Source organism: Hypanus sabinus, chromosome 1, assembly GCF_030144855.1.
Source record: "Hypanus sabinus isolate sHypSab1 chromosome 1, sHypSab1.hap1, whole genome shotgun sequence".
Classification (NCBI taxonomy): Eukaryota; Metazoa; Chordata; class Chondrichthyes; order Myliobatiformes; family Dasyatidae; genus Hypanus; species Hypanus sabinus.
In genome coordinates this window covers 81567043-81639131 of record NC_082706.1, presented here as the reverse complement: position 1 = coordinate 81639131, position 72089 = coordinate 81567043, and the positions used below count along the sequence as shown (strand labels likewise).

Here is a 72089-nt window from a genome sequence, read left to right as displayed (position 1 = left end):
TAGCTTTTGAATTCCTTTCCATGGGGAAAAGGCTATGTGCATTCACCTTATTTTATGTCCCTCATTGTTATGTTATGTAACTTCAAAACATTAAACAATTTCAAATGAAGACACAGGAGCCCAAAATGTGAGCCAATGAGTGTACTTTAAGCAAAGCACGCACGTATCATGTGGTAGCATGATGACATATGCAATTCATGTATTTATACATTTTATATATATATATATATAATCTAGGCCTTTAATCTTTAATCACCTCCCTATAATCTAGGCCCTTGAAGACAGGTAACAATCTTCTTTGCAATCTTTCCAACTTAATGATCTCTTTCCTGTAACAGCAAGACAAAAGCTGTGCACAACACTCCAAAGGTGGCCTCACCAACATCTTGCTCACCAATGCCTTCTAAATGGGAATTAAAGATGAGTAATAAATACTACAAGCCGGCTGGTGGTGTAGTGGCATCAGTACTGGCCTTCAAGGCAGATGATCCTGAGTTCAAACCCAGCCGGACCCCAACCTGGGCAGCAGCAGCATCTGAGCGGAAGAAAGGCCTGATAATCTACTTCCACATCTTGCCATGAAAACCCAAAGGACCATGAGGTCTCTAAGTGTCGGATTCAACTAAATGACTGAACAACAACAAAATAAATACTACCTTTGAATGTTCAATGTCTCTCCCTCTTGCTGAATGCTGCTGGAGGAAGGTGTCTGCGTGTGACACCGGGCAAGGTTCAGTCGACGCAGTCTACGGACAGGACTCAGTAGTTCACCTTATGATGCATTTCTGGTTTCTGGTTGGTCCTTTCTTTGTTGCTATTTTGATCGGGGCAGCCGGCAGAAAACAAACAACACAACATTAGGTTGAATTGAACTGAGCCGTATTGAATACGGCTGGACTCTTTCAGGGTAGGTATTTTATATTCTGTGTTTCCTCACTTTTTTTTGCCATTTTCGTGATTTGTTTTGCACGTTGGGAGGTTGTTTTTCTTTGAACAAGCTCCATAGTTTTCTTTGTTCAATGGCTGTCCATGGGAGGACAAATCTCAGAGTTGTATACTACATGCATATTTTGATAATAACCATCCTTTGAATCTTAGCAATGGAACCAACATACTTTAAATCAATAAAACGATAGATGGTGTACTGGATCTATATTCTGTATGAACAACAGTACTTCAGTGTGCTTGTAGTTTTGTTTCTGTTTAATAGATTTAGTTGGCTCTGAATAAAACTTGGTGACTGGAACCTATAAAAGTGAATATCATTGGATTTGAACTAAACTGCTAAGTATTGAAATTCCATTCTACATTTGCAATACATGATGATTGTAAAAACTAGATTACATTGTCAAAGACAACTGTCAGATGATGGATTATGAACAAAAAGGTGGCTGGAGTCACCTAGCACTTTAGTGCAAATCTGTTCATTATGGGCGGCAAAAACACAAACTTACAAAAACAGTAAGAAGAAAACTGCCAACTCTTACAAAAAGAATCTACCAGAAAACACAATAGTTCCGTACTATTTTTCCCCAGTGTGAATGCCTAGCAGGAACGATGAACCCCGGATTTTTTAAAACCAGGACATACTGTCTTTAATTACATACAAAGTTAACTTAAGACTGCACATGAATCAAAATATGATGCTGATGCATCATCAATAACTCTCGGAGACTGGAAGTGAATGATAGGCTTTCATTAACAGCAAAAGGGAGCACGACCATGTCGAAGACTGAGGGAGGAGCAGTGCCCCAATCGCCTTTATACAGAGGTCAGTGGGAGGAGCCACAGGAGCAGTCAGCAGAGGAGCGTGTCCAGACAGGTATACCTAGTTTACCACATTCATCCCCCTTGGTTTTAAAAGAGAGTCCCCATGGGCGAAGTTTCTCACAAGTATATTTACAGGTCAAGTCTATCAGGCGGTCGAGTCTGTCGCTGCGATCTACGTAGCACCAGTGGTGATTGCACAGGTGACGGCGGTTGTGCTGGCTCCGGCCTGACTTGAGGTGCCAGCACGTTAGGCATCAGTAATCCCTCATGTATGTGCATGGCACCCGGTATTGGAGTGTCATGAGGAGTCTGTGTAGGGCTTGGAGTGCGCGGTGTCTCGTGGGTATATACGTCGGTGGGTATGGGGTTCATAGTTACCGTGGAGTGCTCGGGGTAGTGGTCTGCTGCTCCTGCGGGCACCAGGTCGCGGACAGAGACTGTGTCCTCCCGTCCATCAGATAAGACCACGTAGGCATACTGGGAGTTCACATGAAGTACGAAAACCCTCTCAACTAATGGGGAGTATTTATTGCTCCTCGCATGTTTCCGGAGCAGCACTGAACCTGGGGACATCAGCCAAGCCGGTAGGGTGGTCCCGGTGGCAAACTTTCTGGGAAAAGAAAAGAGTCGCTCGTGAGGGGTGGCATTGGTGGACGTACATAACAGGCAGCGGATGGAGTGGAGTGCCTCGGGGAGGACCTCCTGCCAGCGGGAGACAGGCAATCCCTTTGACCTAAGGGCTAATGGGCGTAATAGGAAAAGAAGCCCAGGTATATTTTGAGGGCTCTGAGGGTGGTGGGAAGAGGGAGTTCCAACAGGAGGCGCATACAGTCGGGGTCAGGGCCAATGACTCCGTTCTCCACAACATACCCAAAGATAACAAGACAGGTGGTTCCAAACACACATTTGTCCCTGGTATAGGTAAGGTTAAGAGCTTTGGCTGCTTGGAAAAATCATTGGAGGTTGGTGTTGTGATCCTGCCAGTTGTGACGGCAGATGGTGATGTTATCCAGATATGGGAACGTGGCTTTCAGTTGGCACTGGTCCACCATCCGGTCCATTTCCCTCTGGAAGACAGAGACGCCATTCGTGACACCGAAGGGGACGCGCAGGAAGTGATAGAGCCTGCCACCCGCCTCGAAGGCAGAGTAGGGGCGGTTCTTTGGGCGGATGGGAGCTGGTGGTAAGCGGATTTCAGGTCTATGGTTAAGTACGCCTTGTACTGAGCTATTTGGTTGACCATATCTGCGATGCGTCAAGCTGTGTGAACCTATTGATGGTCTGGCTGTAGTCCACGACCATCCTATTTTTCTGCCCAGTCCGAACAACAACCACCTGGGCCCTCCAAGGACTTGTGCTTGGCTCAAAGATCCCCCCCCCCCTGAGCAGCCGCTGCACCTCCAACTGAATGAAGGCCCTGTCCCCCGCGCTGTACCTCCTGCTTTTAGTTGCCACAGGTTTACAGTCGGGGGTCAGGTTGGCAAACAGCGGTGGGGGAGGGATCGAGGGTGGAGGGGCTGTAAGTGGTGTCTGTTGGCATGGTGTTGGGTGGGATGTGTGGCTCGGTGTGTGTGTGTGGTCAGTAGCGGCATATATGACGAAGTCCCACAGAACTGAGGATTCCTGACAGTGAGTGGTGGGAGGGGCCCATCATACGCCATTGTCACACTTTCAAGGTGGCTCTGGAAATCGAGCCCCAATAGCACAGGTGCGCACAGTTGAGGCATGACCAGTAGCGCAAAGTCCCGATATTCTGTGCCCTGCACCACCAATGTCGCTACACAACCCACCCGGATGTCTGTGGAATGCGATCCAGAAGCTATGGTGACCCTCTAGCTTACCGGCCATGTCACGAGTCTGCAGCATTGCACCATGTCCGGGTCAATAAAACTCTCAGTGCTGCCTGTGTCAAACAAGCAGCTGGTCCTGTGCCCCTCCACCAGGATGTCCATCACTGACCTTGCGAGCTGGTGTGGAGCGCTTTGGTCGAGGGTCACGGAGGCCAGAGTTAAATCACCATCATGGTGCCTGATAAGCACTGATGAGGTCAGAGGCAGGGCGAGGTGGCGCCGACAAAGATGGCGACCCCCATGCCTCGCACGCAACGCTGCTTGACCCCGCTCGTGGTTTGAAATTACAGGCCTTAGCGAAATGGCCCTTCTTTCCGCAGCTGGAGCAGGTAGCTTCTCGGGCTGGACAGTGTTCTTGGGGGTGCTTTTCAAGTCCGCAGAAGTAACACTGCGCGGTCTTGTGACTGGCAGCAGGTGTGGTCGACTCGCCGGCAGGTTGTGGGGTCTGCAGCATCCACGGGGCCGGTGGGAGATCACGTGCCTGGAGAGTGTCAGAGTTGTGCAGAGCGGCCTCCAGTATGTCAGCCAGCTCGATCACCGACTGTAAGGTAAGATCGGCGCATTCCAGCAGCCGCTGGCACATGTACACTGACCTGATCCCCGTACGAAGGCGTCTCTTACTAGCATTCTGTTCCACCGTCAGTCTCCTGCAGTCGCAGGCCTGCATGAGTGTCTGTAGGACCCGGACAAACTCAGCGCTCAACTCTCCGGCCCGCTGCCGCCGTGTTGCTAAGCGATGTCTTGCGTAGATGGTGTTCACCGGCCGCCGGTATTGTCTTTTGAGGGCGTCCATCGCACCCCAGTAGTCCGTTTGGTCTCTGATCATGGAGTAGACCCTCAGACCGATTCTGGAGAGGAGAACCCTGTGCATTGTGGCAGGATCGGTCACTTGAATCTCCTGCAGGTACGATTCAAAGCATGCTAGCCAGAGTTCGAAAGTGTCACCGGCTCCCTGGGATTGAGGGTTGAGATCCAAACTGTCTGATTGTAAAATGCTCTCCATGTTTTAAAATTGCTGCTAATAAAATCGATGCACCATCAATAAATCTTGGAGACTGGAAGCGAACGATAGGCTTTTATTAGCAGCAAAAAGGGAGCACGACATCTCAGAGACTGAGGGAGGAGCAGTGCCCCCATCGCCTTTATACAGGGGTCTGTGGGAGGAGCCAGAGGAGCAGTCGGCAGAGGGGTGTGTACAGACAGGTATACAGAGTTTACCACAGATGCACACCAAAAATACTTAGTTACAAACATATTACAAAATATAATTAAGTATCTACCTTAAATATACAAACAACATATACACATGTATACATCCCCTTCAGTAAAGAGATGGAATATTCTGCCATGTATGGTGGGAAAGGCACGATAGAGCCAACCCATTATAAAAATATACCTGGGAAGACATTGAAATGTGCACACTCAGCACAACAATAGCAGAATGACAAGGCTGTGTGTGTGTGTAAAGAACTGAATTGACTTTATTTCTTACATCCTTCACATGAGGAGTAAAAATCTTTACGTTACGTCTCCATCTAAATGTACAATATACAATTTATAGTAATTTGTAATTGTAGTATGTTCAACAGTACAGTCAATATAACGTAGAAACACAATTGTACCAGTGTGAATTAATCAGTCTGATGGCCTGGTGGAAGAAGCTGTCCCGGAGACTGGTGGTCCTGGCTTTTATGCTGTGGTACTGTTTCCCAGGTGGTAGCAGCTGGACCAGTTTGTGGTTGGGGTGACTCAGTTCCCCAATGGTTCCCTTTTTACACACCTGTCTCTGTTAATGTCATGAATAGTGGGAAGTTCACACCACTCTCTGCAGAGTCCTGCGATTGAGGGAATTACAGTGCTCGTACCAGGCAGTGATGCAGCCAGTCAGGATGCTTTCAATTGTAGAAAGTCATTAGGATTTGGGGACACATGCCAAACTTCTTCAACCATCTGAGGTGAAAGGGATGCTGTCGTGCTTTCTTCGCCACACAGCTGATGTGTACAGACCACGTGAGATCCTCGGTGATGTGAATGCTACAGAACTTAAAGCTGCTCACCCTCTCATCCCCAGATCCATCGATGTCTACAGGGGTTAGCCTGTCTCCATTCCTCCTGTAGTCCACAACCAGCTCCTCTGTTTTTACGACTGAGGGAGAGTTTGTTTTCTTGACACCACTATGTCAGGGTGATGACTTCTTCCCTGCAGGCTGCCTCATTATTATTTGAAATTAGGCCAAACAGTGTAGTATCATCACCAAATTTAATTAGCAGATCGGAGCTGTGGGTGGCGATAGAGTCATGGGTATACAGAGAGTAAAGGAGGGAGCTTAGGACACAGCCCCGAGGGGTTCCTGTGTTGAGGGTCAGAGGGGCAGAGGGGCAGAGGTGAGGGAACACACTCTTACCCCCTGCCAGTGATCTGACTGGAAGTCCAGGATTCAGCTACATAAGGCAGGGTGAAGGCCAAGGTCTCTGAGCTTTTTATCAAGCCTGAAGTGAATTATGGTATTGAATGCTGAACTGTGGTCCAAGAACAGCATTCTCACATAAGCATCCTTCTTCTCGATGTGTAAGGACAATGGTAGATCCGTAGTTATTGTGTCACCTGTCAATCGGTTGTGTCGGTAAGTAAATTGTAGGGGGTCCAGAGTGGGTAGTAGCAAGATGTAGATGTAGTGCTTAACCAGCACCTCAAAGCATTTGCTTATTATTGGGGTGAGTGTGACAGTCATTCAGACATATTACTTTGGTCCTTTCAGTTGCAGGAACAATGGTGGATATTTTGAAGGAGGAGGGCACTCTACACCAGGAGAGGGAGAGATTAAAAATGTCAGTAAACACACCTGCCAGTTGTGCCACGCACATCCAGAGTACTCGCCCTGGGATGCCGTCTGGTCCTGCAGCCTTACGACTTTCCACTCGTTGGAAACCTCTGCGTCCTTCAGCCTCAGAGATGGCCAAGGTGCAGGTCGCCTCGGGGGCTCAGTGTTGCGACATTGAACCAAGTGTAAAAAAAGATTTAGCTCGTCTGGGAGAGAGGCAGCGAAGTCAGCAGACCACTGCATTTAGCTTTGAAGTCTGCGTTGGTGTGCAGACCTTGCCATAAGCTGCATGTGTTGTTGGTGGAGAGTTGTTTCTGGATCTGGCCCCTGTATTGTTGTTTCGCTACCATGATGACCTTGCATTGATTGTAGCTGCATTTCTTGAGTTCCTGTTGGTTACCCGCAAAGTAAACTCTGTCTCATGTGGTAAGTAACACACACACGGAACTGTTGATCCAGGGTTTATAGTTCAGATAGAAACTGGCTGACGTTTAGGGGACAATACCCTCGATGCACTTCCAGATGAAGTTCGTGACCCTTTCCATGAACTCAGAGACATCCTCATCATGAAAGACATTCCAGTTAACACCACAGAGACCAATTGGTTGGACCAACGGTGGATTATTTTAACTATGACCGCCTCTTGTTTCTGCTTCTGCCTATATACTGGCAGAAGCAAAATGGAGGAGTGATCTGACTTCCCAAACGGTGGACGGAATACACTTTGTAATCATTGTGGAAGGGTGGTCGAGTATGCCATCTCCCCATTTGCTCACCTGGATGTGGTGACAAAATTTCCGAGGCTTTAGACAGCAATGCTCTATTAAAGGGTACCATGCAGTAAGGTTTCACTGCTGTGTAGCATGCTGTCAGGTTACACTGATAATGTAATGGTTTCTCTGTGGCAGTAATGTTTGGGTTATGACTAGAGATAACGGGGTTTGGAATGCTGTTGTTCTTTGTTGTGAGCTGGAAGAAAGATTTTCAGGTCTTTTGCCAGGGAGAGATGAGAAGAGAAAAACCGAATGGAGAGAGTTGGTAGACCGCCGGACGGAGTGGACTTACAGCGAGGGTCTGAAGAGCAGCGATGATCGGAGGAGGTTGATGGAGGCTTATAATGAGCTCCAACATTGCACAACAGACTGTTTAATAAAATTGGGCCCTTTTTTTTCTTTTTTTTGTTTCTTTACTAACTGTATAGTCAAAGTAAGAATTATAAAGCTTAATCATTTAGTCGCATTATTGTGTACTGTTTGTTATTTCGGGGTACTGATTTGTAACAGGAGACACATCGCGCAGCATCTACCCAAATGAGATTTCTTAAGTTTGGCCGGGCTGGGAGCTATCACCCCCTATATTAAGCCACTAGCTGAAGCGAGAGTTACAATTGTGGGGGTTCATCCAGGATTGATGCTGTGTGATTACCCTGAGCAATGAACCAGTGGGGCCGATATTTGTATTCTGGATGAATTGTTAATTCCACTGTTGAAGTTGCGACTGTGGGCAGAGGTTTGACAAAATGGTGAGCATAGCTCTCGTTTTAATGCGGACCAGCTGTAGCTGGGTTAGCGGTAGCTGGGGGAGGAGATTTCAAAGACAGGGTTCTCTCGTTTCTGAGAAGTGAGGGGAAGGAGTGGTCAGATTTGGAATGTCTATTTAGTCCACATCACCCGGTGAAGAGTGAGAATTCTGAGTTAGTATCCATCCTTACTTCTCTGGCGAATAAATGGAAAAGTCAGATTCAAAGTCCCTGCTATGGCAGGCTCCACATATTCTCTGGCATAACGCCCACCCCTAAAGGGGAGGAGGAGTATGAGGCTTGGGCGGAGCGGACCTCTCAGTTGTTAGATGAGTGGCAGTGATCTGATGATGATTGGTTAAGAGTTTGACTGGACGGGCTGCTGATATTGTGAGAGCTGTCAGGTCGGAATTTCCCGTAGCGACAGCTGTCAATTATCTGCAAGCACTGGACAATGCTTTTGGTCTGACTGGAAGCCCAATGGAGCTCATGATGGGGTTTCAGAACGTGCTTCAGGAGAAGGGAGAGAAGATTTCTGCTTTTATTTTTTGGCTACAGAGGCAGCTAAATTGTTAGCAGCGCAGAGGGGTCATTCAGGTGGCTGAGGTGGGTCAGTTAAGAATGGACCAGATAGCCAGGGGCACCCAGTCCCAGGACCTGATTGCTTGGGGTCTCCGACAGTCTCGTAAGACGCACCCCCTCCATCTTTTGTTGCTCTGATCAGAGAGGTACGGGAAGAGGAGAACGTGCTGGAGGCATGGGAGGACTCTGCCAGTCCTCGGAGGGTACAGTCCTCAGTAGTGGTCCCCTGTGGTGAAGTGACCACAGATAGCCTACCCCCGGGGGAGTGGTAGAGGAGATTGTAGCAGAGTTGAGAACGGAGATGTTTCTGCTGTTATCAGCAGTGTGACCGTCCCCATATGATGGAGCTGATTCCTCAGGGGGACGAACAATGCGGAGGGCTGCTGGCAGCAGGTGTCACACCAGAAGGAGAGTGAGCCCCCGGGTACCTCAGGGAGAGTTGTTGGGAAAACCTAGAGGAGACCCAGTGAGGGAACGGCCTGGTGAGTTTGGGGAACACGTTTCCAGCAATATACCAAGAAACCCCCAAAAGTGAAAAGCCCAATTCCTGAAGGGTCCATACTCCAGTGTGTTGCTACGGATAGAGGGTATTTATGCTAAAGCCTTACTCAACACTGGGTCGCAGGTCACGTTGTTGTACCCTTTATTTTACAACCGGTGTCTGAAGCATTTACCATCGACACCATTCAAGGTAATGGAGATCTGGGGGGTTAGTGCTAGTGATTACAATGAAGCGAAGCTGCTGAAGGTGCTCAGCTGCCTGAAAGCTGAAGGGTTAAAACTTTCCCTGGACAAGTGCCAGATTTGCCATACGTCTGTTAGCGATGTTGGGCACATAGTCTCACGGGATGGAGTAGCTCATGTCTGGCCAAGATTGAAGCAGTAACCACCTGGCCAAGACCCCAGACAGTGAGCGCTCTGCGCTTGGTCCTCGGGTTCTGTGGTTACTATCGGAGATTTGTCAAAGGCTACGCGAAAGGGAGTCAGCCTTTGAATCAGTGGTTACCCTCCCTTGGGGAAAAAAGGGAGGGAAAAATGGTAGGAGGGTGGAGAGTATTTTAGCCAATCAGAGCCCTTTGGACTGAGGTGGGATGTAAACTGTGAAGAGGCCTTTCAATCGCTGAAGGATCTGCTGACCTAGGCGCCAGGGCTGGCTATTGCGGACCCCCGATTACCATATGTACTGCACATAGATGCCAACCGAGAGGGTTTAGGGAGCATCCTGTATCAGGATCAGGATTCTGGGTTGAGACCCATTGCGTTTATCAGCCGGAGTCTGTATCCCTCTGAGAAAAACTATCCCACAAACGTTGGAATTTCTAGCACTGAAATGGGCAGTGGTGGATAAACTGAGTGACTACCTCTACAGGGCCAGGTTTGAGGTGTGGATGGACAACAGCCCCCTAACTTATATCCTGACCTCGGCAAAACTGGATGCTACAGGCCTTCGGTGGTTGGCGGTGTTGTCTGCCTATGATTTCAGCCTGAAGTACCGGCCGGGAAGCAGGAACATTGATGCTGATGCTCTGTCCCAATGGTGCATGAGGAGTGGGAGAGTGTTCCTGCCCCGGGGGTGAAGGCCATGTGTCAGTTTGCCATCACTGTGAAGGCAGAGGGAAAGCAGGGGCAGGATCGAGCAGTGAATCAACTGGGGCCTTCTGATGATGCCATTCCCCCAAGTTTACTGTAACCTGACTGCTCTGAAGACAAATCAGCTGCTGGAATTGTGCTCTGGGCAAGTGGCTGCTGCTCAACGAGATGATCCGGGCATCGATTCCATTTGGATGGTGGTTGAAAAGGGAGACATGGCTCAGGCAGAGAGAACGAAACACACGTCGGTGCCTCCATTACTACCAGAATGGCCTCGGTTGGAGTTGAAGAAATAGATTTTATACTGGGTCACGTCACCCCCGGACCGACCCCAGCATTCACAGCTGGTTCTGTCAGAGAAGTATCGGAGGGTTGCGTTGAACTCACTTCATGATGATTCTGGACATTTGGGGGTTGAAAATACCTATGGGTTGCTCAGAGACCGGTTCTACTGGCCCCGAATGAAGTCAGAGGTCGAGGAATACTGCAAGTCATGCATTCGCTGCATATGGCGGATGACACTGCCTACGCAGACAGGTCCCACTTGCAGAGTGTGGGGCCCCTGGAGCTGGTGTGTATGGATTTCCTGTCAATAGGACTCGATGCCAGCAAAATAGCGAATGTTTTAGTCATCTCGGACCACTACACCAGATATGCTCAGGCTTTTCCTACCAAGGACCAGAGGGCCTCTACAGTGGCAAATATGTTATAGGAGAAGTATTTCATTTATTATGGACTTCCCAGGCGGATACATAGCGACCAGGGACGGGATTTCGAGAGCAGACTCATCCATGAATTACTGGGCAAGCTTGGAGTCACGAGTTTGATGACCACACTCTAATACCCGCAGGGTGATCCACAGCCCAAGAGGTTTAATCAGACCTTGCTAGTCATGCTAGGGACCCTGGAGATCAGCAAGAAGAGCAGGCTGAGTCAACATATTGGGCATCTAGTTCACAGGAATGATAGTACACGAAATGAAGCCATATTATCTGATGTTTGGGCGTGAGGCAAGATTGCCCATTGACCCTTTGTTTTGGGACTGACGAGGGTGACTTACCACCAAATACTTATCTGAAGAATGTGTCTGATAGGAGAAGAGAGTTGAAAAGTGCTTATGAATTAGCTGGGGTCACAGCTGCCTAGCAGAATCAAGGGAATAAGAGGAGGTGAGGTTCTTCAACTCCTGCCAGGAGACAGAGTCCTCATAAGGAATTTGGGGCTACCTGGGAAACATAAGTTGGCTGACCACTGGGCGGCTACACCCTATGTGGTGGAGGGTCAGATGTCAAACCTACCAGTTTTCCAGATGAAACCAGAGGATGGGAAGGGGCCTGTCAAGATTCTCTATCAGAACCACCTGCTGCCCCTAGGACAAGAGGTGCAGGTAGTCCCAGAGCCCGGCTTGGAGCCTACACCTAGTAAGAGGACTCTGCGGAAACGCGGGGAGACTACCGGGCCCCCAACATGTGTGGTTAGGCCAGCCCCTACCCCTGAGAGGGATACTGATCAGAGGATGAGGACCTGGATACATGGTATATGGTGCCTTTGACAAACTCCCCAGTGACTGAGGAAGAGACTCCCGCCCCTTCTCCCACTGAGACAGGTGGTGGGAGTGGTATCTGTGGACAGCCTGGGTTGCAGCAAAAGAGGAAGCGAGGTTTGATCACGGAACAGAGGGCTCCGGGTTGCAGCTGGGCACAAGTGATAGATCAGGGGAGACCTCGCCAGAAGTATCTCCAGTGGTGTCTGAGCCTGAAGAGTTAGGTGAGGGGGTGCGGAGGTCTCAGACAATTAGGAGATCACTGGATAGGCTGGCCTACGTAGCACCACAGAAACAGAGTGTGAACCCTACTAAGTTGGGGAGCTATGTCACTGCTTTTTACACCTGGATTGGGCTTTGTGTTTTGCAGGAAGGATTTGCAAATTACCTCAACGTCATGAGGACATGACTAAGTTTGGTGGGCAGAGAGTGTGAGATGTTGTAGCGTTTCACTGATAACGTAATGGTTTCTCTGTAGCAGTAATGTTTGGGTTATGACTGGAGATAACGGGGTTTGGAATGCTGTTGTTCTTTCTTGTGAGCTGGAAGAGAGATTTTCGGGTCTTTTGCCGGGGAGAGATGAGGAGAAAAGGTGCGAATGAAGGGAGTTGGTAGACCACTGGACGGGGTGGACTTGGAGCGAGGGTGCGAAGGCAGCGATGATCGGAGGAGGTTGATGGTGGATGAACAGCTTATCAGTGAGCTCCAACATGGCGCAACAGACCGTCTAATAAGATTGGGCTCTTTTTATCATTTCTTTACTAACCATATAGTCAAAGTAAGAATTATAAAGCTTAAACATTTAATCACATATTGTATACCGTTCGTTATTTCAGGGTACTGTTTTGTAACAAGTGACACATCACGCAGCATCCACCCAAACGAGATTTCTTAAGTTTGGCCGGGCCAAGGGCTGTATTAAGCCACTAGCCAAAGCAATAGTCTCTGGCAACGATGAAAGCAGCCTCCAGGTGTACAGTCTCAGGGTGCTGATGGTCTCGTACAGTTCCTTGAGAGCCAGGCCAGTATCAGCCTCCAGTGGAATATGCACAGTTGTGATAATAACAGCTGTGAGTTCCCTAAGCAGCCAGAAAGGTCTTCACAGCAATACTCCAGATCCAGGGAACAAATGGGTTTGCGGGCATGCACATTCTGGGGACTGCACCAAGCATTATTGACCATGAAGCATACCCCATCTCCTTTACTCTTCCCAGAGAGGTATTAAGACCTGTCCACCCAGAACAGGGAGAACCCAGAGGGCTCAGTGGTGTGATCCGGTATCTCCTCTGTCACCCAGGTCTCCACAAAGCACAAAACATTACCTTCCTTTGTTTCTGGTAGGAGATTCTGGCTCTCAGTTCACTCAGCTTATTGGCCAGGGTGTGAAAGTTAGCCAGGAGTATGCCAGGGAGCAGTGGCCAATTACCCTCACCTCACCAGGATGCTGGTCTCTGGCGTCACTTCCAAGGTAGCTGTGGTGTAATAAATGAGCCTCCCATGGATCGTGTACGTAGGGGTTCACAGTCTAGAAAAGGCGGCACATTGTGTGTAACTGCCATCCTCCTGCGTTCGGAAGATTCTGGTGATCATATCTGATGTGACTATCAGCCACTTGAACAAGAAATGCAAAGGAAATTAAGAAATCAGCAGTACACTGTAAAGTTGGCACAGAGCTCGTATCATAGCTCCTGTACGCAGCGCCATCTTGGCCAGAGTGTGCCTTTACCAAGTGCGCTCCATCACCTTAACATGAGGCTATTTTTAGATCTAATATATCTTGTGTATATTTTATTCTTAACTGCCTGAGTATTTGGTGGAAAGCAAAAAATCACTACAGATGCTGGAAATCTGAAATAAAAGACAAAATGTTGGATAAAATCAGCTGGTTAGGCAGCATGAGGGGAGCCAGAAGGAAGTTTAATGTTTCAGGCTGATGACCTTGCATTAAGTACTGAATGGGGCTCTCAGTGTTGCCTGCTCTCTTCAAAGATTCCTGTACCTCCTGTTAGCTGCTCACATTAACATCAAAGGCCTTGGGAGTGCTTTATCTAGGGAGCTTTCTTCCAAAAAACAGTCTCAAAGTGACATAATTATTACAGTATTCCAAGAAAGAGCATTGTTCAATATTGTCACATCAAATGCAAATTGAAAAAATGCTTGCAGAGGCTCTTGGAAAGAAATAAGAGAATTATAAGGGTTAATGATTCTCAGCAATTTAGAAGAGTGAGGGAATCTCACTGAAATCTATCAACTATTGAAAGGCCTAGACCGGGGGTCGGCAACCCGCGGCTCCGGAGCCACTTGTGGCTCTTTCACCTCTGTGCTGCGGCTCCCTGTGGCTTTGGGAAATAATTGGCCAGTATTTAATTAAAATGTATTTTATGTTAGTTTGTTAGCTTTTGAAATGTAATTCTAAATTTGAAGATTATGGTGATCTTGTACAATCTAAATAAGACTTTGTGGCGACACATTTCCTGGCACATCCGAAACGGCTCGCAATTAGCCAGCGTTCAGGCTAAGGGAGATAGCCTACGGGGGTTTGTGAGTACGCGTCTTTTGCAGCATCCGCGCCCATGGGGGCTGGGTTGAAGGAGGCTTAAAAGCAAGGCTGTTTAGTTCGAATAAAGTTATTCGACTGCAGTTTACTGACTGCGTGAGCACACCGCTACAACGTGTTTTTATCGCTATTAATACACGTCACCACTGCCAATACCTGACACCCGTCAGTGCGCGATTTCTTTAATTTTTCGATCCAAGGTAAGCCAACTATGGAGAATTCTAAAAACAGAAAAGTGACTGAAGAAAACAGAACGTTTAATGATACGTGGACAGATTCATTTGCTTTCACTGTTGACGAGACTGGTTTACATATGAGATTGCTTAATATGCAATGAGAAACTAGCAAACAACAAAAAGTCAAATGTCGCAAGGCATTTCCAGAATAAACACGCAGCCTTTGCTCAAAAATATCCGGATGGAGATGAGAGAAAAAAAGCCGTTTCGGAACTGATACGGAAGGTTGATCTGAGCAAAAATCATTTCCAGAAATGGATGAAGTCTGGAAAATCAACGACATACGCTAGTTACATTGCTGCTCAGGAAATAGTCAGGCACGGGAAGCAGTTTACAGATGGTGAATATATAAAAGAATCTTTCATTAAGATTTCAGAACATCTATTCACGGACTTTAAAAACAAGAGTGAAATTGTGCAGAAAATCAGGGATATGCCCCTCTCTGCAAAGACTGTCAAAGACAGAACCATAAAAATGGCAGAAGACATCACAAGACAGCAAATTAAAGACATCAATTCAGCTGTGGCCTACTCGATTGCCTGTGACGAGTCTAAAGACAAAGGTGATATTGAACAAATAGCGCTGTTCTGCCAGTATGTAAACTGCCGGGCCACAGGAAGAAATGATTGAGTTGATACCTCTAAAAGGCCAAACACAGGGGGGGAGTACATCTGTGAGGCTGTCTTGAATTGTTTAAGAGCCAAAGGAATAAAGACCACCCATCTGGTGTCAGTAGCTACTGGTGTCAGGGCACCGAATATGACGGGAACGCACCAAGGGATTTGTGGCTTTACTGCAGAAGTCGCTGGACAGAAAGCTGCTGACTTTTCACTGCATCTTGCACCAAGAGGCACTGTGCGCTCAAACATTTCCTCCGGAATGCACAGAAGTAATGGATGTTGTCATTCAGATTGTCAATAAAATAATGGCAAAAAGTTTAAATCACCGTCAATTCCGTTTGTTGCTGGACGAGCTGGAAAGCGCATATTCTGATCTCCTGCTGCACAACAAAGTCCGGTGGCTGTCCAAAGGGGAGGTGCTGAAACGCTTTGTCGCGTGTCTGGAAGAAGTGAAAACTTTCCTGGGCAGCAAAGGGCTCACCTTTCCTGAGCTGTAACAGCCAGAGTGGCTGGAAAAGCTACACTTCATGGTAGACATGACAGCGCACCTGAACACGCTGAACACAGCTCTTCAGGGGAAAGGACGCACAGCCCTGCACATGATGGAGGATGTTTTGGCATTCGAGCGCAAGTTGACAGTGCTTTCCAGAGATTGACAGAAAGGCACTTTGTCTCACTTCCCCAATTTGAGAGAGTTCAAACAAGGTCACGACATGATAAATTCGGAGTATTTACATTCTGCAATTATCGCAATGCAAACATCGTTTGGGAAACGCTTCTGTGAGTTCAGAGAGGAAAAAAAAACACATTATCCTTCCCGGTCACTCCCCTAAGCATCGATTCATCCCTACTGAATACGACTGCATTGGCAGGTGTGAGTAAACCTGATCTTGAGATGGAACTGGCCGACATAGCCGACGAAGACATATGGGTGTCCAAGTTTAGACGCTTGACAGCAGACCTTGAAGATGTTGCCCGTCAGAAGGCCGTTCTTGCTCAGAATCACAAAAGGAGTGATATTGAAAACCTCCTCCAACTGGACAAACTTGTGTTCGAAACATAGAATGCTTTCCCCGACATTTATGTAAACATTAAAAAGTATGCGCTTGGAGTCCTGTCGATCTTTGGATCCACATATGTATGTGAGCAGGTGTTCTCCAACATGAACTTTATTAAAAACAAACATCGCGCACGCCTCACAGATGACAGCTTGCGATCCTGTGTAAAGATGAAGGTGACGTCATACAGCCCTGATGTGCAGACGCTGTGCGCTGAGGTCCAGGAGCAGAAATCCAATTAACCAAGTATGATAAATATTTTAATTGCCTATTGTTTTACGTATATTCATATTTTTTCGTTGTTCATTGAAATAGTCCTTTTATTTTTCAGGTTGACAGCTGGCTGACGTTATTTTTGGTTTGCTGCTGGCAGAAAATTTAAGTTCGGCGTTTTTCATAAATACAAGAAGGACTCAAATAGACATTGAGTATTTTACTTAAAAGTAACCTTCAACCCAACGTCTTTTTTTCGGAGTTCAAAATGTTTTTGTTGCATGCAGAAATGTAATTTCGTTTTCTCTGCAGGAGTTCATCAATTTCATAAATGCAACACATTATAGTTTGTTTATACATAGCATAAAGGCAAAAAAAACGTTGTATGCAGTGTTATTTCATTTTAAATGTCAAACGGGTTTTGCGGCTCCCAGTGTTTTCTTTTCTGTGGGAAACGGGTCCAAGTGGCTCTTTCAGTGGTAAAGGTTGCTGACCCCTGGCCTAGACAGAGTGGACATGGAGAAGTTGTTTCCTACTGTGGTGGGTCTAAGATCAGATGGCACAGCCTCAGAAGGCAAGGTTGTCACTTTAGAACAGAGAAGAGGAGCAATTTCTTTAGCTCAAGAGTGGTAAATCTGTGGAATTCATTGCCACACATGACTGTTGATACCAAGTCATTGTGTATATTTAAAGCAGATGTTGATGAGTTCTTGATTGGCAAGGGCATCAAAGATTACTGGGTGATGCACTATCAATAACTCCAAAAGACTGTAAGTAGAGTAAATACTGGAAGTCTTTTATTATCAGTAAATGGAGAAATGGAATATGTCCATGCTGGATGACTGTGGGAGGAGCAGTGACACAATCACCTTTATACAGGGGTCTGTGGGAGGAGCCACAGGAGCAGTCAGCAGAGGGGTGTGTCCAGGCAGGTATATGTAGTTTACTACACTGGGAAAAGGGTGAAAAATAGATTGAAAGGGATATTAAATCTGTGATGATGGAATGGCAGAGTAGCCTCAATAAGCCAAGTGTCCTAATTCTGCTCCTATGTCTTATGTTCTTCTGGTCGTAATACACAATAATAATAATAACAGCTTTATTTATATAGCTCCTTTCATACATTAGAACATGGAAAACTACAGCTGAGGAATTGGAGCAGGGGGCAGAGATTCAGGTTTCTGGATCATTGGGACCTCTTTTGGGGCGGGTGTGACCTGTACAAAAAGGATGGGTTGCACTTGAATCCCAGGGGGACCAATATCCTGGCGGGCAGGTTTGATAGAGCTGTTGGGGAAGGTTTAAACTAGTTTGGCAGGGGGGTGGGAATCAGAATGTGAGTGCAGGAATTAAGGTAGAAGGACAAGGGCATGATGCTAAGAGTTCTGAGTTGATGTGGAAGGACAGGCAGGGGACGAATCATAATTGTAGCCAGTTAAAGGGGTTGAAATGTGTCTATTTCAATGCTAGGAGTATTAGGAACAAGGCGGATGAACTTAGAGCATGGATTAGTACATGGAACTATGATGTTGTGGCCGTTACTGAAACTTGGTTGGAGGAAGGGCAGGATTGGATGATGCAGGTCCCATGGTTCAAGTGTTTTAAAAGGAATAGGGTGGGAGGTAGTAAAGGGGCGAGTAGCATTGCTGGTCAGGGATAGTATCATGGCTATAGAAAGGGAGGACGCTGAAGAGGGAGTGTCCACTGAGTCGGTCTGGGTGGAGTCAGAAATAGGAAGGGATCAATCACAATGCTGGGAGTAGTCTATAGGCCCCCAAATAGCCCTCAGGACACTGAGGAGCAGATAAGCAGGCAGATTTTAGAATAGTGCACAAAATACAGGGTAGTAGTTATGGGTGATTTCAACTTCCCTCGTATTGACTGGCACCTTCTGAGTGCAAGGGGGATAGATTCAAGAAGGATTCCTGACACCGTATGTGGACCAGCCGATGAGAGGAGAGGCCATACTGGATCTAGTTCTGGGTAATGAACCTGGTCAGGTGACAGATCTCTTGGTGGGGGAGCATTTTGGTGAGAGTGACCACAACACCCTTAGCTTCAGCATAGCTATGAAAAGGGATAAAATCAGACAAAATGGTAAAGTGCTTAACTGGGGAAGGGCTAACTTTGAAGGGATGAGGCAGGAACTAGCAAGAGTAAATTGGAAACAGGTGTTCAAAGGGGAAAGCACAGAAGTAATGTGGGAGAAGTTTAGGAACCACTTGAGCTGGATTCAGGGTAGGTTTGTCCCACTGAGGCAAGGAAGAAATGGTAAGAAAAGGGAACCATGGCTGATGAAACATGTGAGGCAACTCGTCAAGAGGAAAAAGGAAGCATATGTTAGATATAAGAAGCAGGAAGTAGGAGGGGCTCATGAGATATATAGGGTAGCCTGGAAGGAGCTAAAGAAAGGACTTAGGAGAGCTTGAAGGGGGCATGAGAAGGCCTTGGCATGTAGGATTAAGGAGAACCCCAAGGCATTCTATGCTTATGTGAAGAATAGGAGGATGACGAGAATGAAGGTGGGACCGCTAAAGGATGAAGAGGGCAATATGTGCCTGGAGGCGGAGGAGGATGGGGAGGTCCTAAATGAATACTTTGCTTCAGTATTCACAAGTGAAAAGGATTCTGATCAGGGTAAGGTCAAAATAGAGCAGGGCTGTGTGCTGGACAATGCGGAGATTACGGAAGAAGAAGTGCTGGATCTTCTTAAAAAGATCAAGATTGATAAATCTCCAGGGCCAGATATGATACACCCCAAGTGGTTGTGGGAATTGAGAGAAGAGATCGCTGGAGCATTAGCTGTGATCTTTGAGTCCTCTTTGACTGCAGGGGAAGTGCCGGAGAACTGAAGAACGGCAAATGTAGTTCCCTTGTTTAAAAAAGGTAATAGGGAGAAACCTGGGAACTATAGGCTGGTGAGTCTTACGTCGGTGGTCTGCAAACTACTGGAAAGGATTTTTAAGGATAGGATTTACCAGCATTTGGAGAAGTACAGTCTACTCATGGATAGTCAACATGGCTTTGTGAAGGGATGATCGTGCCTCACAGGCCTGATTGAGTTTTTTGAAGAGGTAACAAAAGAAATTGATGAGGGTAGGGCGGTGGATGTGGTCTACATAGACTTTACAAGGCATTTAACAAGGTCCCTCACGAGACTCATCCAGAAAGTCATGAGCCATGGGATAAGTGGAACCTTGGCTGTTTGGATAAAAAATTGGCTTAAAGGAAGAAAGCAGAGGGTAGTTGTGGAAGGAAAGCATTCTGCCTGGAGGTCGGTGACTAGTGGAGTGCCGCAGGGATCTGTCCTGGGAACCCTGCTATTTGTGATTTTTATAAATGACCTGGATGTAGAGGTGGAAGGATGGGTGAGTAAGTTTGCGGATGACATGAAGATTGGAGGAGTTGTGGATGGGGCTGCAGGTTGTCGAAGGTTACAAGAGGATATAGACAGGCTGCAGATTTGGGCAGAAAAATGGCAGATGGAGTTCAATCCGGGTAACTGTGAGATGATGCATTTTGGAAGGACAAACCAGAAGACTGAGTACAGGATTAATGGTCAGTTACTTAAGAGTGTGGATGAACAAAGGGACCTTGGGGTTCAAATCCATACATCCCTCAAGGTGGTTGTGTAGGTTGATAGGGTAGATAAGAAGGATGCTAGGCTTCAATAACAGGGAGATTGAGTTCAAGATTAGAGGTTATGTTGCAACTCTACAAATCTCGGGTGAGATCGCACTTAGATTATTGTGTTCAATTCTGGTCACCTCATTATAGGAAGGATGTGGAAGCTATGGAGAGGGTGCAGAGGAGATTTACCTGGATGTTACCTGGTTTGGAGAACAAGTCATATGAAGCAAGGTTAGCAGAGCTGGGACTTTTCTCTTTGGAGTGTAGAAGAATGAGAGGGGACTTGATAGAGGTCTACAAGATTATGAGAGGCATAGATAGGGTGGATAGTCAGTACCCGTTTCCCAGGGCACCAATAGCAAATATCAGAGGGCGTATGTACAAAATTAAGGGAGGGAAGTTTAGGGGAGACATTAGGGGTAAGTTTTTACACAGAGGGTTGTGAGTGCCTGGGATGACTTTCCAGGGATGGTGGAGGAGTCTAAAACATTAGGGGTATTTAAGAACCTCTTGGACAGGCACATGGTTGAAAGAAAACTAGAGGATTATGGAGTAGTGTGGGTTCAGTACTTTTTTTTAAGGAGTATATGAGTCGGCATAACATGGAGGGCTGATGGGCCTGTACAGTGCTGTAATGTTCTATGGTTCTACTACTGGCCTTTTGGCCCACAATGTTGTGCTGACCATGTGACCTACTCTAGAAACTACCTAGAATTTCCCTACCACATGCCCTCTATTTTTCTAAGCTCCATGGACCTGTCTTAAAGGACCCTATTGTATTCGTTTCCACCACTGCCAGCAGCACATACCACACACCCACCACTCTCTGTGAAAAACTTACCCCTGTCATCCCCTCAGTACTTATTTCCAAGCACCTTAAAACTATGCCCCCTCATGTTAGCCATTTCAACCCTGGGAAGAAGCCTCTGGCTATCCACATGATCAATACCCCTCATCATCTTATACACCTCTACAGGTCACCTCTCATCCTTAGTAGCTCCAAGGAGAACAGGTCAAATTCACTCATAAGGTACGCCCTCCAATCTAGGCAACATCTCCTCCGCACAATTAGGATGCAGGCTCAAAGTGCTTTACACAGATTGTAAAGGTAAGTCAATATGAGGCAATATGAGATAAAAATATGAGACAAAATTAAAAATCATAAGTAAAGATAAACATTACATAGAAAAAAATGTAATTGAATATACCGTATTCTATGAATGTAATCAAAATCAACAGGCATTAAGTAATCCTATGTAAGTATGCCAAATTTAAAAAGTATGTATTAAGAAGTGTTTTGAAACGTTGTGCAGTACTAGCCTGGTGTACATCAGTCAGTGGAGTACTCCAGGCACAAAGTGAGACCGAGAGAAAGTGAAAACAAGAGATATAAGATTTGTCTCTTACGTGTCCAGTGTCCCCGACAACTAACCTGCAAGAATTGCATCCAGGTGCACCTTCTAACAGACCATGTTGAGGAGTTGGAGCAGGAAATGGAGGAATTCCAGATCATTCAGGAGGGTGAGGGGTTGAAAGACAGAGTATACAGGGAGGTAGTTGCACCCAAGGTACAGGACACATGTAACTGAGTGACCATCAGGATGGGGGAAAGGGATAGGCAGCCTCTGCAGAGTACTCCCGTGGTCATTCGCTTCAACAAAAGGTAAAGCGTTTAAGATACTGTTGGTGGGGGAGGGGGAAAATGACCTAGCAGAGGAAAGCCACAGTGATCAGGTCTCTGGCACTGAGTCTAGCTCTGAGGCTCAGAAGAGAAGCAGGTGATGATGTGAGCTGTAGTGATAGGAGACTCATTGGTTAGGGGAATAGAAAGGAAGTTCTGTGGATGAGAACGAGATTCCCAGATGTTATTTTGCTTCCTAAGTGGGAATGGAGGGTGGGAGGGCGAGTAGCCTGAGGTTGTGGTCCACATTGGTACCAATGACATGTGTAGGAGGGCTGATGACATCCTGCAAAGTGAGTTTACGGAGTTAGAAGGACCAACTAAGCACTAAGTTAAAGGACAGGACCTATAGGGCTGTGGTCTCAGAATTGCTACCTGTACCAAGTGCTAGTGAAGCCAGAAATAGAAAGATCATGCAGTTGAGCACATGGCCAAGGAGATGGTACAGGTGGAGCGGCTTCAGATTCTTGGATCAATGACCTTCCAGGAAAAGTGGAACATGTACAGAAGGGACAGTTAGCACCTGAACTGAAGGGGGGACTAATGTCCTGGAAGGAAGGTTTGTTAGTGATACACAGGGGAATTGAAACTAGGATTGCAGGGTGTTAGGAACCAGAATGCCAGATAATGGAGTGGTTATGGAGAAGGATGTTGTTATGCCTATATAGAAAGTCAGGAATCAAAAAGTTGACTAATATGAGACTAATGTTCTGAGCTGCATATATTTCAATGCAATAAATATTATAGAAAAGGTGAATCAGTTTAGGGCATGAACCATCACATGGAATTGTAGCCATTAGTGAGACTTGGTTGCAGGAGGGACACGATTGGCAGTTCAAAGTTCTGGAGTTCAGTTGTTTTAGATGTGATAAATCAAAGAAGATTAAAGGGGGAGGAATGGTATTACCTGTCAGGGGAAACATCAGGGCCATGCTCAGTCTGGAGAACTCATCTACTGTGGCTTTATGAGTGGAAAGCTAAAAAGGTATGACCACATTAATAGGGCTATATTACAGACCACCCAACAGTCCATGAGATTTAGAGAATCAATTTCAGAGAGAGATCACAAAATGTTGCAAGAAACATAAGATTATGATAGTAGGTGATTTTAACTTTCCACATATTGATGGGACTCCCATACTGTAAAAAGGTGGATGGCAAAGAGTTTGTCAAATGTGCTGTTTCCATAATCCATAACATAGAAGACCCAACTAGAGAGTGTGATACAGAGATCTCCTATTAGGGAATGAGTCAGGGCAGGTGATGGAAGTTTGTATTGGGGAACACATTGTATCGTGTGATTATAGTGCCATTAGTTTCGAGGTAATTATGGAAAAGGATAGGTGGTCCTTTGCCCAAGGTTCTAAATAGGGGAATGGCAACTTTAGAAAGTATTGGAAAGGATCTGGCAGGTGTGGATTGGGACAGGTTCTGGCAAAGGTGTATTTGGTAAGTGGATGGCTTTCAAAAGTGAAATTTTGAGAGCATAGAGCTTGTATGTTCCTGTCAGAATAAAAGGCATGGATCACAAGTTTAGGAAACCTTGGTTTTTGAGAGATATTGAGGCCTGGTAAAGAAAAAAAAAGGTGCATAGCTATAAGCAGGTAGTAACAAATGAGATACTTGAGAAGCATAAGAAATGCAAGGAACACTTCCAAAAGAAGACATGAGTTTGCCCTAGCAGACAAGGTGAAGCAGATTCCTAGAGGCTTCTACAGGTACTGTATATTAAGAGCAAAAGGAAAGCAAGGGATAAAATTGGTCTTCTGAAAAATCAGAGCGGTAATCTACGTGTGGAGCTGGAAGAATTAGAGGAGAGCTTAAATCGATTCCTTGCATTTTAATGTTAAGTTGTTTAAGAAAGACTAAGAATAAGTCAGGAAAATATAGGCTAGTAAGCCTGACATCATGAGTAGGAAAGTTATTGAAAGGTATTCTAAGAGGCTGGATATATAAGCATTTGTATAGACAGGGACTGATTAGGCATGGCCAATATGACTTTGTGCACGATAGGTCATGTCTAACCAATCTTATGGAGCTTTTCAAGGAAGTTACCTGGAAAGTTCATGAAGACAAGGCAATGGATGTTGTCTACATAGACTTCAGCAAGGCCTTTGACAAGGTCCGGCATTGGAGGTTGGTCAAGAAAGTTCAGTCACTTGGCATTCAAGATGAGGTAGTAAATTGAGTTAGATATTGGCTTCATGGAAGAAGCCATAGAGTGGTTTAGATAGCTGATTCTCCGACTGAAGTCTTGTGACGAGTGGTATGCTGGGCCCATTGTTGTTTGTCATCTATGTCAACGATCTGGTTGATAATGTTGAAAACTGGATCAGCAAATTTGAGGATGACACCAAGATTGGGGGTGTAGTGAGGAAGACTATCAAAGCTTCAAGCACCATCTGAATCAACTGGAAAAATGGGCTGAAAAATGGCAGATGGAATTTAATGCCCACAAGTGTAAGATTTTGCACTTTGGTACACCAACCAGGGTAGGTTTTACGCTGAGAACGGTAGGGCACTGAGGATTGCTGTAGAACAAAGGGACTTGGCAATAAAGGTCCATAACTCATTGAAAGTGGTGGCACAGATAGATAGGGTTATAAAGATAGGTTTTGCATATCGGCCTTCATAAATCAATGTATTGAGTACAGGAGTTGGGATGTTACGTTGAAATTGTATAAAATGCTGGTGAGGCCTAATTTGGATAATTGTGTGAAATTTTTCTCACTTACCTACAGGAAAGAAGGTTGAAAGAATGCAGAGAACACTTACAAGGATATTGCTGATGATATGAGGATCTGAGTAAGAGGGAACAGTTGAATAGGTTAGAACTTTATTTGCTAAAACATGGAAAACTGAGGGAGGAGCAGGTTGTTTCCACTGAGGTTGGATGAGACTACAACTTGAGATCATGAGTTAAGGGTGAAATGATTAAGGGGAACAAGTAGGGAGTGGCTTCTTCATTCAGGGGGTGGTGAAAGTGTGGAGCGAGCTGCCAGCACAAGTGGTGGATGCAGGTGAAATCTCAACATTTAAGAGAAATTTGGCCAGTTACATAGATGGGAGGGGAGTACGGTACTGCTGCATGTTGATGGAGCTAGGCAGATTGATGGTTTTCCACATACTAGAAGAGCCAAAGGGTCTGTCTCTATGCTGTAGTACTTTGAGATTAATCCTAACTCCCAGCCCCACCATAGGTTTTGAAAATAGAAATATCAATGCATTTGTCATTTTCTTGCCGGTTTAGCTGTTTTTCAACTTCAAGCCAAGAACTTCTGATTTTGTTGAGGTTGTCTGGAAGACAATTGCAACCATGTTCACAACGCTAATTACTGCTTTGTTGCTGTTCCCAGCAGTCATGCAGAACTTGTCAATTTTATCACATTTGCCATCAACTTAGAAGTCCTCAAGTTCACCTGGGCTTCATCTGACACTACTCTTCCTTTTCCAGATCTTACCATCTCTATCTCAGAAGACAAATTTTTCACTGATATCTACGATAAAACTTGGGACTCTTACAGCTACCTTGACTGTGCCTCGGATAACAATGCTTCTGCAAGGATGCCACCCCTGTCTATCAGTTCTGCTGTCTCCACATTTGCTTCACCCAAGGACTTTTGAAATGTGACTTCCCCTCTTGCATAGATGAACCCTCACGTCTTTCTTGCATTTCCCACGTATCTACTCTCACCCATCCTCTCTCCAGATAATAGAGATAAACAAAAGCAAGCATCTGAAGCAGAGTGAAGCAGAATCTGTAGGAGGAAATGGGCATTCAACTCTTCAGGTAACAGTTCAGATGAAGGGTCTTGACCCAAAATGTTGACTGTCCATTTCATTGTATAGATGCTGCCTGGTCTTATGAATTCTTCCAGCTGCTAATTTTGTGATCCAGATTTCAGTATCTGCCATCTCTTGTGTCTCCTGAACAGAGATGCAGTCCCCCTCCCCAATCCTCTTTCACCAATCAGCTTCTCATCTAGTACACCATCCTTCACAAATCCCTTTGGCTTCTATTAACAGAACATAGCCTATGATATTCTGCTAACATTTCAAGATCAATCTAATCTTTCTCTCCTGTATAGCCCTCCATTTTTCTACCTTACATGTGCCTAAGAATTTCTTAAATTCCCCTAACGTATCAGCTTCGACCAGCAGCCTGGCAGGGCATTCCATGTACCTAGCACTCTCAGTGCAAACTTTTCTCTGATATCCACCCCACCCCTGCACACTTTTGCCAATCACCTTAAAATAATGTCCTCTCATATTAGTCATTTCCACCCAGGAGAAAGTTTCTGTCTGTCCACTCGATCTATGCCTCTCATCATCTTATACACCTCTAACAATTCAACTCTCATTCTTCACTCCAAAGAGAAAAGCTCCTAGCTCACTCAAACAACCTTCATATGGATTGCTCTCGAGACTAGGCAACATCCTGGTAAATCTCTTCTGCACTCTCTCTAAAGCTTCAACATCCTTCCTATAAAGTGGTGACCAGAGCTGTACACAATATTGCACGTGTGATCTAACCATGGTTTTACAGAGCTACAACATTACCTCACAGCTCTTGAACTCAATCTTTCAACTAATGAAGGCCAACACAGCATACACTTTAATAACCCTATCAACATGTGCAGCAACTTTGATCTAGTGCTGTCGACCCAAAGATCCCTCTGTCCCTCCACAATGCCAAGAATCCTGCTATTAACCCTACATTCTGCTAGTGTGAGATCCCACATTAGCCACCTTTCCTTGCTTCTCTGGGACCACTCTGTCTGTGACTCACTAGGCTGCTCAGCCCTTTCCACCTATGAAGGAAGGGCTGCTCAGCCCTTCCCTTCCCCATACCCCTTGCACTTTGCCCTGCAACCACAGGAGGGGCAACACTTGTCCTTACACCACCTCCCTCAGCACTATCCAAGAATCCAACAGTCCTTCCACATGAGGCAAAGGTTCATGTTTACCTCCTTTGATTGATTGCATTCAGTGCTCACAACGATGCCCCCTCTACGTCAGCATGCAGTAGGCACTTTGCAGAGCACCCAGTTCCGCCCCATATGGCCATCACGGGAATGTAATTTCAATTGCCCTTGTCCACTGCCAGGGAGAGGCCAAATGCAAACTAGAACAGTGCCTCCTGTTCTGCTTACCCCATAGTCAATCTGCAGCTTCAGGTAGCCCCACTGCCCCCATGGCCCTACCCTATTTCCACCAGTCTACCCAGTGTCACTCCCTCCTTGATCCTCTTGTTTGTTCTTTACCTCTCCCCAACTCATCACTCTTCTACACGGCTTTATTTTTTTTAATGTCCCCTACCATCAATGGGACATTCTCCCTTCATTCACCTTTCCTATCCACTCCCCCACCTGGTTCCATGTGCCCTTCATCCCTCTTTCATGATTCCCCCTACCACTTACCCTTCCCCCAACCAGCTCTCTCTGCCTATTTTCTTCTTGATATATCTAGTTCCACTTATCACTATCAGTCTCAACACTCTCCTCTCCCACTGGCTCCACTCCCATCCCCCGAAATCTGTTTCCACCTTTCACATACCAGCCTTCTTCTCACTCTTCCTTCATACATCTATACTGACCACCTTCCCTCTGCACTCTCCTTCCTGAACCACAGTGCCTGAAACTTTGACCATTCTTCTGGTTCCACAGGTGCTGCTTGACCTATTGAGCTCCTCCAGCCGTTAATTTTTTTTTAACTCTTGAAATCAGCATCTGCAGTGCCTTCTCTCTCTTAGGAGTATTTTGCCAATTTTTAATGGCAGAAGCAGAGAGGCTTGTGGAGGAAATTCCGTAGCTTTAGAACAAGCAACCAAAAAGTGTGCAGATATATGTCCAAAAGGAAAAAATTTCATCTCAAGAACTAGGTGTGGGGAGACAGGGGAAAGATAAAAGTAGATAGAAGAGTTTAGATCTATTTTATCTTACTGTATAAGACATCTTTATCTACAAGGAAACATTGCCTCTAGGGTTGGTTGGTTGGTTGCAGAAAGGAGGAAATTATCACTGGCTGAGTTTCCTGCTCAGTAGATCAATGACTTCATATGGTTGTAGCTGCACTATAATCTAATATATAATAAATGACAGGGGTATACATCTTGTAATTAAAATTCTTTGAAATGTGTTTTATTCAAAATTCTTTCTCACATATCTATGTAATTTATGGACTTTCCCTATCCTCACAATTTATTTTTGAGTTGTTTAATATAACCCCAGTTTCAAAGAAATTAGTTTGTGTGAGAAAATGATGAGGCCACAGAGTAATACTTCAACTGCTTTTCATGTTTAAATTGATCCTCTTCACTAGATGTATACAACAGCTCAAGAACTGAACGTGCAAATTACACCTTCATGCAGATTCTCAAACAACTTGTAAACCCTGAAATATGGCTCAGATAGCTTTATGGTAGCCTGAGGCACTAACACAAATTCTAGCCTTTAATTACTATGCCCTACAGTAACCAGAGACCTCCTATATCCTGGCTGATAAAAGATAAAAGCAAAGACCAGTGTAGTGCTCTCTGAAATTAGTGTAATTTCATATTTAAACTTTAGTGTCGACCCATACAGTTGCTTCAAAAATTTAGAACATAAGATCACCAGTCAAAATTTGGAAATTAGCCCATTTTAATTATTAATCATGCTTAAATCTTCTGTATTTAACAAAAGTGTCATTGTGAGAGAACATTTCTAACGTGGTACTGTGCACAGCAACAAGAGGCTACATTACCCTAACTAGATGAATTCTGTGCAAATAATGAATTGAAGCAAGATTACCAGCAAAAGCAACGTAAGCCATCCCTCTTTCCTGACACTGCCACAGATGCAAGGAAATGCAGCAGATCAACCTTGAAAGAGAACTGTGACCCTTCCAAATGGAGTCATAATTTTGTTAATGGAACAAAGTTTCAGCAGACAACCATACCCTGCAATTTGAGTGGTGAAAAAGTATTGCCAAGTGTAAGCAAGCAATCAATCTCAGTAAATGTCTTTAAAGGAAAGTAACCCTTTAGGAAGGAGGGTATAAGGCAAAAATCCAATTACTAGGGTCATAATCAAATCAAATAAGATTTTCCAAAATAACTTTTAACGCTGGAAGCCTCAATACAGCATTATGATTCACACATGTTGCCACATGCATGGAGCAATCATTTTCTTAAGGCTATCATTTAGATATTAATGCATTGAATTAATAACTTGTTGCAAACCAGGCATTGACTTTTTCAACAGTAAGGTAAAGAACAAGATTGACCACATAATATTGTTGTTCTTCTTCCAACCACATTAGTTCCATGTGAACTTTTCCTTCGTGATCCTTGTAGTCAATTGTCTGCCTCTTGCCCAGATATCTGTATCTTATGTCAGATGCAGGAACTGTCTGCAAAGCCACAGCTGAGCTAACACACCAGAATGGCTTTTCTGCTTCATCCAAAACAGTCACATCCATCAAGCAACAATGCTGAAAAACAACGCAGTAAGGAGATTCATCAGATTGTGGAAATCCAGAGCAACACATAGAAAATGCTGGAGGAACTCAGCAGGTCAGGCAGCGTCTATGGAAAGGAATAAGCAGTTGACGTTTGAGCTGAGACCCTTCATCAGGGTCTTTGCCTGAATTGTTGACTGCTGATTCCTCTCCATAGATGCTGCTTGACCTGCTGAGTTCCTCTAAAAGAATGCAGTATAATCTTTTGAAGTAGTGCTGAATAACACTGCAATAACATAAAATCTTGCCACAACAGACAACAATATAACGTTTTTGCAATAGTATAACAATCAGCTTGCATTTTGCCATACAATGGGAAACCTAGACCACTGCATTTTACATTGCAAAAGTTCTGAGAGCATTATTTTCCATGAAAGATCACAGCATGAACTGGAATATAGCTTCAGACCTTGGCAGCTATGCAAGTGACGTTGCTCAGCCTGAAAATCAAAGACAGTTAGACTATGGGCCATTTGGCCCATCGAGTCTGTTCCACCATTCCATCTTGGCTGATTCATTTCCCCTCTCAGCCTCATTCTCCTGTCTTCTTCCCTAAACTTTGATGACCTAAACTAACCAAGAACCCATGAACCACTGTTTTAAAAATACTAAATGACTTGGCCTCCACAGCCATCTCTGGAAATGAACTGCACAGATTCATCACCTTCTGGCTAAAGAAATTCCTTTTCATCCCTGTTCTAAATGGGCATCCCAGACTCACCCACTATAGGGAATATCTTCTGCACATCCACTCTACGTAGGCCTTTCAATATTAGATAGGTTTCAATAAGATCCACCCACATCCCACCCACGATTCTTCAAAAATCCATTGAGTACAGACTCATAGTCATCAAACGCTCCTCATGCATTAACCCTTTCATTCCCAGAATCATTCTCAGGAACCTCTCCAATGCCAGCACATCTTCTGTTAGATAAAGGATCAAAGGTGCTCACAATACTATAAAAATGTAGACTGACCAATGCTTTTATAAACCTCAGCAGTACAGCCTTGCTTGTATTTTATAGTACTCTCAAAATGAATGCTAACATTGCATTTGCCTTCCTCACCACCGACTCAACCTGCAAGTTTAGGGAATACTGCATGAGGTCTACAGTTTTATTCCTTTTACCAAAATGCATTGCCATACACTTCCCTATACTATATTCCACTTCTGCCACTTCTTTGTCCATTCTCCCAATCCAAGTCCTTCTGCAGCCTCCCTGTTTCATCAACACCATCTGCCCCATCTTCAAATCATCAGCAAACTTGGCCACAAAACCATCAATTCCTTCATCCAAATTGTTGACATATAGCGTAAAAAGAATCTGTCCAACATTAACCCTTGTGGAACACCACTAGTCGCTGACAGCTAACAAGAAGAGGGTCCTTTACTCCTGCTCTTTGCCTCCGGGCAGTCAGCCAATCTTCTATCCAGGTTAATGTCCTTCCTGTAATACCATGGTTTCTTACCTTGTTCACCAGCCTCATGTGCAATACCTCATAATTTTCTTCCGTCTGCCTCCCTCCTTTCCTAAAAAGTGGAGCTGGCTTTGCAGTTTTCCATTCCTCCAGAACCATTTCAAAATCTAGTGATTCTTGAAAGAACATTACTAATGCTTTCACAATCTTTCCAGTTACCTCTTTCAGAATCTGGGGTGTAGTCCATCTGGTCCAGGTGATTTACCTACCTGCAGATCTTTCAGCTTCCCAAGAACCTTCTCCTTAGTATAAGTTGAGAACCCCTCATCTGAAATGCCTGGGGCTAGAAGTGTTTCGTATTCTGGATTTTTTTTTTCAGATTTTGGGATGTATTCCAAGATAGCTTGGGATCACCATTATTGTTAACTCTGAATTTATGTGCAAATGGTGAGCAGTCTGTCTTACACTTGTTCATCACACATCTGTACTTGACAGTAAAAATTATTGTATACTATTAATATAATGAAAATGTCACGTATGCAGGGTAACAACAGCAACACAGGAACATCAGGAGAAAACCTGAATCAGCTGTTGAACGACAATAAACAACGGCAGGGTTTCACTCTCTATCTATAATGCCATGTTTTGATTAAAAAGATACAGTACACTGTTTGTATTTTTTTAGGGTTTATATAAGGTATAAAAACAATCAGCACTATAGATTTGTTCTGGCTTTCATATGTGTTGATCTTAGCAAACAGAATCTGTGCTGCCTCATAAATAAACAAATGCTTCAAAAATGTAATGCATTCCTTTTCTTAAATTTCTACCCACTTATCCAGCTTGTTAAATATTCACAATTAACTTTAATTTGTATGATAGATCTTTGCTTGTTTCATGCTCAGCATAAAGTTAAACTATACTTTCACTCGACACTGAAAAATCCACTCTTTCCTTACATTATCGCCACCTTCATTTTTCGCTTTATGCAGTGCTTTTCCATTTTTCATTAACTTATGTTCATTACACACAAGGTCACTTCTCAGAATGGTCTGTGGTACACAGAGACCTGTGCATCACCTGGGGACCTTCCAAGCACCTTGTAGAATTTTCCATTTGTAACATCATATCAGATTTTCCAATTTCAGAAGTTTACAGATTTTGGATTTTTGGATAAGGGGTACTTAACCTGTAATAGGAACTGCACACCTTCTCCCAAACACTCGAATTTCTGGCTTATTGCTAATGTAGTCAACAGTGAAAACTGATGCAAAGTACTTAAAAGTTGGTCCACCATTTCTTTGTAACTTATTACCACCTCTTGAGCATCATTTCTCCAGCGGTCCATTATCTACTCTCTCCCATCCTTTGCACTCTATATATATGTAAAAAAGAACTTTAGGTAGCCTCTTTGATATTATTGACTAGCTTATCTTCATATTTCATCTTTTCTGTCCTTGTGTTTTTTGTAGTTGCCTTCTGTTGGTTTTTAAAAAGGTTTACAATCCTCTAACTTCTCACTAACCTTTTCTATAAAATATGCTCTCTTTTTTTGCTTTTATGCTGCCTTTGACTTCCCTTATTGGCTACAGTTGCCTCATCCTCCCTTAAGAATACTTCTTCATCTTTGGGATGCATCTATCCCACCCCTTCCAAATTGCCCCCAGAAACACTATCTATTGCAGTTCTGCCATCATCCCTGCTTGTGACCCTTTCCATTAAACTTCGGCCAGCTCCTCTCTCATGCCTCTGTAATTCCCTTTACTCCACTTCAATAATGATACATCTGACATTATCTTCTCGCTCTCAAACTTCAGGGTGAATTCTATCATATCATGATCATTGCCTCCTAAAAATCCCTTTTACCTTGAACTCCCCTATCAATTCTGGTTCATTACACAACACCCAATACAGAATTGCATTTTCCCAAGTGGGGTCAACCACAAGCTGCTCTAAAAAGCCATCTCCTAGGTATTCTATAATTTCCATCTCTTGGGGCCTAGCATCAACTAGATTTTCCCAATCTACCTGCATATTGAAAACCCACATAACTGTTGTAACATTTCCCTTCTTCCAATTTGCCAGTGAAATTTATATCCTGCATTCTGGCAACTGTTCAGGAACCTATATACCTCCCATCAGGGTATTTTTACCCTTGCTATTTCTTAACTCTTACCCACAAGGATTCCACATCTTGCGATCCCATAATCACCTTTTCTAAAGATTCAATTTCATTTGTTCCCCAACACTGCCACCCCATCTCCTCTGCCTATCTGCTTGACCTTTTGATACAAAGTGCATTCTTGGATGTTAAGTTCCCAACTATGACCTTCTTTCAGCTACAATTCAGTAATGCCCACGGCATCATATCTGGAAATCTCTAACTACACTACAAGATCACCTACCCCATTCTGTACAATGAACACATTCAAATACGATACCTTCATTCTTGTATTCATTACCTGTTGTGATTTTTCCTCCTTGTTACACTTCAACTCATCCTACTGACTGAAATTTTGCCCCATCATCCTATCATTTGCCCTCCCATCCTCATAATCCCACTACACAGTGCATCGGCTTTTAAACCAATTGCCCCATCACTCTGGTTCCCATCTCCCTAGCAAATTTGTTTAAACCTCCCCAACAGCTCTAGCAAACCTATCCACAAGTAAAATGGTATAGGTGTAACTGTCCTTTTTGAACAGATCATACCTTCCTTAGAAGAGATCCCACTGATCCAGAAAACTGAAACCCTGCCCCACTCGGCTGAGAGAATCTGCAGATGCTGGAAATCTAAGCAACACATCTAGTTCTGATGAAAGGTCTTCGCCCGTAATGTCAATTGTTTACACTTTTCCATGGACGCTGCCTGGCCGGCTGAGCTCCTCCAGCATTTTGTGTGTGTATTCATTCGTATGGACTATCTTTCCATTCTTGCCCTGACCAGCATGTAGTTCAGAGATTACTACCTTGGACATCATGCTCTCCAGTCTCTTCAACTCCCTCTACTCGCTGCTCAGACCTCTTCCCCCTTTCTACTTATGTCACTGGTACCAAAGGAGGAATTTGCTGGTGCCTAACCAGTTTAATTCCCATCTCCATTCTAATGCATTGGTCCACAGCTTCCTCTGTGGCCTTGATGGGACCACTCTCCAAGGTGGAAGAGCAACATTTCATAATCCATCTAGGTAGCCTCCAACCTGATGATATGATCATCGATTTCTCCTTCCTGCAATTATGTTCTCCCTCCTCTTCTATTACCCATTCTGGCCTCTCACCTCTTCTCCTCACCCGTCACCTCCTCCTCCTTCCCTTTCACTCGTGGTCCACTCTCGTCTCTATCAGATTCCTTCTTCTCCAGCCCTTCACTTTTCCCATCCAATTAGCTTCACCCATCACCTTCCAGCTTGTCCTTCTTCTCCAGCCCTACCTTTTTATTCTGGTGTCTTCCTACTACTTTCCAGTCCTGAAGAAGGGTCTCGGTCCAAAATGCCAAACATTTGTTCATTTTCATAGAAGCTGCCTGATCTGCTGAGTTCCTCCAGCACATTGTATGTGTCGGCATAAAAGAATGTCACCAGAAACCTTAATGAACAGATGCACAGTATCCTAACTGGTTGCATCATGGCCACCAATGCTCAGGAACAGAAAAGTCGATAGAAGTAGTATATGCATACTAGTCCACAGACAAACCCTTCCCACCATTGTGCACATCTACATGGAGCGATGCCACAAAAAGCAGCATCCATCATCCATGCCATGCTCTCTTCTCACAGATGCCACTGAGATGGAGGTACAGGAGTTCTGCATCCCACACCACCAGGTTCAGGAAAAGTTATTATCCACCAACCATCAGGCCTCTGAATCAGTATGGATAGCTTTGTTTATCTCAACTCTGAACTGATTCCACAACCTATGTGTTAACTTTCAAGGGCGCTACAACTGATGTTCTCCACATTATTCATTTCTTTGCTTGCACAATTTGTCTTCTTGTGCACATTAGCTGCTTTTTTTCAGTCTTGTTTATGTATAGTTTTTCAAAAATTCTATTGCATTTCTTTATTTTCCTGGAAGAAAATGATTCTCAAGCTAGCATATGGTGACATATAGGTACTTGTTACTTGAAGCTTTGGACACTACCTCACTTATTAAAAAATATACAGTATTTCTGTTTTTGAACATTTTTAAATCTATTCAATATACGTAATTGGTTTACTTATTTATTATTATGTTTTATTTATTATTTTTTCTCTCTCTCTGCTAGATTATGCATTGAACTGCTGCTGCTAAGTTAACAAATTTCATCTCACATGCCGGTGATAATAAACCTGATTCTGATTCCGAATTTGACTTTGACTTAAAGACAAATGATAGAAAACCAAGAGAGGAGCTGTTAAAATTCTGAGTGTGTGGCAGCATCAACAGAAAGGGTGTGTGAAGGAGGTGACCGGACCATGACCAATGTATTGGCATATCACCTGCATAAAACCAAACCTTGGGAACGCCAGATTATCCATCATTGCGTAACAAAGATCCTCATTAGGTAGATAACGTACATTATACAGGAAGAAGGTACAGGAGCCTCAGGACTCACACCATCAGGTTCAGGAACAGTTACTACTTCTCAGCCATCAGGCTCTTGAACCAAAGGGAATAACTTCACTTCATCATTAAAATGTGCCACAACCCGTGGACTCACTTTCAAGTACTCTTCATCTCATGTTCTCAATATTTATTGCTTTTTTATTTATTATTATTTCTTTCTTTTTGTATTTGCAGTTTGTTTTCTTTTTCACATTTGTTGAACACCCAAGTTAGTGTGGTCTTCCATCAACTCTATTATGCTTATTATTCTATCATGGATTTATTCAGTATGCCTGCAAGAAAATTAATCTCAGGGTTGTATATGGTGACCTCCATGTACTTTGATAATAGATTTACTTTGAACTTTAATGGAACTTCCGTAGCTTTGTATGAAATCATACATGCTCCTGAAATGAAGTCAATACATTCATTACATGCCATCAGATACCAATTACTTTACATTAATACAATTGCAGGAACAATTTTAATACAAACGTGAGCATAGTTCATGCCAGTATTTACGTATTCATCAACACTTCATTCCATATCTGTAATTTAGCCTCTTATTTTCATATAATTCTTGAATGTTTTTATATTACATACCACATCCTGACCAACAGACCACAGCATATTACTAGTGTGTATATGGTGAATAAAGTTGATCCTTGATTTTGACCAACTGTAAGCTACAGTCTTATTACTAAGTACTTGAACTTTTCACTAGTCAGGCAGCATGAGTTGTTGCAGGAAAAGGCTGCTAAATAAATAAATAAATCAATCAATCAATCAATCAATCAATCAATCAATCAATCCCATTGTGAACTCACCTGAAGGGAAAGGCCACAGGGGAACCCTGCTCTGACTGCTCAGTCCTCTCACTTCTCCTGGTGGTCACCCATCTACTATCTGAGGCCTGCACTCTGGCTGTAAGCACCTCAAGAAAAATTTCAATTACAAGGTGTTCAGCCTCCCAGATGATCCTGAGTACATCCAGCTCCAGCTCCTTGACCTTGTCAGTCAGGAGCAGACACTGGGTGCACTTCCAAAACTGACAAAATGGAGGGGAAGCGCACAATTTAAGGCTTTTCTTTTTAAATATTGTCCAGTTATCAAGTAAATCTTATCTTGCATCAATAAGCACTGCAAGAACTCACTTGGATAAAGCTCAAGTTGTCCAAGACAATAAGGACTCTGAATAGGACTTCTAATCAAGTAAAAAGCTAACATCATTACCAAACCACAAAATACTGATTCTTATACCTGTATTTTTCCTCTTAGAAACCCTGTATTCCAAGGGATGTGAATACTTCCACTGATAGTGCCATGCTGGGACTCCTTCTCTAAACTTATGACTACTATTTGCAAGAAGCCATTCTGGATATATTCTGCAATTACAAGATGGTGTTGGTAAGAAAACAGCCTCAACAGTTATCAACTTAACAGGAATATAGTGGTAAATTTGTTTTTAAATCATTGATCATGTAATTTGATGCAAAATACATATTAGCATTGAAAGTAAATTGACAAAAAAGAAGATTTCAGAATAGTCTCAAAATTGTCACTGAAGATTTTTTTTTAAAGATCATTAGTTTGCTTATTCTCAACAAGTTCTAAATCGCAGTTCCAAAACTTGATATCTTGAAGCTGGAGTTCTCGGCTATCAGACCTATCAACAGATCTCCAAATAATCAAAGTGCTGTCTGGACTGATTGCTGGTTTCATAATGGTCCTGCTGCCACAGAAACTGACAATCTTATGTAGAAACAACTCTACAGAAGAGAGATCGAAATCTTCCCTGATCCATTACAGAGTAATGCAATCAAAACTTAATCAGTGGTGTGAAAGTATATACAAATTAAAATGGAAATCCCCTTACCTTTTCTACAGAACAGGTTATGAAAGCTACCAGACATGTAGGAGCTTTTCCCATTGTGCAACGTAATATGGCAATGATAGCCAAGAAGCCCATATTCTGAGACAACATCATCCAGCACTGGCTCATGAGGTGACTGCCTATAAGGGCTTTTAAATTTAAAAATATCAAACAATCTGAGCAAAATTAAGTTTCATGACTTTTACTATGTAAATACAACACAATATACAATAACAAAGTAAGGCCTTTTCGATAAAGGGAAGATGAGTTTGTCCAAATCTCATATTGAATAGCTTAGCCTTTTTTTAAGATAAACAGCTACTCTTTGAAATTGACAATTATAAACAAAAGTAATCTTCTATCAATATAATGTAATTAGATTGTATCAGTTAATAATTGCTTACCTATTTGTAATAATCTGTTTTGACACAAGCAATTCTCCTTACCTTGTAACTGACCCCAATGTGCTCTTCTCAATGAGTTGATGGTAATGAAGATTTGTAACAATAAGAGCCAATTCCCCATCTTCCTAGAACAATCAAAAACAAAATACAAGTGATGATGAATGCAATATTTTATATCCAAACTGTCATTATTCACTGGGAAGATAATTCTGGTATCACCATTATTGCACAACAAATTTGTTGCTCATCACACACCATATTATGGAGATGAAAACTAGGTGTCACTTTAATCCAACTATTATAATAGATTAGTATCTGCACATCCTTAGAAATTACATTGCAATTATAATTTCTATATAAGTGTCACATAGTTAACAGTACCTGAGGTTATTCGACCCACTGAGTCTGTATCTACTTTTCTATGAGCATTCTAGGTGGCCTCAGTCCCTCTCCCTAGAGCATTATAATTTTTCCTTCACATTACCTGATCCTCTTTTGAGTGTTATAATGCGATCTGTCTTTGCAACTACCCACGCACTGTATTCCAGACTCTAATTACTTGCTGTGTAAACAAGATATAAGACACCTTCAGTTTACTTCCAATCACTTCCTTCCATGATCCCTCATTTGTGACTTCTCAGGAAATTAAAATATTTCTCTCCATTTATAGTACATGCAGTTAATTTTAAATACAGTATCAAATTTTCTCACAACCTACTCTATTCCAAAGAGAAACATGCCCATTTCTAGAACCTATTCATATAATTAAACACTCTCATCCCTGCAATTATCCCATCTTTCCATCCTCTCTGGAGTGGATGTGATACTCCTGACCAAACGGTTGTGTTATCAGGGTTCACCGTATACTCAAGGCCTCTAAAACAATGCACAGGATCCCATCTACTTTTCTAATACCTTCCTAAACATGTCTCACCATTTCCCCTGAACTATGCATGGAAATTATGCCCAGATCTCTGTATGTGTACCACTTTTAGAAATATTCCTGTTTCTTTTTTTTTGTCACTCCCACCAAAATGTGACCAAACTCACATTTTTCACTGTTGAAGTTCATCTGCTGTACATGTCATCCACTTATTCCAGTCTCCTTCATATATATTACTACCCTCCTTACAGTTCACTATGCCTCCAAGTTCTGTATCATCTACACTCTTGCCAATTATACCCTCAGCACCTAAATTAATTCCATTTATATACAAAGCCGCAACTCTGCACCAGAATGGGGAACACCATTGTAGCTTTTCCTCCAGTCTGCATAAGCAGCCTTTCTCTAATTACACTGCTTCCGCTAACTTAACTAATTTTCTGTTGACATTGCTACAACACCATTTATCCAATGGGCTTCAGATTTGGAGGCAACCCCATTCTGTGATCTTGTATTACCTTTTGGAAGTCCATATATACCACAATCAACCATTTACTTAAAAAATCAATTTTGTCTTTTTCAAATCAATCTACACTTGTCCAAATGATTGTTCCAGCCCCAAATGAAATCAATCCACTGGGTCTGTAATTAATAGGTTTACTTTCAAATCACTTTTTTAAGTGCAGCATTTGTAATGTTTTCCATCCTCAGAATCCGTCCCAAATCACCATCTGCTAGCATGATTACGGCACTACCTCTGCAACAACTTCCGTCATTCTCCTCAGCAAACCAAGATGCATCCCATCGGGACAATGTGATTTATTCATTTCAAGATCAGCTGGCCATTCGTGTCTTCCTCCTTATCACTATCCAAAATCTCCAGCAGCATCTTCTTCCCCAGTAAAAACACTGAACAATGCCACACTGTCAATCATGTAACCCCCCCTCCCCCCCAGACCATCCTCTTCAATGTCTGGGTCTTCGTGTCTGATACCCAGCAATAAGCACGGTGTATAATTCTACACATGCTTTTGTAGAATGTAACCTTGGACAACATTTATCAGACCTTTGATCTGTGCTGTATGATTAGGAACCCCATTCCTTGAAAAACAAGGCATTTTCAATTGTGCATCATGCCTACTGTATGAAAGTACCATCATGATACTGGTATATCTTTTCATTAAATTATGATGCAATCCGTTTCTGGAGTATTAAAAGCCTGAATCCACATATTCTAAAGCTGAAGTATTGAGGCCAAAGGACAGAGAATGTTCTATGTCAGCCAAGATCCTCCACCTGAGCCCAGCCCAACTGCCTGAATTTGACCTGCCCCCTCTCTCCTTGCAGCTCTTGGGTCCATGCCACCAGGTTTGGGAACAGTTGTTGCCCTGCAGCTGTCGGGCTCCCGTTCTGGCTTCACTTACCTCAGTACTGAACTAGCTCCATGGCAGTGGACTCTCTGGTTTATGTTTCGTATTATTTGTTTACTTTTTTCAAAATTGCTTCCACAAAGTGTTCTTTTTTTGCACTCAAGATGCTTGTCAGTCTTTGTTGTGTAATGTTTCTCGTGGATTCTATTGTTTCTTAGTTTTGTGGGCACCCCAAAGAAGATGAATCTCAAGTTTGTAAATGGCATACATACTTCGCTAATAAATTTACTTTGAACTTTCCACAGTGGGTATTAAGAGAGCACTTATAAAGAAATCTGTCAATGGTTGGGGGGGGGGTGGTAGGGGCAGAAGGGGAGATAAACAGGTGTGTGAAGGGGTAACATATTATGTGCTTCACGGGGAAGACTGCCCCGACCGTGAAGGAGGAAACCTGCTTTTCGTGGTCTTCGCCAGTCTAAAGACTTCACAATTACTTACTGCACAGGGTCAGATGTTGAAAGCATCTGTACACTACACAGTTAGGATTTTACAAAAAAAATGTGGTCTTTGGAGATTTACCAGTACCACTTCTTTTTTTTAATATAATTAAAATAGAGGCCCCTCTAATTTGCACATAGTTCATTACATTGAAAATGATCTTTTCCTAATAGCTAGGTGATTAGTCTCCCAGCAACCCACGTTCAATTGCACCACTCTCTGGAAGGAGTGACTACATTCTCTCTGTGACCACGTGGGTTTCTTCCAGCTGCTCCAGTTTCGTCCCACATTCCAAAGACACTGGATAAATAGGTTAATTGGTCATATGGGTGTATCTGAGCTAGATCGGCTGAAAGGGTCTGTTAGCATGGCCTATCTCCAATAAAATTTTAAAAATATATATCCTAACCTGTCACTTACAAAATCTGTTACTCAAAATCTCTCGATCTTGTTTTTGATTTTAAATAACTAAAGTGAACCACTTGCACTGATGCGGGAAATGAAATGTGCACAACAGTGAATCATAATAGCAAATGCCAGATCCAGTTACCCACCGGATACAACTAGTTGAGAAAACGATTATCTAGCTATCTGCTTAATTTCAGATTGCGCGATCTTGCTTGACAAAATTGGTTGCTGCATGGACTCACTTGCCAGCATCCCAACAACATGCCGGGGTGTAAGCATCTCAACTTAATAAGTTTGTCACCGCCAACAGATGTACTGGACTCCTCCAGAGTTGTTAAATCATATTCCACAAGTAGGGATCTCCGACGAGGTCTAAGAGAAATTTTAGAAATTTAAAATTAATCCCAGGATTTAAGAGGTTTTTTAATTTATAATTTTTTAAGAAAACTAAGATTTCCTTTAATTAAAAATAGCAACCATTTGTATTTATATTCTCAACAAGTCTTCAATGCATCAACAAGGTCACCAGAAAAACGGAGGCAAGATATTTGTTTAACTTTTAAGTTAATGTTTCCATGCCTACCTTTGTTCATTGTAGGCCACAGTACTCGTTTACAGGTAGCAATTTACAAGGTGTTGAAAGGTGCTGCCAACTCTGTAATGTTCTGAATTGATAAAGATTAATGAAGAGGAGTTGAAGGAGAAAGAGGAAGAGAAGCAACTAGCCAAGAAGAGAGAGGCAAAAACAAACTCCTGTGCTCACAGAAGCTCTTACTAGCCATCAGATTTTAAAACATAGAGTATCAAAGCATAGTACAGTTCCTTAAAATTAACAGATAATGAAATGCTCAATAAGAGGAACAAACTAATTGTTTGCTGGCCGTAGAACTATTCTTAGCTACACTTACAGGAGATGAACAAATCCTAACATTCGCCTGACGCCAAACCATAACTCATAGAACATTACAGGCCCTTCAGCCCACAGTGCTGTGCCGACCTTTTAACCTACTCTAAAAGCAACCTAACCCTACCCTCTTACACGGTCCATTTTCTTTCATGCATGAGCCTATCCAAGAGTTTCTTAAATGCCCCTATTTATCTGCTTCTGTCACCATCACCATGGCATTGCATTCCACACACTTGCCATCTTCTGTGTAAAGAACTTACCTCTGACATCCCCCTACACTTTCCTCCAATCACCTTAAAGCTATGCCCCCATGTTTGTGAAAACCCAGGAGATGAGCAGTTTCTGATACTCAGACCACCCCATTTGGCACCAACAATCATTCCACGGTCAAAGTCACTTAAAATACATTTCTTCCCAATTCTGATGTTTGGTTTGAACAACAACTGAACTTCTAACCATGTCAGCAACTTTTATCGAGCTATTTATTAATTTATTTATTTATTCATTGTTGTTGTTTCTTTTATTTCTTTTGTATTTGCAGTTTGATGTCTTTTGTACATTGGGTGTTTGGCCATCCTGTTGGGGGAGGCCTTTCATTGATTCATTTACGTTTGTTGGATTAGCTGTGAATGCCCTTAAGAAAACAAATCCCAAGTTGTATATGGTGATATATATGTACTTCGATAATAAATTTACTTGAACTTTTATGCATTGAGTTGCTTCCATAGTAATCACAGCGATGCAGTCCAAAACCCTTCCTGTTCATTACTGATAAATAATTTAGTGCAGTCAGCCATGCAATAAGGAGTATCCATAATTGCTATTTATTTTATAAAGTTCACCCACAGAATAGGCGGAGATAAAATTTGGTCTATTAATACTCAATAGAAACCCTAATGCCAACAAACTGTGATATGGAAGTGTTGGAACAGAGTCAGACTTGTGATATTAAACTAGGAAGCCATGGGGATGGCAAAGAATTTTATAAATAGACAATGTTGGAACCTCCTGGTACACACATAGAACTCCAATATAATTCTCTTTTACACTTCTACCACGTTCTAAAAGGTGACCGGATTAGAAGTTCAAAGGCCTTGAAAAATAATCTACAAATTTAAATCCCAACAAACCGACTCATTACATTGGACAACAAATTTTTATCAAAAGTGTTGTTTCCTCAGGAATTTTTTTGTTTATAATTGACTGCTTGAAGATGAACACAAATATAATTTCAGACTACTTGTATCACGTAGGAATTTGAAGTAACAACAAATGAACTTTTATTGAATATAATGTGCTTAATTGCATAATGGTGCTGATGCTTTGCAATAGTTCAACTAAGTTAAAAATATTTTGTTAATGATTTTCATTTGTACTCAGTGTCTGAGGCTTCTTGCTTAAGTGTCAAACAATAATTCACCAGTAAAGATACCAGTTGCCCTGGTATCTTTTCTCCATGACCACAATGTCCTGGTGAAACCTTTCACCATGCTCGTCACTGACAGCACCAAGATTTGCAGGGAAAAAGTCTAAATGGGAATACAGAACATGAATCTTTACTGACATGTTGCATTTCATGGTTTTAAATGCTTGAAGCATGCTTTCAACCAGCTGCATGTAATTTGGTGCTCTGTAGATGCCGAGAAAAATTCCAACAACTTCCTTGAATGTCTTCCATGTGATTTTCTCCGGTCCCACTAGAAATTCTTCAAATTTCCTGTCATTGATGGCCTATTTGATTTGTGGACCAACAAAAATGCTGTCCTTAATCTTGGCATCAGTTATTCTGGGAAGCATCTGTCTCAAATATCAAAATCCTTCATAGAAATTTATGTGCCTAGTGATAGCAAATTTCATCCTTACAATCCTGAACCCAATAATTATTACTAAAACCTGTCCTGCCATGCAGCAGCCAGGCCACCTAAGCATGCCCAAACATGCCTGGACAAGATAGGAAACTTACCAGCTTACATTGTAGGCAACATTTTAATTGACTTGAATTATGAATTGAAATAATAAACATAAGTTTATTAAAAAGTGGTGCATGATGGGGAAATTTCATGGTGATTTTCATGATCAGTAGCCCAGAATTCATAAGGTACACCTAAAGGTATTCAGGAAGTAAAATTTTTGTTGTCCACTGTAATTCATATGCTGTTAATTAAAGAGAACTGGAATGAAAATTTATTATCAAAATGAAAATCACACAACTACCAGATAGCAATAAAACATCTATTTCAAACTCTTTTTTTATAAAGAAAGTTTATATCTCATCTGATCTTTATATGATGCCAGACTTCTCCTGGAAATGCCCGTCAGTTATGGAGTAATTCGGAATCAGTAATAAATAACTGACTTATCAATAACACACAAATAAGAATCTTTCAGCCTCAGAGTTTTGAACTGCCAGGGAGGTGGGGAATGAAGAGGTATTCATATTCTGTAGCAGGGGAGCAAGGAACTAAGCTATTAATGATTCTCAAATAAAAGTCAACAGCTATCACTAGGGGGCTGGGAATTGCTTTCCCTTTGTCTTATCCAAAGAAGGAATTGTGAAAATGATGAGCTGACAAAATGAAGAGCAACACATCATCAGCTAAGTAGATAGGAGCAGTAAAACACAGCTAGAAAAAGATCACCAAACATTTCAGGAAACTATTTGCCTCTGATCTATTCCCCAGTAATACCTGAGGAAGGGACAGACTCGTTGGAATCAATGTCCAAGGAAATCCAGCCAAATAACAAGCCAATTAATATTCACAACACCAAATACAATTTTAGTTTTATACAAGGTATATAATAAAGTGCTTTCATCACATACTTGCAGTGCAATAATAGCCAACATCACTCACAATGGAGTTATTAAACACTATTTTAGACAGGCACAAAAAGCAGCAAAGAGAAAAACTATGTGAAGTTGTGAGATTAGAGAAGAACTCCAGTCTTTGTTGCCCAGACAATTAGTAGTACAGTTGTCAGAATGTAAAAAACATTCTGACGTTAGTGGATGAGGCGAGCTGTAACTCGGTGTAAGGACAGTGAACTAAAGAGCAGTTCCATGTGTTCTCAGTGAGAAGGACGACAAGATTCCTTATTAAAGGGTAAACACAGAGATCACATGGATGCATTTCATTTTGCTGCAGACACCTTCGAAGGGAATGCCGGAGAAGACAAGTGCAATCAATTTAGAATAAAATCAACACACACAAAATGCTGGTGGAACACAGCAGGCCAGGCAGCATCTATAGGGAGAAGCGCTGTCGACGTTTCGGGCCGAGACACTTCAGGTAGTCCTGACGAAGGGTCTCGGCCCAAAACGTCGACAGTGCTTCTCCCTATAGATGCTGCCTGGCCTGCTGTGTTCCACCAGCATTTTGTGTGTTTTTTTGTTTGAATTTCCAGCATCTGCAGATTTCCTCGTGTTTGCTCTTAGAATAAAATCACTATTTTTCCTCAGCTTAGTATTTATTTAGATTCACGGGAAAGCAGGGTAGAGGTCGAAGTATCTTGTGCATTGTCTTTACACTAATAAAAACGAAGATAAACAGTGTAAGCAATTAAACTGGTTACACAGCACGGTCTATTCTCTCCTAACCTTACCCATGTTCTGCAGGGGTTTTGTTCGGTGGGAATAATGGCGTGACTCCATACACACAGAGTGTCTTGAGGCTAGACAGAGGAGGCCACACTGCACTGTTCCAATATACGGTAGCAGATGTGTCACTGAAGAAGGCCTTACTTTGCTCCTGGACATGTTCCTTCCCCATTCTTTCATGAAGAACAATCATCCAAGTCAGTCCAAGAGCTCTGCAGAAACAAGTTGTTTTTAGGGAGTTGATTGTATCCAGTGTCACCATAACATCTTCAATATTAGTGATATCTAGCTCAAATCTATTTCAGAGTTCTAGTACAAAACACTAAACTAACTTTAGTAACTAATGAGTTACCAACATCAATTCTTTATCTACTTTTGTTGAAGTGATTAAAGCAGCAAAGAACTGCTTTGAAGTGACTTCAGTGAAGAATGTCAAGTATCTTGAAAATAATCAGAAATGCCAACAGTTTACAGTGTGAAAGTGATTAATAATATGAAAGTAATAGTTATATTGAGAAAATGACAAAACACAGCATGGTTTTGAAGGAGTGAATAGACATAAAAAGATCAAATACTACTCGTTGAATTTAAAATCATGTAATAATGTTTTAGTAGCCTTATGCAACTAGAGATCATGTTTTCTGCACTAGTAGAACAAAATTCAGTAACACTCATTTCCAAAGTATTTTGTGATTCCCTGGAAATTTAGACCATAAGACATCAGAGTAGAATTAGGCCACTCGGCCCATCAAGTCTGCCCCACCATAGATGATTGATTATCGCTCTGAACCCATTCATAGTCATAGAACACTACAGCAACAGAAACAGGCTCTTTGGCCCACCTAGTCTGTGGCAAACCATTAATATGCCTAGTCGCATTGACCTGCTCCTTTCCCCTCCCATCCATCTACTTAACCAAATTTCTCTTAAATAATGAAATCCAGCCCGTATGCACCACTTGCGCTGGCAGCTCGCTCCACACTCTCACCACCCTCTAAGTGAAGAAGTTCTCCCTTCATGTTCTCTTGCCTTCTGTCCACAACCTTTGACACCCCGACTACCGAAAAACCTACCAACCCCGGCTTTAAATGACTTGGCCTCCACGGCTGTACACGGCAATGAATTCCACAGGTTCACCATCTTCTGGCTAAAGAAATTCCTCCTCATCTCTGCTCAAAGTGGATGTCCCTTTATTCTGAGGCTTGGCCCTCTGGTCCTTCAGTCACCCACTCCAGAAAACAGCCATGCTATCTAGGCCTTTCAATATTCTAAGGGATCCCACCTCATTCTTCTAAACTCCAGTGAGTACACATCCAGAACTGTCAAAAGCTCCTTTTATAGTACTGAGCAAAAGTACGTAAAGCAAAGATGATTTCAAAAATAATGAAAAGTTTTGACATGTCAAAAAGAATACTATAAAGCACAGTAAACAATAACAAACTAAAATCAAACAATATTTGTGTGATCACCCTTTCCCTTTAAAACTACATCAACTCTCCTAGGTACACTGTCGTGCATTTTTATAAACAATAATCAACTGGTAGTTTGTTCCAAGCATCCCAGAGAACTTGCCACAGTTCTTCTGCAGACTTTGGCCATATTACTCGCTTCTGTCTTTCCAGGTAACCCCAGACAGCTTCGATGATGTTGAGATCTGTGAGGCCACACCATCTGTTACAGAAATCCTCCTGCTTCTTTTCACTGAAGATCGTTTTTTATGATCTTGTCCTGCTCAGAATATAGTTGGGACCAATCAGATGCCTACCTGATTGTACTATGGGATAGATCGAAATCTGCTTGTATTTCTCAGCATGAAGGATTCCATTAACTATGACCAAATCACAAACTCCATTTACAGAATTCCAGCCCCAAAACAGCAGGAAACCTCCGCCGTGCTTCACTGTTAGTACAAACATTCATCCAGCTAGTGCTCTCCAGCTCTTTTACAGACAATCTGCCTCCTGCTTGAACCAAAAATTTCAAATTTTGACTCATCAGTCCAGAGTACTTGCTGCCCTTGATCTGCACTCCAGTCCTTGTGTTTTTGTGCATAGATGAGTCTTTTGCCTTTGTTCCCACTTAAGAGAAATTGATTTTTGGAAGTAACTCTTCCTTGAAGACCACTTCTGACAAGACTTCCCTGCTCTGGAGAAGGGTGTACAGTCAGCCCTCGGACCCCCCCGTGAATAGCAAGAAACAAAGATGCTCAAGTCCCTTATTTAACCTGTCTCAGTGCAGTGGACTTTAGGACCCGGCGGAGCTCCGGACCCACCGCCCGCAGTGTTTCTGTTCTGTTGATGGAAAACGATCACGATTGAAAATAAAGTGGAAATAATAAAGCGAACGGAAAGAGGTGAAATGCCATCGGTCATTGGAAAAGCATTAGGCTACAGTCAGTCAATAACCAGTCATCCTCCTTCTCTCCAAAGAATAAAGCCCTAGCTCCCTAAATCTCTGATCATAATCCATACTCTCTAAACGAGGCAGCATCCTGGTAAATCTCCTCTGTACCCTTTCCAACACTTCCACATCCTTCCTATACTGAGGCAACCAGAACTGGACACTGTACTCCAAGTGTGGCCTAACTAGAGTTTTACAGAGCTGCATCATTACATCGCATCTCTTAAACTCTTATCGCTCAACTTATGAAAGCTAACACCCCATAAACTTTCTTAACTACCCTATCTACCTGTGAGGCAACTTTCAGGGATCTGTGGACATGAACCCCCAGATCCCTCTGCTCCTCCACACTGCCAAGTATCCTGCCATTTACTTTGTACTCTGCCTTGGAGTTTGTCCTTCCAAAGTGTACCACCTCACACTTCTCCGGGTTGAACTCCATCTACCACTTCTCAGCCCACTTCTGCATCTGATCAATGTCTCTCTGCAATCTTTGACAATCCTCTACACTATCTACAACACCACCAACCTTTGTGTAGTTTGCAAACTTGCCAACCCACCCTTCTACTCCCACATCCAGGTTGTTAATAAAAATCACAAAAAGTAGAGGTCCCAGACCAGATCCTTGTGGGACCCCACTAGTCACAACCCTCCAATCTGAATGTACTCCCTCCATCATGACCCTCTGCCTTCTGCAGGCAAGCCAATTCTGAATCCACCTGGCCAAACTTCACTGGATCCCATGCCTTTTGACTTTTTGAATAAGCCTACCGTGTGGAACCTTGTCAAATGCCTTACTAAAATTCATGTAGATCACATCAACTGCACTACTCTCATCTATATGCCTGGTCACCTCCTCAAAGAACTCTATCAGGCTTGTTAGGCAAGATCTGCCCCTCACAAAGCCATGCTGACTGTCCCTGATCAGACAATGATTCTCTAAATACCCATAGATCCTATCTCTAAGAATCTTTTCCAACAGCTTTCCCACCAGAGGTTCAGCAGGCCTTTGTTCCGCACAGATACTGCCGCTGCCCAGGTTGGGACCCAGCCGGGTTTGAACTCAGGACCATCTGCCTTGAAGTCAAGTACTGATGTCACTACACCACTGGCCAGACCAAACACTACACTAACATGTCCTAATTTACACCTGTTATTCCCAACTTTCCAATGCTCAGAATCCTTAAGGACTTTCTGATCCTTATGACTAATCTATTTCCTCAGAAGCCAAGCCAATCCTTCCATTCCAATGCTCCTGAGAATTCTGATGCTCCCAAAGTAATGTCAGAAATAGGAGCAGGAGTAAGCCATCTGGCCCACTGAGTCTGCTCGGCCATTCAATAAGATTGTGGATAATCTGACCATGGACTCATCTCCACCTACCTGCCTTTTTCCCCATAATCCTCAATTCCCCTACTATGCAAAAACCTATCCAACCTTGTCTTAAATATATTTACTGGTAGCCTCCACTGCTTCATTGGACAGAGAATTCAACAGATTCATCACTCTCTTGGAAAAGCAGTTCCTCCTCATCTGTCTTAAATCTACTCCCCTGAATCTTGAGGTTATGTCTCCTAGTTCTAGTCTCACCTATCAGTAAAAACAATGTTAGCATTTATTTTAAGAGGACGAGAATACAAGAGCCTGTATGCAATGCTGGGGCTTGTAGGATGAGTCAGACCACACTTGGGAGTATTGTGAGCAGTTGGCATGAGGGCGACTCAGCCAGGGTGCCTGGAATTTGGAAGCCCAGTTGAAGGCTGACGGCTAAAGCCTGGACATGGTAGGATGGAAGCCTGTCCTAGAGTTGGAGTGCTGTCCATATGGGCAGATGTGAGGGAGAAAAGGAGATTGTTTTGCTGTTGTTGTGCTCTGTATGGTTCACTGGGGGCATTCTGTATCGGTGTCGGAATGTGTGGTGACCCTTGCAGGTTACCCCCAGTGCATCCTTGGGTGTGTAGGTTGTTAATACGAAGAAAGCACTTCACTGTAACTTTGGATGAACTCATAACAAATTTAAATCTAAAAACTCCTTTCCCTTCTAACTCATCTGTCTCTGTCCATAGATGCTGCCCTACTTTCTGACCACCTCCAGTATTTTCTGTCTTTTTTTCTTTGTCAAGGATAACCACGTGTACTGAGATTAAATCCTCTTGCTGATGTTTTATTAAATTAATTTCAGACTCATGAAAAGTGAGAAGAGTAAATAAAACTAAGCAAAAGTAACATAGCGTTTTACGTGTCAAAACCCAACAATTTCACAAATTCTGTTCAATACCACCTTCACACTACGTTTTATTTTGGCACACCAATGAGAACCAAGCTAGTAGAGCCCCTAAATCACAACTCCAGAGGCCTGGGCTTGATTAAGATCTCCCTATTATCCACGGGCAGTCCGCATTGATCCAGAACTGTGAGTTTCGCCAGCGTATGTGCTTTTCGTTCCACATTGCAAAACCAAGAGAATTGGTTGATTAATTGTCCACTGCACATTATCTAACGTAGATGGTGCTAGAATTGATGAGAATGGGGAGAAGAATATGTTTCCAGGAAATTAGCAGGAGAATGGGAATCCTGTGTGCTGGCACAGAAAGAGCCCAATATGTCTATATGGTAAGGAAATACAGAGATGCACCAGTGAACTTTACTTCAAATTTTCTTCTACAAAGCCAGTTGAATGTCTTCCCAGATGGAAACAAAAAAACTTCCTACATTCATCTTTTATTCAAAAAAAAACTCTATGACATCTATTTTTGAAGTTTCAGAATCCATTCTTCTAACCTCAATAAATGTTCCTCAATTGGTTATAAAATAACCACCCAAGATAATTATTGCTACTTATCCTAGTATATGAAATGGTTATTGAATATTCTGTTACGTTACTGCTTCTCTGATCTTCGATGGCAATCCTGTGTAACGGTTAATGGGTTTCAACAACAGCCCCACTCCTCTTGTGCCAGAACCTGAACATTTACGTATAAATTCTTTCTTCCAGAATCTTGGTGGACTGTCCTGTATAGAAGTCCTACTGAGCTTCTCCATGGTTGCATCTACAGCCTTGGGTTTCCAAACCTTGCTTTTGTAAGCAAAATAACTGTTGTAGATTCTGTGCCACATTAAACTGGAAAAAATACAGTAAATACAATATTTTAAACACAGATTGTTCTATACTGCCATCATAAATGATCATTTAATTTCAGTATGGAAAATTTTAAACTGATAAGCTACTAATACTAAAGCTATTACCCAATATTACTTACAAAATCAACAGTTTTAAAATGTAGAAGATACCAACTAATCATACAAATTAAATTATAGAATAATCACACTTGAACATTTGAAACATTTTGCTGAACTTGCCCATGGTTATTTTGAAAGCAATTTAATCTATTTATTTTCAATAGCTGAGACAACTTCACTTCAAATACTAGGCTTCATAAATGCCAGCTTGTGCCATTTCAGAAACAAAGTACACAGATAATAAAACACATAGCAACACATGAAACTGGAGAAACTCAGCAGATCAGGCAACACTTAGTTAGGAAAATGAACAGTCAACATTTTAGGTCAAAATCCATCATCAGGGTGGTACAGAGGGGAGATAGCCAATATAAAGGTGGGGTAAGGGGTAGAACAAGAGTCAGCAGGTGATAGATGGATCTAGTTGAGGGGGCTGATAGGCAGGTGGCGAGGGGGTAAGAGTGGGAAGGATGTCAGAAGCTGAGAGATGATAGGGAAAGTGACAAAAGGCTGAAGAAGATGCAATCTGACAGGAAAGGACAGTGAGCAAAGGAATAAAGGGAAGGTTAAGAGGGAAACAGGAGGGAGGAATATGTTGATGGTAAGAAGACTGAGAGGGTAAAGCGATGGGAAAGAGGTGAGGTGACGGGGGCCGGTGGGATAAGGGGACCAAAAAGGTACAGAAGAGAGTGATACTAAAAGACAGAGAAACCTAAGCTCACATCATCAGATTGGAGCCTACCAGAATGGAATACGAGGTGCCCTTCCTCTAATCTGCATCTACCCTCAACCTGACAATAGAGGAAAGCGTGGAAAGACATGTCAGAATGGGAATGGGAAGTGGAATTAAAATGTCTGGCCACTGGGAAATTGTAGCTGGTAAGGCAGACAGAACAAAGGAGCTCGATGAAGCAATTCCCAAATCTGTGCCGGATCTTAGCGATGCAGAAGTGGCCATACATAATCCTAACCTGATGCAATAAAGGACACCAAAGGGTTCAGAAATGAAGTACTGCCTCACCTAGGAGGAGTGTTTAGTGCCCTGATTGGTGGTGAGGGAGAAGGTGTTATCTCAGGGGATAACTGTCTGGAGGAGGAAATTGTAGGGAAGGGATGAGCGGACAAGGGTGACACAGAGAACTATCTCTGCAGAAAGCAGAAAGGAAAGAGGGGATGATGTGCCTGCTGGTCGGATCCCACTGGAGATGGCAGAAGTTGTGGAGAATGATAGGCTTGAGCAGTAGTACGTGAGAACTTGGGTACCTTTCTATGACTGGGGGGGGGTGGGCGGGCTGGTTGAGCAAGGGTAAACATGTGGGTAATAAGAAATGTGGTGAAGCTCCAATGATAGCAGTGGTGGGGGTGGGAGGGTAGAGAGCCTGTTTCTCTGGATTAGAAAGTATCACCATGAGAATAAGTGTAGTGGAGACAAAGGAACTGAGAAAAGAAAACTGCATGATTGGAAGTGACAGAGTGGGAAGAGGTGTAGTCTAATTAACTGTGGGAGTCAGTGAATTTATAGATGGCAGTGGGTAATCTGCCTCCTAAGATGTAGATAGAGAGAACAAGAAAGAGGATACAGATATCCGAAGTGGGGCAAGTGAGTTGGAGGGCACGGTAGAAACAGATAGCAAAGTTGATGAAATTGATTAGCTCAGTGCGGGTGCAGCTGGAAATGGTATCAACAAAGTCATCAATGTAGTGCAGAAAGAGTGGGGAGCTTTGTAATATGGCCAGATAGCCAATGAAAAGGTAGACAACACAGGGGCCCATGCCAGAGCCCATGGTCTGCAGAAAGTGGGAGAAGCTGAATGAGAAGTTCTTGAGGTTAAGCCAGTCATGCCACATGAAGGATGGTGTGCTTTATGTACGTACAAAGTCAATGTATATAAGCTAATTATGTATTCATAGTTTGTGTTTTTATGTTGTAGCCAGTAGCACAATCATTTTGTTCTTTACAATTAGTGTACTGAAGAAGGACAATAAACCACCTTGAATCTTGAACTGCTTGGGTCTGCTATCCAGAAGAAAATGGAGAGCCCTTCCTTTTGGGGGACATATGTGTACAGACTGGATATCTATGGTGAAAATGAGGTAGTTGGAGTAAGGGAACTGAAAGTTGTCGAAGTGATGGAGAGCATGCAAAGTGAAACAAATGTTAGTGGGAAAGAAGTGAACCAATAGGAGCTGAGACAGGCTTGGTAAAGCAGGAGCAGATAGAAACAATGGGCCTAGTGGGGCAGTTTCCACTTCAAATCAGGAGTGAGTCATTTATGACAAATCACAGAAATACAGTATTCTACTCTCTTGTTATAATATCCTATTTGCCATTCTGGATTGCATAACAAAAGATCGAATCCTAATCATATTGAACAATACCCAACAATCAGCAGCAAAATATGCTTACTTACTTGTCGTTTGACACATTGTAAAAAGTCCTGTTGACACAGCCTGCACAGAACAAGGAAGAAACATCCAGGTACGTAAAGATGTGCAGTAGAACTTCCCATGGTAAGCTAGAAATAATATTCAGATTGTTACGTTGCAGCTTGAAAAGCAGTATTTAATACCATTTTAGCTGGCTCATTTACGGACTGAAAACATAGTACATAGTCAAAAAAAGACAGAATGAAACAAAAGCTCTCATTTGCTTTGATAAAAAGAGATATTCTGCAATTTTATAATGTGTTCTCAGAAATGTACAGTACAAAAGTACCACTTAATGGATATTCATTCTAAAATAAAATATTCATAGCAATTCACATTGGAAAGATGCTTCAAACACTTTTTAAGGCTAAATACACAAGGTTCCTGCAATATTTGCAGAATTTTATCCCATTAGGTAACCAAAATAAATAAATAGTTATTATTCCCATATGCACTTTCAATGACTCTTCATCTCATGTTTTTGGTTCTTTTTTCTTGCTTATTTATTTATTTTGTTATTTTTTCTTTTTGTATTTGCACAGTTTGCTGACTTTTGCACATTAGATGTTTGTCCATCCTGCGTGTACTTTTTCATAGATTCTACTGTGTTTCTTCGTATTTACTGCAAATGCCCACAAGAAAATGAATCTCAGGGTAGCATACGGTGATGTTTATGCACTTTGATAATAATTTAAGGGCATATATTTACACAAGCAGACTAATTAATAGAATTTATATTCATACAATAAATTAATTGAAGAATGAAGTCATACCTATAAGATAATAACTAAGGGATTATCCAGTTAATTTTGGAGTCCTGTGCTATAAAATCAGTAAAACTGCAACTAAGTTAAATACAAACTTATGAATATGACATACCCATCCACTTAACTTGGTCTGTTGTTTTTATTTTGCTAATTGTATAATAATAATGGCCAAAATCTAATTAAGCTGATTTAATGTTTACAATCTATCAGGTTTGACTGAGTTTAAATCCCACCTGATTAGAGCAATGCAATATGTCTTCAATATAAAATAGCACAAGATTGTTGAAAGCTCTTCATTTCAGATGAAAATTCTTCTATTTAGGTAAAAATGAAGTAATCTCATGGCAACTAATTAAAGTGGGTTTACAATTAACTTCAGTTAAATAATGAGAAGTATCGTATTTTGACTGAATAACATTTACTGTAAATCATTATGCCTTACTGTTTTAAGGAGATCAGGGAGCACCCAATCACACAAGTTTTCACTTCAAGTAACACACACAAAATGCTGGTGGAACACAGTAGGCCAGGCAACATCTAGGAAGAAGCAATGTCGACGTTTCGGGCGACATCTTGACGAGGGGTCTCGGGCCAAAATGTTGATATTGCTTCTTCCTATAGATGCTGCCTGGCCTGCAGTGTTCAACCAGCCTTTTGTGTGTGGTACTTGAATTTCCAGCATCTGCAGATTTCCTCATGTGAAGTTTTCACTTCAAACTGGTTTCTTCAGTGGGCTCTCTAGAGAAGCCCAATGTCAAGCTCATCAAACTGTGAATAACTACATACAAATAGCAGAATTTGCTTCCTTTCTTTACTCAAATTGCTAGACTTCCTTTAATTTTTCCACTGAAATATAAAAGCACAGTAGGCTCTGCACAAATTCTATTAATTTAACAAATAATACAAAAAATATTTCTGAAGAAATAAATGTCCCTTTTTTTAAACTCGAGTGATAAAGTACTTGCTGAGCTGAGGCACAAACAATGCCTGTGAACAGTTAGAACTCTCAGCTGCCACAATGCCCTCCTAAAGGCAAAGCAGCATAGTACACAGGCCAGATGAACAGATCTACTTTCAAAGATTTTTAATAAGCAGTGTCAGATCACTGCTGCCAGAATCTTGCTGGATTCCACAACTTACCCTCCAAAAACATTCTTAAGGGCAAACTGCAGGGCATATATTTTATTTGACAAACCCTTTGCATAAAGTATTTGGCTATATTATTAGGGTGACTATTATATTAATTTGAAATGCTTTTTCTACTATTTACAATAACAGCAAAATAATTCTGGTCAGCATAGCAAAAATCCAGTTTATTCAAAATTGCCCACAATTTTGAAACAATTAATGAAACATCTAATGCCAAATAGAATGATGGTTATAACGTCTCACAGCAAAATAATCCACCTTGAAAATCCCAAGTTACAAAAGAAGTTTAATGGAAAATCGAGGCTGATGGAGGTAGGCGTGGAGGAGCTTCTGCTGTACTTTAAACCAACGACCTTCTGCCCTCTCATGGGGATGTTTTAAAAGAAAAATCAGGGTGTTTCCCAGTGTTCTAGGCACTATTCATAAACTTCACTAAACCCTGAGCGATATTAACTTGTCACTGTCACACTGCTGTTTTGTGTATACAGTCACAACTATAAAAGAATTCAGCCCCCATGATTTTCACATTTTACTGCCTCGTTTTCTAAATTTAAAATATACTAAAATGGGACTTTGAGCTAATCTACAAGCATTGTGCATCATGTAAAATTAAAAGAAAAATTCCAAAACAATTTACTAAAAATTGAAAAAAACAAAATTGCAAGGCTGGAAAAGTATTCATCCTGTTTGCAATGACAATGCTAACTATCCACAGGTGCAATTCTGTACATTACCTTAGCAACTCACCCAACTTGTTGATGTAGAAAATTGGAGGATCACCTGTTTTCAATGAATTCATAAAAATAAATACTTCCCCTGCCCCCCCCCCCCGCCCCCCGTATGGTCTACGGTCTACCAGTATGGTAGATTTTGCAACAGACCAAACCAAAATGAAGACAAGTCAGGGAAATGGTAATAGAGAAGCACAAATCTGTGAGAGGGTACAAGACCTTCTCAAGACCGTACCTCAGAGCCCAGTGCAGTCCACTGTGAAACCACAGTCACACTACCTAGGTCAGGCCACCCCACTAAACTTAGTAGCTGGAGAAGAATGCCACTTGTAAGAGGCTACTGTCATGCCAGCAGTCAATCTGAGTCAACTGCAGAAGTCAGTGGCTGCAACTGGAGATGAAGTTCATGATTCCACAATCTCCAAGGCATTGCACAAAAAGGGGTGTTTATGGAAATGTGGCAAGGAGGAGCCCTAGCTAAAAAAAAATGTATATCTTTACCTGTAAAGACATTGCATAGTGTCACTTAGAAGATACTGTAACGATGTGGAAGATGGTCTTGTGGTTGTACGAGACTAAAGTGGAATGTTTTAGGCTCAACACTAAGTGCTACGTGGGATAAATCAGCCACATAATGTCATTCCATCATGCTATGGGGATGCTTTTCAGCAGCTGGGACTGGAAATCTGGTCAGGATTAATGTGAAGATGAATGCTGCTAAATACAGAGAGATCTTGGATAAAAAACTGCTGACCTCTGCCAGAAAGCTTACACTGGGAAGGAAGTTAGCCTTTCAGCTGAATAACGACCCAAAGCACACTGCCAGAGGCACCATGGAGTGGCTTCAAATGAAGAAAACTGAAGTCTTTGAGTGGCCCAGTCAGAGTCTTGACCTTAACTGGATCAAACATCTCTGGCAAGACCTCAAGATTGCTGTCCACCGTCTCCCCCCAACTAACCTGGCAGAGCTTGAGCAATTTTGCAAGGAGGAATGGGCAAATCTTGCTCCATCACATTGTGCAAAGCTAATAGAGATTTATCCAAAAAGACTACTGGCTGTAATAGCTGTGAGAGGTGGTTCAACCAAGTATTGAGCAAAAGGGGATGAATACTTTTGAACTGCTGACATTTCAGTTTTTGAATTGTTTTTCATGCTTTACAGTTTTCCTGGTTTTATGTTCTACTGTAAAAAAAAGAGCATGTGATTCACAATTTCTCAGTTAAATTGATCAAAATCCCCCGTTGTAATACTCATTTGTGTGAGCAAAGGGCTGGAGGCTAAATACTTTTACAAGCCATATTTCCCAGTGCAAATACACATGAAAAGCACTTCTATTGTAAAATGATTGTGCAATGCAAATTGGGAAAGATGCCACATAAAACCAAGAATTTTTTTTATTATGCTGTATCCAAATGCAATCTTTACTCATTAGGCCTTCCCTGGTTTCACAAATTCTGCTGAACAAGTAGCAAAAATATGATGCAAAGATTTAGGTAATCCTCTTATATTGTTTTTTATTTTAAAAAAATCAGAGTCAGAGAGAAATTGTTTTCTTAATTTTAAGGTCTTTAGGTAATTACCTTCCTGAAGGGGTTGGACAAGTTCTGGCAAGAACCTATCAGTGTAGAAATGTTACTTGGCTTGTCCTTCACTAACTCTTTAATATTCACTTGTAAAATAGAAAACTGTAAGACATAGAACAGATTAGGCCATTCAGCCCATCGAGTCAGCTCCATCATTCAATCGTGACTGATTATTATCTCAACCCCTTTCTGCTACCACCTCCCTATAACCTTTGACATCCTTACTAATCAAGAACCTATAAACCTCGCTTTAAATATAACATATGACTGTCTTCACAGCTGTCTGTGCCAATAAATTCCTTAGATTCACCAGTCTCTGGCTAAAGAAATTCCTCTTCACCTCCATTATAAGGGAATGTCCCTCTATGCTGAGGTACTGTACTTCGGCCCCAGACTCTGCCACTAATAGAAACAACTTCTCCACTTTATCCAGCCCTTTCAATCTTCGATAAGTTTCAATGAGACCTCCTCTCCCCATTCTTCTAAACTCCAGCAAGAAACAGGGCCAGAGCCATCAAAGACGCATTAACCTTTTCATTCCCAGAATAATTCTCATCAATTCCCCAGAATCCCTCAATGCCGACACAGCCTTTTTTAGATTTGGGGCCCAAAACTGTTCATAATATTCAAAATGTAATCTGCCTAACACATCAGCTCTTGTATTCTAGTTCTTCTGAGATTAATGCTAAAATTGCCTTCCTTAGTATTGACTCAATCTGCAAGTTAACTTCCTGCACGAGGACTTTCAGGTCCTTTCACACTTCCAACTTCTGAATTTACACCCTGTTCAGAAAACAGTTTATGCCTTATTCCTTTGGCCAAGTTGCACAACCGTACACTTCCCTACACTCTATTCCACCTGCCACTTCCTTTGCCCATTCTCACAATTTGTCCAAGTCCTTCTGCAGGCTCCCTGCTTCCTCGACACTACTTGCCCATCCACCTACCTGGCTACAAAGCCAACAAATTTGTCATCCAGATCATTAACATAACATGGAAAAAAAGCAACACTGAGCCTGTAGAACACCATTAGTCACTGGCAGTCAACCAGAAAGTCCTGCCTTATACCCAGGCTTTGCCTTCTGCCAGTCAGCTAATCTGGGATTGTATCTTTCCTGGAATACCAAGGACTGACTAAAAGCAACTTATTGGATCTGATGCAAATTGATCCAATCAAAATTTAACTATGTATGTATTTGGCAGATAAAAGTGAAGAAAATCTTCACATTATTATACAAGTGGATCTCAATTTGAGTAAATCCAACCTTCCTTAAAGTGGACTAGTCCATCTGATAAAAATAATGAAAATAGATGCATTGAATTTGCACTACAATATGGCCATTCTTAAACATTATTATGAAGTTATCCTGGAATGAAGTCTTGAATTTAGAATTACACCTCTTTTGCATTTGTAACAGTAATGTTGTAATAACTGTACAATCCAAAGTATCCTTAAAGGTTATAAATAACTATTCATGTCAATCAGTAGAAAGTTCATTACCAATTCCTATGATGAGAGATCATTCTTTCATAGATACTTTGAGTAAATTTTGTTAAATAAAAAGATGCAGTTAATATGTGTCTTGTACAGAATGCTTCTAGGTAGGCATATTAAAACTCAAAATGCAATGAACACTCAGATCTCTAACTACCCTCATTCTTACCCTTGGCCATTAGGCTCTTAAAGCGTCAACCTATACCTGGGGAAATGATTACCCCCTCCTGTTAGACTCTTCGTGGTGTTATGAAGGATGAACAGCTCTGATGGGCAGAAGGGTACAGGTTGCCCATGTCCCCCTCCTCTGGGAGAATTACAAACTGTTACTGTTGCCAGGCTGTTAATGAAAGAGAAAGAGATGGAACAAAAACATACTGGGACTGGAACATTTGCTTCAGATGAGGGCGAGATAACACCGGGGGAGAGAGACCATATTATGACTCCTGTAAGACTCACGGCTCCGGAGAGGGCTGTTTACTTGGTATTATTCTGTTCATTAAAATTCCTAAGTGGACAGCTGGAGTGGGCTGGTTTGATGGGCTAAGCCATTCAAAACTGATTGACACCTGAGACCCCATGAGTAGGGATAAAAGTGAGGTCTGGGGAGACACCCCTCAGACATACCAAGAGACACACTAGTGAGCATTGTTTAAGGATTAGAACCCACGAGAAAGTGTGGGGGCATCGGAGACCGAACAAAGGATCGGTCAATTTTAACTCATCGTGTTTATAGCGAGGCCAGTGGGGGCTTGTGTGTGTGTCCACCCTTGCCTGGGTGATGAGTCCACCACAGAAGAACGGTCTAGCTAAAGGACAGAGGGGTCATACCTGAATGGCCACAACAACACATCGACGGATCAAGAAAGTAAAGGAAGGTTTGCAAGACGATAGCTGTTATTGTTTGCTCACTCGCTCGCACTCTCTCTCTCTCCCTCCAACGGTTACAACAAAAGAACCAACTACCTCAGCCTACGTGAACTGAACTTTATACTTTCCCATGATAATTCCTTATCCCCTAGAAAACGATAGCTTGTTTATTATTGATTATTATTATACCCACACTTTTAGGTTTAGTATTGCTAACGTGTATTATCTATATATTTGCATTGTTGATATTGATTGGTATATTTTACTAATAAACAGTTTTGAAAATAGTACCAGACTCCAACAGGCACTTCTAACTTTGCTGGTAAGACACCCAGTTACAGGGTACGTAACAGTGGTAACTTTTTTATTATTTCTATTCTTCTTCTAATATTTAGATCTGTGCATTTGCAATGCTACTGTGACGCTGTAATTTCCTTTGGGATCAATAAAGTATCTATTTACAAATACAGTTCGCTTTACTCTAAATAATGGGTTGGTATTCTATTATCCAAAATTTGAAAAAAATTCAAAATCCTCTTCAATAAAACTTATTAAACATGTATAATTAATTCGGTATTTCCAATGTATGATGAAATAGTGTGGTACGTGGCACAGTTCCTCCCAAATTTCTCCCGAACACTAATTCAGATTAAGCGAACGTCGCCGCTGAAATCGCTTGTGCATCATAATTCCAAAACGCTTCGAGGAATATGTACTTTCCTAATCTCTCTTTACCAACCTCTCAATGGTGGTCAGACTTGCAGATCTCAGTTTAACACTTTCTGTTCCACGGAAGGACCTTGAAGGCAGACTCGGGGCCCATTTTTGTCCAAAACTGAAACATTACAACATTAAGTAACTGTTGGGAAGTACACGTTTCCTTAAAAAAATGAAAACTTTCATTATATTCCAGTGTGCAAAACCTCCAGTGAGTTCATCTAAATCACCCTACTTCGTGCAATCGTTATAAATTTAAAAACGTCACTGCACTGAAGCAAACACTATAAATTCATCTCTGAATTCAGTTGGTCAGTGCAGAAGGGAGATTATATCCGTCGGCTGCAAGTTAGAGAGGTAAACCGTAGGGAATGCTGATCACCAACACAGCAGTGGGGTGAGGACTTTAATACAGCGTGAGTGGGACGCTGTGTGATTTCACCTGGAGCACTTGGGCCGCCGAGCCTGGAGTGCCGTCCGGCGACCGCTGGACAGCTCCGGGCTCCCGGGCCGGGCAGGAGCGGAGCCCCGCTCCGTCTCCGTCCGGGCGCCGCTTGTCGCCATGGACACCGACAGGAATGCCCACGCACAGCCCCCAGCGGAGCGGGTGGCAAAAAGGCGGCCTGGACTGAAACCGGATCGGGGCGCCACCTGACAGCGAGGGCAGAAACCGAACCACCTGTTCGATCTCCGCGGGTAACGGCGCCAGAAGGCGGAACTAAACACCGTGGACCTACCAATAAGAATGACAGCCTCAAACGTAATCCAATCGAAATCAAGGAATGGTTACAACTTTATGACGCAGACATCCCTCCCTGCAAAAACTCATCGCAGGCAAGGGAGGTAGCCCACTGTAACCCCATATCCCCACCCCTTCCCCCGGGTCGACCTCCAAGGGTGTATGTATACAGGACCTCTGATTATGAAAGAATGCAACAATTTATTTGATCACATATTGAAACAATTTACACAAACGCTTGTTGAGTATCTTGTTGGCAGTCTCAATGCTAATGCAAAGTTTTTCTATTTCTTCTCAAACTTTCCTTACTGTGATGTGGCTCGTTTGGCAGACGAACATTTTGCCGGAAGTCTCAACCTCATAGCAGTCTGTGTCAAAGAATTTGTTAATTTTGCAAGACATAACGTTAGCTATTGCTAATGAACGAATGAGACCTGTGAAACTCATCTCAACTCTTACAGTCATTTAACCCACTATGGGCAATACAGAAGTCATGCGCGGTGGGGGGGGGGGGTGAGGGAGGGAGGGAGGGAGAGAGAGAGAGAGAGAGAGAAACTGATAGGTCTACTTAGCACCAATCAGGACTCCCTCTCCTCTCCTCTCCTCTCCTCTCCCCTCCCCTCTCCTCTCCCCTCCCCTCCCCTCCCCTCCCCTCTCCCCTCTCCTCTTCCTCTTCCTCTTCCTCTTCCTCTTCCTCCTCTCTTCCCCCCCACCCCCAATCAGGTGAAGGACAGGAGGATGTTGTACAGGATAGTGGGTGATACGTGAACTAAACAGTTGGGAAGTACATCAGTGAAAGATAAAGGGCTGGAGAAGGGCGGATCTGATAGGAGAGGGTAGAAGACCATGGAAGAAAAGGAAGGTGGAAGAGCAGCAGAGGGAGATGATGGGCAGGTAAGGAGATAAGGTGATAAAGGAAACTGGAATGGGGAATGGTGAAGGAAAGGGGGATGAATTACCGGAGGTTTGAGAAATCGATAGTCATGCCATCAGGATGGAGGCTATCCAAGCGGAAAAAGAGGTGTTGTTCCTCCAACCTAAGTGTGGCCGCATCACAACAGTGGAGGAAGTCATCGACTGACATGTCGAAAAGGGAATGAGAAGTAGATTTGAAATGGGTGGCCACCAGGAGATCCCACTTTTTCTGGCAGCATTGATGTTGGAGGAAGGAAAGCCCCCTTCTGTGCTGCCCTCACCCGCATCTCTATCATTTTGCGCACGTCTGCCCTCACCCCATCCTCCCTCCTCCCCACCAGAGATAGGGTTCATCTTGTCCTCACCTACCACCCCACCAGCCTCTGCATCCGGCATATAATTCTCCTTAACTTCCATGACCACCTACAGGATTCCACCACCAAACACTTTTGTCCCCTCCCCCCCACCCACTTTCAGCTTTCCACAGGGATCACTCTCTGTATGACTGCATGTGTCCCTCCCCACTGATCTCCTTCCTGGTTCCTGGTACTTATCTTGCAAGCAGAACAAGTGCAACACCTGCCCCAATGCCTCCTCTCTTACCACCATTCAGGGCCCCAAACAGTCTTTCCAGGTGAGGCGGCACTTCACCTCTGCGACTGTTGGGCTTATATATTGTGTCAGGTGCTCCTGGGGTAGCCTTTGTACAGTGGTGAGACCCAACGTAGAGTGGGAAGCCACTTAGCTGAGCACTCTGCCAGAAAAAGCAAGATCTCCCAGTGCCACTCCTTTCAATTGTTCGTCCATTCTTATTCCAATAAGTCTGTCCATGGCCTTGTCTTCTGCCACAATGAGGCTACACTCAGGATGGAGGAGCAACAACTTGTATTCTCTCTGGGGAGCCTTCAACCTGATGGCATGGACATCAATTTCTCAACCTTCTTGTATCTGCCCTGCTTCACCATTCCCATGTTCTTAAAACTTCCTTGGAAGTATAGTGACAATCTTTAGGTCCATAAGGCCATAATACATAAGAGTAGGATTAGGCCATTTGGCCCATTGAGTGTGCTCTGCCATTCAATCATGGCTGATCCTTTTCTCCCCTCCTCAGCTCCACTCCACTACCTTTTCCCTGTAACCTTTGTTGCTGTATCCCATCAAGAACCCATCAATCTCTGCCTTAAATGCACCCAACAACCTGGCCTCTACAGCTGCCTGTGGTAACAAATTCCACAAAGTCACCACCCTCTGGCTAAAGAGATTTCTCCACCTCTATGTTTTAAATAGCTGCTCCTCTATCCCGAGGCTATGTCCTCCTGTCTTAGACTCCCCCACCATGGGAAACATCCTTTCCATATCTACTCTTTCTAGGCTTTTCAATATTCAAAAGTTTTTAATGAGATCTCCCTCATCCTTCTAAATACCAGCATGTACCGACCCAGAGCTATTAAACATTACTTTCATGATAAACCTTTCATTCCCAAAATCATCCTTGTGACCCACCTCTGAACCCTCTCCAATGCCAGCACGTCTTTTCTTAGATAAGGAGCCCAAAACTATTCACAATAGTCAAAATGAGGCATTGCCAGTGCCTTATAAAGCCTCATCCCTGCTCGTGTCTTCTAGACCCCTTGAAATGAATGCTAACATTGCATTTGCCTTCCTCACCACCGATTCACCCTGCAAGATAACCTTTAGGGTGTACTGTACAAGAACTCCCTGGTATCTCAGATATTTGTATTTTTCTCCCCATTTAGAAAGTAGTCTGCACATTTATTTATATGACCATGCATTTTCTAATATTGTCTTTCATTTCCTTCGGATCCCACAGAACAGCAGTGGAAACAAGTGAGACTGAAAAACTCAGCAGGTCAGGCAGCATCTGTGGTGGTAAATGGACAGTTGACATTCTGGATTTGAACCCTTTAGCTAGATGGTCCAGCTGAATGGCAGGCAGCAAACGTTAATGATCCAATTTCCTCCAAAGATCCTGCTTAACCTGCTGAGTTCTTTCTTTTTTTATTAAAATAGACTATATTCATGATTGAAAAAGTGCATTTATAAAGGACGAAACAGTATAGAACCTTTACATTCATGTTTAGTACATTAAGTAATGTAAACTTTAAAGAGAGAAAGGAAACGCATACAAAGACAGCACCATTGCCACTCCCTGAGGTAACTTGATTGTCCGAGGCCAACCCCACTCCTGTCATGTGCTGTAGTGGAAGGAGCCTATACTGTGGTCCTTTGCTTTTTGTTGCATCTTTCAACATCTGCAAACCCTTGAGACACCACTTGAGAAGATGGGTTCTCTCCTTCTTTATTTGCCATTCCTCTTCACACCTCCTGCAGACAAATTGAATGCCAGCAACAATTCTTCGTTGTACTCTTTCAGCTGACACCAGACTGTCATCCATTTGCACTTGGGTCTTTCCCTTTTACAGTTGTTCCCATTGTTCTCTGGATTGCAACTTGTTCTACAACTTTGTTTTCTGACTTTCTTGGGTCTGATTAAACCTCTTCAACCTGAAACATTAATTCTGATTGTCTTGTTACAGATTGTGTGTGTCACGCAATCTCCAGCATTTTGCGTTTTCATTTCACATTTGCAGCATAACGCAGTTTCTTTTGGTTTATCCATTTTTTTTCTATACTATTGTTGGCAAAGTATCACATAAAACAGCTTTCATCCTGTGCTACACCTTCACAACTGGTCCCTTGCATAATCTACTGGTTCACTGGTTTATTATAGTCACATTTACTGAACAACTACAATGAAAAAAAATGTTGTAAACTTTCCATCCAGGCAGACCATGTACTGAGATACAGTGAAAAACTCTGAAAGCATGCCATCGAGGTAGATCACACCATACATAAGTACATTGAGGCAGTAAAACAAAAATAAAATGCAGAATATATTTAGCACCGACAGAAAAAGTGCAGATGAAGAGCCATTTTAAGATAGACTGAGAAGTCAAAAAATGCATTTTCTGCATATGAGAGGTCAGGATCAGAATAGGGCTCCGGTTTATTATCACTGAAGTATGTTGTGTTGTAGCAAAAGTACACTGCAAAACATAAAAATTACTACAAGTTACAATAAATAAATACATAAAGAGGTAATGGTTTTATGAGGGGTGTAATTTTAAAGTGATTGGGGGAAAGTATAGGACTGATGTCTGGGGTATTTTTTTTCTCTACACGGAGTGGTGGGTGCATAGAATGCACTGCCAGGGGTGGTGGTGGAGCCAGATACAGCTGGGACATTTAAGAGACTCTTAACTGGGCACATGGATGATAGAAAAATGGAGGGCAATGTGGGGGGGGGGGGGAAGCATTAGACCAGGGGTTCTCAATCCTTTTTATGCCATGGACTCCTACCATTAATCAAGGGGTCCGTGGACCCCAGGTTGGAAATCCTTTCATTAGAGTAAGTTACAAGGTCAGCACAACACCATGACCGAAGGACCTGTACTGTTCTATGTAAATACATACATACATTCAGTAATAAATAAATGCATACATAAGTAGTGCAAACGAGAGAGCAAATTAGAGTGAATGGACCATTCAAAACTCCGTTGTCATTTAAGAATCTGATAACAACAGATTAATGCTGTCTTTGAGTCTAGTGGTATGTGTTTTTGAGCTTTTATAACTTCTGCCTGACAGGAGAAGAGCAAATGTCCAGGATCTCCTGGATCATTCTCTCTGCTTTCCTAGGGCAGTGGGAAGCATAGACGAGTCAATGGAGGAGAGTTGGGTTTGCATGATGGACTGGCCTGCATTCACAACTCTTTGAAAGTTTATGTGCTCTTGAGCACAGCAGTTGCCATAACAAGCTGCCATGCATTTGGATACAATGTTTCCCATAGTCTAAATGTAAAAGCTGCTAAGAATTATCTGCAACATGCTGAATTTCCTTTGACTTCAGAGCAAGTAAAGGCTTCGATGTGCTTTCTTGGCCATAATGTCAAAATGATTGGATCAGGAAAAATTGTTAGTAACTTAAAGCTTTCAGCCGCCTCCACCTCTGCACCCTTGATACAGACAGAGGACTGTGTAATCCATCCCACTTCCTGAAGTCAATGGCAAACTGGTTCATTTTGCTGACATGTAGGGAGAAGATGTAGGGAGAATAACTCTCTATTTCTTTCCTCTACCTCCTCTTGTTGTTGTGTAAGATCTAGCCCACTATGGTGGCATCATCTGCAAACTTGTAACCGGAGCTAGAAGACAATCTGACCTTGCGAGAGGCTTCAAATGCAGACATGCGGGGATCCAGTGAGGATCATCATGAAGGCAGTATTGTTGGCTTATCCTCGCTGGTTGCAGTTCTATGGTCAGGTAATCAAAGGTCCAGGTACCCGGGGTGGGGGAGGAACGCCATGCAAGCCTTGGTCCCTTCATAGTTTCCAATGACACATTGACTCTTGACAAACCACCTACAAACAGAACATCTATAACAACAAGCAGTTCTACTTCAACACCACTTCTCTTGACTCCTCTATTGTTTTCCAAATACAGTGGATTCAATTTAATTGGGAGGCATTGGGACAAGTGCATTTTGGTGCAAATAAATGTCTGCCTCAATTTGCCAAAGTTTCATGCAAATAGAAGAAAAAATCTGCCATTAAACTGAGTAACAAATTATGTATTTTAATGAAATACGGGACAAATTAGAACACTGCCAATACTACTACAGTACTATAAAACTGTGTATCAGTTCCTAATGGTTATCGATGGAGGAATACATCAAATATATGATGACATGTTCTTTTGAATGACTGTAAATGAACAAAATCAGCGTAGACACCAAGTGCAGTTAATGAACTGCATTCATTGCCTTCCAACATGAAATAGTGACAACAACCACTGCTTTTTGATTTGGTGTCTGAGGGCCCAAAGAGGTAGTAGGGTGGAGATATGTCTCTATCAAAGGAGGTGTAAGGCACTCCTTCCCTCCACTAGCCTGTAAGTCATCCTTGGGCAAAGTGTACCACCCACTTAGCCCTCCGATCAGGGTCACATGAACCCATGGGAACAGGTGGTGGATGGTTGTGTGAGCAATCAGAACTGATCACAAGTCCTGGCTATGTGACCACTGATGCCAGTCAGACAATCTCTGAAGAGTATTGAAAATGGTTGGGGTCCCAGTCTTGTAAATATACTGTCCAGAGAAATGCAATTGCAAACCACTTCTGTAGAAAAATTTGCCAAGAACCACTGTATCGTGAACAAAGTCACAGGAGAGGCATTGAAGCGAGGGGATATAGAAGTGATTAATTTAACAAAATGAGATACATCTGCAGGAAGAAGCCTCCTGACCCAGTATTACATGACATTTTCATATGCTAGAGATCAAAAATAGCAGCAGGACAATTCTATAGTTACAATATATCTACAATGCTTCTTTTGAATTACATATATGTAGTTTTCACACCTCCTTCTTCACCCACATTCCAGACACCCAAACTGAATGTTAATCAGCATAGTCTGGTTTGCAATTAACTCCAATGCACTGCTCCAGGAAAACTATTGTTCAAGACGTGATTATAAATTAAATTTACAATTCACGTTCATGTCCAAAGATTGGTTGTTGATGAAGTAAATATTTGCTATACACCCTAACTCCAGAATATGCCCTAACATGAACAATCAGAATCATGAAACTATGATTGCTTATGTCATATGACATGGCACATATTGAAGATGATGATGATAGCATAGCCCCAATGCATAAGCACAGGCAACTGATGCAGCTCTTTACTCTAAGCGCAGTGTATTGTCTAATGGACACACAAGTGCACACAACTATTGCCAGTTAGAAACTGTTTGGAAACAGTCTCCTGTCCCAACTAAGTGGCATAGTATCCCAAATAAATGAAGGGAATCCAGCTATTTTCTCTTTAAGAGTTATCCCAAATAAGCAACTACCCTGATTAACCAATGGCTCAATTAACCAGAATCCACTGTGTTAAGACTGATATTCTGACACTGAGTCCTGAATGAGCAGAAATTTCCTCCAATTTATTTTCCAGGCTGTCAACCCCATCGGAGAGGATGGCAAATATAAGACCAGATAATAGGAATGACAGTAGACTACTCCAGTAGTCTACTCCAGTGCTCAAAAGTGTCATTGGAGAATTTGACCCAACTCAGTCTTTTCCTTAAGCAGCAAAAATGGTATTAAAAACAGGAGGATTCAACCATATGACCTGTAATGTGACTCCATAAGATCAAAGGTGATCTGGTCCTGGCCTCAGCTCCATTTTCCTGCCAGAAACCCATCTATTGTTCAATACTACTTCATATTTCAACTTTTAATACATCTAATGAATTGAGATCGCCCAGTTCACTCTCTGAAAGAAAATCCAGATGGACATGAATCTCTGAAATTCTTTACCTCAAGACAACAGTAAAATGTAGACTTGATCATTGAGTATATTCAGACAGTGATCAATAGATTGTTAGACATTAACAGAATCAAGAGATCAGTTCAGAAAGTCACACTGATGTAAAAGAACAGCCACAATTCTACTGAGTGTTGGAGGATACACTTGGAAGTATACTTCCTACTCCTGCCGCAACAACTGCTTGCTCTGTGTCAGTAAAACTAAGGAACTTATTGACAACTTCAGGAAGGGCAAGCAGAGTGAACGTGTGTCAGTCTACACTGGTGGAATGGCAATGGAGAGGCTCAACATCGTTAGGTTCCTAGAAACTGTTTAACAACAGTCTCCTGTCCCAACTAAGTGGCACAGTATCCCAAATAAATGAAGGGAATCTGGCTATTTTCCCTTTAAGAGTTATCCCAAATATCCGGTGACTTGCTCTGGGCCCAGCACCTAAATGCAATCATACCCATGTCTTCCTTGGAAGTTAAAGAAGTTCATCATGTCACAGAACTCTCTAACAAGCTTCTCCAGATGTACTGTTGAAAGTACCCTGAGCAGTTGCATCATAGTCTAGTATCTGTAGAAAGTAGTAGATACAGCCCAATACATTGCGGGCATGTCCCTTTTCAACATTGATAGTATCTACAAGAGGTCAGCCACAAGAAGGCTACATAAAAGATCTCCACCATCTGGACCATACCACCTTCTCGTAGCTACCATCAGGCAAGAGGTATGGAAGCCTGAAGTCCCAAACCACCATTTTCAAGAACAGCTACTTTCCTTAATCATTTGGTTCTTGAACAAACCTGCACAATGCTAGTCACTACTTCATTTAGCAACTCTATGACTGCTTTGTACTGCAGTGAACTTTTGTTCTGTTATCTTTCTTGTATAGTTTTATATAACTTTTCTTGTTACGTGTGACTTGTTTATGTTTGTGTGTAACTTATGTTTAATTTATATTGTGTCTCTGATGCTACATGCCTGTGATGCTGCTCCAAATAAGTTTCTTCTTATGGCACCTTTGCATAACATTAACTTGTGCGTATGATAATAAACTCGATTTTGACTTGGGATGCAATGGGAAAGAAGTCAGGATGGGCAGTAGTGAAAATCAATAGTTGAGGAGTCAGACGAGAGATTTTGTGGCCACAGGCATCTCAGAGCAGCTGCAGAAAATTCTCAAGCGGAAGGGTGGCGCATGTTGGTAGCAATGACACAGAATGAAGAACGGATTAGGTCCTGCACATTGAATACAGGGAGTTAGGAGAGAATCAACAAATTAGGACCTCTAGGTTTAGTAATCTCTGGATTGCTCCCAGTGGCATGTGCTAGTGAGGACAGAAATAGAAGGACAGCTTAAATGAAAATGTGGCTGAGGGGCTGGTGCAGGGGGGCAAGGATTCCAGATGTTGGATCATTGGGATCTCTTCTAGGGTGTGGGGTTGGGCGATATACAAGAGACAAGGGTTGCAACCAGACTGGAGGGGAGCAATATCCTGGCTGGGAGATTTACTAGAGCTATTCAGGAAGGTTCAAATTAGAGTGGTGGGGTTGGGGCCTGCTCAAGCTAGTGGCCGATGAGAAATCAGGGACTCTCAAACTACCTGGAATGGTGGAATGGGAGTTCACTTCAGTTATCCTGACAGGAGTTTACCTCTCATCCCGGGTGGGTGTGAAGCTTGCACTCAGTAACTGTGATCCAGGGTAAACAACCTTGTGACAGGGCGCCCCGAGGCTATCTTCATTCACTACAGACTATTGAACCTGTCGTCTCCAACACCGGCCGGTACTGATGTTCCCAGACCCTGATCCCTGCTGCTGACCTCAGTGGTTCTAATGATCCTGGGCAGATTCAGAAGCTGGACTCCACCGCCATCAAGGTAGGTTCCAACAACCTCGGACACCTTCAAAGTGCCTATTGCTCAACCTCCAACCCCGACTGGACCTTGACCAACAACACCTCCAGGCTGGAACCTCAGACCCCCCTTCCCTCGTCACCGCTCTGCTGTCCCATGTCTCTCAGGTCCCACCGCCCGCTCTTGGGTCCTCAGAGACTCCACCTTCCTTGCACACCAACCCTCCCCTCTCCTCTGACACTATCAACCCCTTCCCTCCTCTGATCCCAGCTCTCAACCATGCTGTGTGTTCTGCTCTCTGAGGCAGAATGTTCTGTCCTGAGTAAGGGCCTCACCTTTGTCCCCCTGCACCCGCACCTCAGTGACTTCTGCGCACGTTGTAACACTGAGCTCTTCTATTGCCGCCTCTGTCTCCATCTTCAAGCCTGCTTCAAGGACTCTGCAACCGGCACCGATGACCCCTTCTCTTGTCTTCAACCCTCCTCCTCTTCCAGGAAACCCCACTCCGGTCTTCTGCCGGCTATGGATCTTTTTATTGCTAACTGCTGACAGGACGTCAACTGTCTTAACTTCACCACTCCTCCCTCCAATTCCAACCTCACTCCTTCCAAAAGCACTGCTCTCTGCACTAATCTAACCTCACCATCAAACCTGCAGATAAGGGTGGTAGGCAGGTGGGCTGACCTCTGCCTTGCTGAGGGCAGGCAACAACTCTCCTCTTACTTACCCCTCAGAGAGGACCCCACTAAGGAACACCATTTTCTCCCACACTATCATTGACCTTATTAACTCTGGGGATCTCCCACCAACCTGATAGATCCCTCACTTTGCACCTCTCATTTCTACCTCCGACCCTAGATCCACAAACCTGCCTATCAGGTAGACTCATTGCTTCTACTTTTTCCTGCCCTACCAAACTTACACCTGCATACCTTGTCTCAGTCTTATCTCCCCCTGGTTCATCCCCTTCCTACCGACATCCGTGAAATCTCACACTCTCCTGATTTTTTCAATGATTTCAAGTTCCCTGGCCCCGATCATCTTATTGTCCAGTCCCCCTACACCTCCATCCTCCATCAATAAGGCCTCAAAGCTGTTTGTTTCTTTCTGGACACCAGACCTAAACAGTTCCCCTCCACCACCACTCTCCTACATCAGGCGGAACTGGTCCTCACTCTTAATAATTTCTCCTTTGGCTCCTCCCACTTCCTTCAAACAAAAGGTGTAGCCATAAGCACTCCCATGGGTCCCAGCCATGCCTGCCTTTTTGTTGGCTACGTGGAGCAGTCTATGTTCCAAGCCTACAGTGGTATCACTCCCCAGCTTTTCCTACACTACATCAACAACTGCATTGGCGCATCTTCCTGCAATCATGCAGAGATCTTTGACTCAATTAACTTTGTGTCCAACTTCCAACCTTCCCTCAAATTTACATGGTCCACTTCCGACACCTTCATCCCCTCTCTCGATCTCTCCGTCTCTATCTCTGGAGACAAATTACCTACTGTAATCTTGTAGAAACCCACCAATTCTCACAGCCTCTGACTTCCCCCCTGTACCAACTTCCAAGCACCTTAAAGCTATGTCCCTTCATGATAGACATTTCAGCCCTGGGAAAAAACCTCCAGCTATCACATGATCAATGTCTCTCATCATCTTATACACCTCTGTCAGATCACCTGTTATCC

The 72089-nt window shown here is 42.8% G+C and overlaps 1 protein-coding gene across 2 annotated transcripts; it reads right to left on the bottom strand.

Annotated features, from left to right (window-relative positions):
* Positions 1 to 28294: 28294 nt before the first annotated feature.
* fbxo15 (F-box protein 15) lies at positions 28295 to 61255 on the bottom strand. 2 transcript variants are annotated; one of them, XM_059971442.1, is made up of 10 exons: positions 60936 to 61255; positions 60516 to 60611; positions 53165 to 53269; positions 50392 to 50634; positions 45119 to 45325; positions 40854 to 40983; positions 37495 to 37577; positions 37052 to 37197; positions 36436 to 36560; positions 28295 to 29144 (listed from the first exon to the last, which is right to left on the bottom strand). In XM_059971442.1, exons 1-10 carry the CDS (start codon positions 61055 to 61057, stop codon positions 28875 to 28877), a joined length of 1527 nt encoding a protein of 508 aa, XP_059827425.1. In that variant the 5' UTR covers positions 61058 to 61255; the 3' UTR covers positions 28295 to 28874. The 2 variants fall into 2 exon arrangements, with proteins under 2 accessions (XP_059827425.1, XP_059827419.1); XM_059971436.1 differs by lacking the exon at positions 50392 to 50634 and having other exon boundaries at positions 60936 to 61221.
* Positions 61256 to 72089: the final 10834 nt, after the last annotated feature.

What these genes read in the sequence shown, in the direction of transcription:
- fbxo15 (XM_059971442.1), bottom strand. Translation starts at nt 61,057, where the DNA reads ATGGCGACAAGCGGCGCCCGGACGGAGACGGAGCGGGGCTCCGCTCCT. An exon ending in AAGATCAGAGAAGCAGTAAC is followed by an intron (nt 45,326 to 50,391) that starts GTAACAGAATAT and finishes TTGTTTCTGCAG; the next exon opens with AGCTCTTGGACTGACTTGGA. An exon ending in TTCTAAGAGGAAAAATACAG is followed by an intron (nt 29,145 to 36,435) that starts GTATAAGAATCA and finishes GTTGTTTTTCAG; the next exon opens with CATTGTTGCTTGATGGATGT.